Source organism: Vigna radiata, chromosome 7 (genome assembly GCF_000741045.1).
Source record: "Vigna radiata var. radiata cultivar VC1973A chromosome 7, Vradiata_ver6, whole genome shotgun sequence".
NCBI lineage: Eukaryota > Viridiplantae > Streptophyta > Magnoliopsida > Fabales > Fabaceae > Vigna > Vigna radiata.
Genome location: NC_028357.1, coordinates 39183710 through 39255798, shown reverse-complemented (window position 1 = coordinate 39255798; position 72089 = coordinate 39183710). Strand labels below are relative to the sequence as shown.

The window sequence follows — 72089 nt, the reverse complement described above, 5'->3', positions numbered from 1 at the left end:
AAGCAATAATAACATTTTATGATATTTTTCTACAGTGAAATATTTCATGTTTTTATAATAGATAATGTTCATGCACTTTTCCCTTTCTATACATATAATTTTGTTGACTTTAGTTTTTATAGACGGATGCTATGTAAAAATTTTATTGTGAATCAATGGAAAAATTATATGAGAAATGGTTTTTAAGGTAAGTACTGTAAATTTATAAAATGATCATACACCTTTTATTGCTTTAAATCATTCCAATTCATGATGGAGTTGCGGCTCTTGGCGAATTGAAAGTTTTTCACATGTAACCAGATTGTTTAATAATTATAATGTTTGGTTTTAATCAATAATCAAATTACACTATCTATCTATTTTATTACAGCTTATTCTAATAAGTAAAATTATAAAAATAAGTTTTAAAATTTCTTAAAATTTATAAAAACTACTCTCTTAATCTAGTCTGTGTGCTTTATATAGAAAAAAAAATGTTTGCATCAATGAAAGTCACAAAAATAATAATGTATATTACAAATTTCGTTTAAAACTAATTTATCATTCCTAATGTCTACACATAATTTGGTTTAGTGTAACCTTGATATAATTTATCATTTTCAAATCTTTAATTGTGTGCAAGGTTTGAGATAATTTAAGTCTAAGTCTTATTTTTATATATATTTAATAAAAATGATAAAGTTAAGTAACGTGTAAGAATTTTTTTTTTGATAAATTTATTAGTTTTAAAGTTTTAAGTTAATTTTTGAGTTGGAGTTATATATGTAATTTTTGTGATGAATCTCCATTCGAAAAAATCCATCATCCATTAATTGTGTTTCTTCTGAAACTTTTATCTTCGTTTTCTTTTTCAATCCTTCTTTCACTACATGTGCTAAAGTTTAGTGTCATCTTTTCTTTTCCTCCCTATTTTTCTTCGTGCCTTTGTCATTGTTTCATTTATTTTCCTTTTACCTATCATATATTTTACATTTTGGAATGTTCACATGTAGTTTCATCTCAATAAACTTCACTCAAACAAGTAAATATAGCCTAAAACAAAGAGACATGATATCCCCAAATAGAAAAATAAAAACTTGTCAACCAAAATACTATTTTTTTCTACAAGAAAAAAAAGTAACATCAACTGCTAAAGACACTGAAATTTTTAATGTGAAAAAAATTCTCACATTGTGAGAAATAAAAATTACAAATACAAGTTAATCGATCAAGCTTTGTTCCACTAAATTAAATATAGATACATATGACTAGACATTATATCAAAGTAATAGAGGTTTCAAATTTGAAGATAATTAAGAAAAAGAAATTTAAAGTAAAGCAACTGTGTAAACTTATTTTTTATTTTTACAACCAAACCTTCTGTTCCATAATTCTAACTGTTAAAGAGAATGTCATAAAATTTCTACCAAATTTTCAACTTTACTTATTAGTGAATGACATAATAATAATAATTTTATTATGATTGTGTTTGCATGTAATAATTTGTTGGATAGACGAATTTGGTAGAATGGATTCCCGGGTATGAATGATTTGTAAAATACAACATTAATTTCATCATATCAAGTTGAAAGGATTTGTCTGAATAACATGTTATCACAATGTCCCTTTTCCGTGTATTGATCATTGGTGTAAAACATATACCTTCCAAGCTGAAGGATTCCATATCCATGTGTCTGTAGGAGAACTTATTATGGAACCGATTCTGTGTAAGTGTGTGGAGTGATGGACTTGATTATGGAATTGATTCCAAGTGTAAGTGATGCACGAATGTATTAGATGTATATCGGCATGAGAGGGAAGGAATCAAATAACATAACCGTTCCTTGGGTTTATATTAATATTACACACACACACACACATATATATATATATATATATATATATATATATATATATATAAATTATAATATTGATAATAAATAATAATAATAATAATATATTAATTTTTCTATAAAATTAAATAATAATTTTATTTTTTAATTTATTAAAACATTTTTTATTTATTATATCTCTCACAAACTTCTCCTTAAAATGCATTCATTTTTCACTTTCAAATCTCTTTAAAGAAACAATACAAAATTATTTTCAAATCCATCAAAATTCATCCATTCACTCCCTCAAATTCATCATCTCAAATGAACATCTTTCTACTTTTTCTCTTTCCCAAATGTTATGAAAATTAATATATTATTATTTATTATCAATATTATAATTTATTATTATTATTATATATATATATATATATATATATGAATGTTTTTGGAAACATATAATAGTATTTAAATTTTAATTTATTAATCAAATAATTAGAAACTCTTAAAATTAAAAAAAATGTTTATCTGAAACAAGAAAAAAACTAATTGTAAAACAGTATAAAAAAGGTGAATTTGTATGTTTCATTCACCACATTTAGAACACAAAAGTAAAAGAATAAAAAATTCTCTATTTAAAACACAACTTCTATTTAACTGTACAACTATTGTGGGAAGCAAGACTTTATCTTAAGGTGCTATTTTAGAGGTAGGATTTACTTATTTATATAATTTTTAAAAATTTATTCATTTCAGTAAATTTGAAAAAATAAAAGTACTCTCATTTTAATAAAACTATAAATTACAAGCTTTATAATACAATAAAATGTACAGAAATTATAAAAAAAAAGGGAATAAAATTTAATTATACATGTAGATTCCATAGATATTGAAACCTTATAATATTACACGCACAAACATATACTTTTTATTCAGAAATATAATACTTGCACTACTATATGCATAGTATATTCCCGATATCTCAGAAGCAAATGTCCAAACAACAGTAGCAACAAATTCCAGCACAACTGCAAACAAATTAAATAAAATAAATATATATTAGTCACAAATTTTTAACAATTGATAAATTAAATAAAACAAATATAACCAATATATATTCGAACGAAATAATTAAATTTATGACGAAATTACACTCTTCATGTTACATCTCTATAGTTTTAAAATATATATTTATATTTTTTTTATAAAACAACATTAACATATTTTATATTATAAATAGTTATATGAGGTTATTATCCAACAATAAATACTTTATTAGACGAGTAGATATGATTAATTTTGTGATATATAATTTAGGTAATTGTTATTGTGTCTTGATTTATTCGTTGATAATTGAAATTATTTTACATATTATTTTATTTATTTATTTTTAATAAGAATATAAAAGTAATTTGTCTTCCCAGAAATCTTGAATTTAAGAAAACATCTTACAAACGACACAAAGCGGTTGAACCGCCTTGTCTCAAAACTCTGCTTCAGTCGTCATAAATATCATTCTCCACCAACCATCGGTGCTTGCTCCGTCGAGACGAAGACTCATAACAGAGATTTTAAAACATGAAAGAACACATCAACCATAACTATAGTTTTACAATGAATAATGATTTTTTGATAATATTTTTTATAACATTTTAACACGTGTTATTTTATGAATTATGCAAAAATATTCTACAATTAATAATAATAAACATCAACATAAATTAATCAAGATATAGATGGTGTTAAAATGTTAAAAAAATGTTGTGAAGATATCATTATCCATTTATAATAATAATGTTGAAATATACAATATGAAACTGTTTAACTATATTCCAGAAGTTAGTAGCAGTATATATCATGCATGTCTAAGATGTAACTCGGGGAAAAAGTGATGCCATGATGAGTACTCTGACTTTAACTACATTTATGTGTAAAAATTAACAGTAATAATTTAGTCAAATAACAGTGTTAAATTTTCAAACAGGTAATTACTGATAAATTAAGAATATACGAATGATGATGTTACCATCCTCTCCAAAAGCCATCACCCTTGAATTTCGTTTCTTCAACCTTATCCTCGACAATTATTACAGGTGGAGGTGGTGCAGTGCCCTTTGACTCATTTGCTACAGCAGAATTCCAAACTAAACCATAGTTTGTATACAACATGTATTAGAAAATGACAGTGTACAAGTTCAAAATAGTTGATTTTCTTGAGAAATATGTGCATGTTGGCTAACACGTACCTTGAGGCTGGTTTTGATCGTGACTCATTTTCAGTGTTTGGAGAATGTTGTTTTCTTTGGCTTAAATTTAGGGTTTCTGCAGTAACAAGGATTGTGCTTTCTCCAAGTCTTTCTATTTCCTGACAGAAAAGCTAGAGAAACACAAGTTGGAGACGAAAGGTTGAAATTGTTAACTTTAATAAAGGTGGTGCAAAGGGATTATCTTATTGCTTTTGTGGAGTAGTTCAATTTCATGATAAGATCGATCCACTTTATTATACTGTGTATTCGTTCAAACTACATTATGGATAACTCTTCTGTAATTAATATATTATATATGTGGACAAATTTAGTTTGTGTAAGATTAAGTTGTTACATGTTATAATCTTAATTTTCTGTTTGAGATTCAATCAAAATTAATGTGGTTTTAATTTTTTATATAAGCAAACCCTAATCAATGTCTTTCTTTGCTAGTTTATACTATCCATGTAATATGTTAAAAGGCAAATTAATTCTAAAATTACAAAAGCTCACATGTTATCAAAGGTTATTTAGTTTTTGTTCAATATTGTTTAGTTATTTTTCTTCCTCATTTATTAATTGTGTTGGTATTTAATATTGTGGTGTAATAAACAAATGTGACTATGTTATACAATGATGACAAGATATTCATAGAGATATAAATAAGGTAATCATCTATTTAATTCAAATTAAAGAATTTTTATCTATTAGTGTAGATTAATTGAAGCTATTGTTTTTGCTGTATTTCTATGATGTTCATCCCTTTATTGGATTCTCGATTAATGAACTATATTAAGAATACATGACCAACCTATATTTTTTTTAGAATTGTATAATACATTAGTGTAGACGACTCTTCATTATTTAAAGACATATTGTTGATAATTGTAATCATCATTCACAATAATCCAGAGTTGTCAAAATGGGTCACAACTCGCGGGCCAATCCGGCCCGTCACAGGTTCGGGTCGGGTTGGGTTTGAAAAAATTGTATTTTTTTATGTGCATTAGATTTCCATCCAGGTCATTTAAACCCGACTCATGCGGATTGAACTCGTAGTGACCGGGTTGGCCCACCAACCCACCAACTTAATTTTATTTTATTAAAATTTAATTTTAATTTTATAAAAAAATATTTATTATTATTTTTTTGCTTGAAAATTTTATTTAAGTTTCCTATTTTCAAAATTAATTAAACATTCATGTTGGGAGTGAAATTTGTTTCGATTTGAATTATAGAAAGTTTGAAATTTTTTATTATTTTAAAAAAATTATAATTAAGTGGGTTAGTGAGCCAACCTGTTTACCCATCAACCCGTAGGGGGTCGAGCCGGGTTCGAATTTTCTGACCCGCTAATAAATGAGCCGGATTGAGTTGGATTGCTAAGAGACCAACCCGTGGTGAACCGGGCTGAATTGAGCCGAGTTACCCGTTTTGACAGCTCTACAATAATCAATCATATATATAATTGTTCATTATAATTCTAGTTTATGTGAGATCCACACATTATGGTTTTAGCTATGTTTTTGTCCATGTTGCTAGATTAAGAGTAGAGGAACATAATTATTGATTTGGTTTCTATATTTAAATGTTTGATTTGTTTTGATCCATATACTATTGAGTTCATATTTTTTTAAAAAGACTTTGATGGGTCTTTACTTTTGTAGTAAATATACAGTATGACTTTTTTTTTCCGATAAATTGAAGTTAACAACATTTAAAAATAAATAAAAATAGAAAATAATCTAAATTTTAATATATTACAAACCTAAATTTTGACATATAACACTTTTATATAATGTTAAATTAATAGACACAATTATATGGAATCACAAAATAAAGACTCAATTGAGTCAAAAATAAATATATAAATCAAAACAAATCATAAACTTAAATATAAAAATTAAATTACTAATTAAGTCTAAAAATGTACAAAAAAAAAAATAGACTAACAATTATTAAAAAAACAATAATTTGTAAATAATAAGGAACCACAATTATTAAAAGCATTGTAGAATATAAATAATAAATAAACTATGGTTATTGAAAAATCTAGTATATAAATATAATCTATAAGTGATAATACACTGTATTTCCAAGTATAGTTCAAAAACTTTGTTTTAGACTGCGAACCGACAATCATTAAGTAACCCTAAAATAACTATATAATTTATAGATGGCTTATGTTACGTTCTCGGGAATTATTTTATTTAGGTCATTTGATGTATTTGGTGCATGCATGCGTCATGTGGTGGACGTTTGCAAATAGGAGATCTAATCTTTGTTTTTTTAAGGACAGAAAATCACGATACAGCGTGCTTTAGTCACTTTAATTATCTAACCACTCTTGATTAGCCGCACTTTTGGACCTTATAATCTATTAGATTCAAGCTTTGACCTGAACTTTTGTTTTCACATTACTTGTATTATATAAATTAAAAAATTAAAATATCTTTTGTATTCCAAAGCCAAGGCTAAAAAACATAAAAATTGAATTCATTGTATCAGTTTGATTCATTTGATATGATACACGTGAATATAACTCTCATTTTACTTCGATTCTCTTATTTTATTTCTCGAACGGAGAGATGTATGAATTGGAATTCTAATGTATATAAATACAAATAGTTTAAATGATAGCAAGAATGTCCAAAAATATTTGGATTATTTCATTTTTTAGCATAATAATTATTTTCAAATAGTGTTCGATTGATTACATATTAATCAATATTTGGTTGATTAGTATGACTTTATCGACAAAAAAGATTTTTAAGTCGTTTTGTTTATTTTTATCTAAATTTTCTTTTTTTTCCCAAATTTCTTCATTTTACTTATGGATTTGTATATTTATATATAGATAAAATTGTATTATTTATAAACTTTGTCAATTTCTTTCAAATTTTTGTTATAAATAATAAATTTTTTCTTATAATGATTTTAATACTCAATATTTTTAACGAATCCATGAAAAATTTAAAAAAATTACAGTTTAAACGTGATGAACCTATGTTAACGAAGATGAATTCAAAGCAAGATTAAAGATATTTTCCGAGCTGAGAGACACCATGCAAATAAAACACCCTTTCATTTATACAAAAGCATTGGCCAAAATGAAGCGACACTAATCAAATGTATACGTCAAAAAATAATTGAAGTTAAAAAGTTGTATAGCAATATAAATGTTGAATTGTATAAACATGCAAGATTCTAATTTATGGCAAAGTTGAATCACATCACCATGTTTATGAAAAGCTACTAGTGCACGTTTAAAGAAATATATCTATATTATTGGGCTGTATTTATTAGTATTGTTAAAGGTGTTAATTTGATCCATGACCATGGATCTGTCATATTTCATTCTTAAAAAAAAAAAAACTTTTTTTAGAAGATCCTTTTAGTGGAGTAAAAGAAAAACATCACTTAAGTCTCATATAAAGTGTGTTTGGATCACGATTAAGATGAATTTGATCATATTACAATACTTTAATTAATTCGTTGAAATAATATCATTTATGTACACATAAAATTATATATTTTATTACGCACTCTAATATATTGTAATTTTATTATATTTAAATCAATATTTTTATGTCACATTATCCTATTACATAAAATACATAATATACAATTTAATGCAGTGACTGTAATATATTTATCAATTTTATCAATTTCTTAAAGAAGAAAACTTATAACATTTAATAAAACAGTAATATATTGTGATAAAGTTTCAAACATGAAATATAATAAAATATGAGAATATATATATATATATATATATATATATATATATATATATATATATATATTAAATATAAATAAATAATTTGTAGAATTTAACTATAATTTTAAGTCTATACATTAAAAAAGAAAAAAATAAAAATAAACAACATATAATAAAAAAAATTCCATAAACTTATTATTTATAAATTTATTATTTTAAATTTTCAAAGTGAGATGTGGTATTTAATTTTGAGTAAGATGTAGATAAATTTTTCCCATAACAAAATTAAATGATTATCTTATACTTTAAAAATATATTTAGTCAAGAAAATTAAATATGTTTAGTCAATCAATGATTTTTAAAATTATATGTTCCTGCATAATTTTTCTATATAAACAAACAACTAAGTTTATTAAAATTTATTATCAAGTTTATGTTAGTCAAATTAAAATGTTTATATATAGTTTTTTGATAAATTAAAAATATTTTGATTTATAATATTTGTTTTTAAAATGAAAAAGTTTTATGACGAGCAATTGAACTTTTGTGTAAGTTTTTTAAATAGAAATTTTTTATCTATAAACTTATATATATGAATCAAGACTATATTATGTGATAAGAATAAATTTACATGTCAAATCATTGTTATAAAATATTTTAACATATTCTTAATTACTATAACAATAGCCACATCTAAACACCTTCGTAAACTTTTGACAACACTTTTATGTTCAGTAATATATTTTTGTCCAAAAACAGTGGAGATTTGTGTCTGAGGATGTTTTGCACAAGTTTTTCATTGGATAAATTTATTATACCTTTAATGCACATAATGATCAAAATTTATTAAAAAGTTGGTCTTACAGATTTTACCTACCTTAAACAGATTAATATTGCGATTAGTTTTAGTTAAAGAAAATTTCTGATAGAGATTAATTTTAAATTTAATTCAATTTCACATAATTAATGTTCACAAAAAAATATTTTTAGTTGTATATTATATTAAAAGAAATTTTAAATATAATTCAATATTCTAAAATAATCTGTTTGTAAGACAAGATTTTCATTCATATGTATTATAAATTTGTTTTACATTTAGTTGAATTGGTACGTAGTTTTAATTTTGATTGATGTATCATAATTAACCGTTATACTACAAATAAAATTAAAAGAAAAATATATACACATTTCTAAGAAGGGTTAAATATGTTTTTCGTTCCCCAACTATTGGTCGTTTTTGTGGTTAGTCCCTCTTTCAAAATATAGTACAATTTAGTCCTTCAACTTTAGAAAACTCTGGTATTAGTCATTTTTATCAAATTTTTTTAACTTTATTTGCTGTTTCAAACGTGTTTCTCAGTTAACATTGAAGCAAAAATGTGTCAAAATGTGTAAACAATCCAAATGTTATAATGTAACGTACTTGAAACAGGCAAATAAAGTTTAAAAAATTTGGTAAAAAAGACTAAAACCATGGTTTTTTAAAGTTGAAATACTAGATTGTACTATACTTTAAAAGAGGAACTAAACACAAAAACAGTCAATAGTTGAGGGACGAAAAACATATTTAACCCTTCTAAAAATGTTTGTTTTGAGTAGGACATATTATTTTTATTTATATTCAAACACTTTAATATCGTAATAATGTATGCGGATTACACTGTAATAAAGATTTCGGAATTCATGGTGATATATTTGATTAAATTATTGCTTTAAATCGACTTGACTTATAAAAAGCCTAAAATTTTTGTGACTAATAGCAGTTACTCGTTAATTTTATAATTTGAGTTTCTTATGAAATGTTGAAAGGTTAAATGTAAAATGTATATTGTTCGTCTGTTTCATTTTTTTTTTTACAAAATCTATATCAAAGTATTTGGATATAAAATATAGTTGGAAATTTTTTATATTTTATAACAAAAAATTTCTTAATTCCATTTTTATTGTAGGGTTTTATTTTAAAAATGTTTTCCTAGATTTATTTTAATTATTTAGTATATGATGACATCAACTTTTTATTTCAATTAAACTTAGAGAAAATATATGGCAGATATACGTGTCCACTTTTTATTATAATATTAACAAATAAAATGTATAAATTCTGATAATAATTATTAAAAAATATTATTAAACTTAAGATTAAATATGTTTTTGGTCCTTTAACTTTTAGTGAAAATTGGAATTAGCTTTTCTTCAAAACTTTGGTTTAATTTAGCTCTCCAACTGTATAAATTTAGTTCTTTTAACTAAATTTTGTTAGATTTATTTGATATTTCAAGCATGTTTCATGATAGCATTTGAATTGTTCACACTGTTTGACATATTTTTGTTTCAATGTTAACTGAAAAACGCATTTGAAATATCAAATAAAGTTAACAAAATTTGATTAAAAGGACTAAATTCATATATTTCTAAAGTTAGAAAACTAAATTAAACCAAAGTTTTGAAAAAGGACTAATTCCAATTTTCACTTAAAGTTAAGAGATTAAATACATATTTAAGCCTTAAACTTATTAAAAATATGTCCGTAAAAGAGAATTATAAAGTAAGTCATTTTAATAAATTTATCATGCATAGTTTTTGTAATGGTTAATAATTAAATTATACTAATGAAAATACAATCGACACTAAAAATAATCTTATAAACGAAATATTTTAATAGTTATAAGTTATATCTATTTTATTTTGGATAGAGCCGTCAAAATGGGTCACAACCCGCGAGCCAACTCAGCCCGTCACGGGTTCGGGCCGGGTTGGGTTTGAAAAATACAACCCATTTATGTGTGGGTCAGATTTCAACCCGGCTCATTTAGATCCGGCTCATGCGGGTTGAACCCGTGGTGAGCCGGGTTAGCCCACCAACCCATCTACCTAATTTTATTTTTTTAATTTATTATTTTATTTATGAAACCCTAAAAAAATAAAATACTATCTTCACTCATTATGTATACCAAAAAAGTAACCTCTACTCTCACAAATCACTCTCACGGTACTTCTCTAATTTGGCGGTGCTCTCACCCTCACTTTACTCAAATTCTTCAAGGAGCAGGTAAAACACCCTTCCTTTTTTTCTTCTCTTTTCTCCACATTTTTGTTTTATCACTTCTCTTTCTTTTTTTTTTTTCAAAAACCCTATAATGACAAAAATATAGAGATTTGCGAATTTGTTTTTTGTTTTGGGGATTTGAAGACATGAATTGATTTTTTTCATGTTCTGACATGCTTGTATCAGATTTTGTTCATTTTATTTAAATAATTTGAGTATACATTATTTGAACAAACTCTTATTGATATTTTCGAATTTGGGAATTTATGTTACAGATCAAAGTATTAATTTTTTGTTGATGTTATTGAGTACTAATTCTCTTTTTTTTTTTACTAATATTTTTTTATTGATTGTCGGAATTGGTCTTTGACATAATTTTTTAGGAGTGAAATTTGTTTAAATTTAAATTATAGAAAGTTTGTATTTTTTTATTTTAAAAAGATATAATTAAATGGGCTAGTGAGCCAACCCGTTTACCCACCAACCCGTGGTGGGTCGGGCCGGGTTCAAGTTTTTCTGACTCGCTAATAAATGAGTCGGGTTGGGTTGACTCACTAAGTGACCAACCCGTGGTGGACCGGGCCGGGTTGAACCGGGTTACCCGTTTTGACAGCTCTAATTTTGGATATCCAATAAGTCAGTGGCAGGTGTTCTTCATGGTTGTATTGAATATTATAATTAATGAATATGATTCGTGAAGGGACATATTACAGCTGGATGCAAATGGCTTAAAGTGGGACAATTGTACTTTGATTGCAATGTCACAAATGCCTTACAGATATACGTCCAGGTTTTCACTTTTTATCTCTCTTCTATCTTTCAATTTAACTCTTTTTGTTATTCGTGTTTTTCACCATATTCAACAAAACTAGTTCATTCAATAAAATCATTACCTCCTATCGTTTCATATATCGTCGTAACACAGATACGTGACGATTAATATAAGATTAAAAATTTCTATGTCAATTAAAAGTAAGACGATTGGGACGATTTGATTGTGTAAATTTTATTTTATAAAATTTAATTAAATTTAAATTTTTTTATCGGTTAATAAAATCCTTTTGAATTAAAATTAGAAATATGTTATAAAATTTCTGGTTGTATTTCATGTCATTGCTATTACTTACATTTATTTATAATAAGTATGATGGTATATAATTACTTATCTCATACATATATAATTCTCTAACAAAAATATTTAAATTTTAAAGCAAAACTCGCAATGGTAAGAGATATATATTTTATATTTTATTTAAAAGTTACATCTTTACCTTCATACTTAATTAATAAAAAATTTTGTTGCTTTTCCATTTTTATTAGATAAGTATATATACTTCTACTTATGTCGACACTCGTGTTCTTATTATTTTAAATATTGATTAAACAATTTTAGAAAAAATAAATAAATAAATAAATAAATATATATATATATATATATATATATATATATATATATATATATTGTTTTGTAATTTATGTGTTCGATATACTTTCCCATTTTCAAGTATATGTTGTTGTAACTGGGACTACAACAGGTCGGCAAAAGAGAGAAAAAAACTGAGTCACCACTAATATTTATTAAGAAAATATCGAAAAAAATAATCTATTACACAGGAAAGATTCTAGTAACCTACAAAGTTCATCATAAAAATGGTTATCCATAATTAAATAAACATATTTATATTTTTAACATATTTGTCTCACCCTATATTAAAATGCTAATTTATAATTTAAAGCAATATTAATAAGTGTCTTTTAATAAGTGAAGAATATTTTTTAAATCTTGTATCAAATCGCCCATTAATTGTTTTTAATCAACCTTAAAATCATTAACAATTGTGTGAAATGAACCAAAATATAAACAAAGTTATGATGGGACATATTTTCATATTCATGTACTTTTGCAAATCGATTCTAACATCATTAATCAAACTGATCTCTGTTGATGTTTTCTACATATGTGGTTGACATGAAGTTTCATCACCATGCATGAATATCACATTTTTTTTTTCAATCAAATATGTTCCTTCAATACATATTCACTTTTTTTTTTACTAAACCATAAATTTTAATCATCGTTTATTAAATTTTATAATACTTTGTAACATTTCACATTAGGACAAAAAATGAAAACATTTTACATTAGTTATTTATCGATAATTACATCGGTTTTAAATTCGATGTAAATTCTACTGATGTAATAATTTTGTTCTCTTTACATTGGTTGTTCCATAATCAATGTAATATATGTCAGGTTAATAAACAAAATTATATTACAAAAATACATCACTAGTTGATCAAGTCCTTCATTGTTTTCCTAGCATTCTTAGCATTGGTAAAGTTTCTTCCTTTGCAACACTTATACACTAAAACTTCAAGAAAATAAGAACTTAAATTGATCCTACTCTTAAACTCGAAAGCAAAAACGTAGGAAAAAATATACTAACTTATGGCATACCAAAAGAGGTGCGAAGGTAGGACCTCTTTTGCGGAGGATGGCCTAGATCGATAATGCAAAAAGTAGCATGAAGACAATGCTAGTCAAAACTAGGATGGGTTTGATTCTTGTGTTACGTGAAGGCGCTGTGTGGTGGCAATGCAATGGAAAGAGGCAAAATGGGAGAAAACAACACAAAAAAGAGAATAAGAAATTCCAAAAGAGACGATATATTACATCAATTCAAGAAACAACCGATATTATATATGCTATAGTATTCACAAAAATGTCATCACACAAAATATTACATTATTTCTTAAGAAAACCATGTTAGATTCTATTGTTATATCTCTATTTTACTCTAATGGGTATCCAAATATAAATATAAGCACAACAATACCACTGACCAAAAATTTCATAATATATATTATAGATTAAAATATATATATATATATATATATATATATATATATAATAATAATAATAATAATAATAATAATAATAATAATAATAATAAACCATTAAAAAGTATTTAATATTTTCAAGGTGTTGAATTATTGATTCAAGATTTAATACAATGAACTATTAATATTTTGTTATCTTGTTTTTATATAAAGTAAATCATAGACAATTTCAATAGGAGATAAAATTAAATTTTATGTTGAATCTTGTTTTGTTTGAGTATATAGGATTGAAAACTACAACTTCACAATTTGATCTAATTATCTTTTTTAATTTCACTTTACTTTTACTTGTCTTGTCAAATCTTTTTTAATAAAATTTAAATCCGTGTAGAAATATGTTAAAGACACTCTGAAAGTTAGGATGTTATCACAATCAAGTGAAAAGTTTAATAAATGTAATTCACCTACCTTCTTACGTTATCTTTGTATTTATAAGTTTTGAAATGAACTTTTGATTAAAACTAGTCTAATTATGGTCCAATATCCCATAAGTAAGTCTTGCCTAATTAATCATATTATCTTTGGTATGTAAGAGACCGGTCAATGTAACACCCCTATCGAAATGCCACTTGTAAATAATAAAATCTGAAATCTATACCAATTTATATATTTTTTAACAACGCTTATAAACGTTTGTATAAAACAGCAAAATTAAATTAAGCATTAATCATCTGAACGTATTACAACTAAAATTCAAACTGTACAAAATACTCAAATCCATTATTCGAAAACATAAAATGTCTTTAAAACATAAATAAACCCCATCAATTAAACTTTCCGTGCTACTCCTCACTTGTCTTATCTGCACCGCCATCTACTACCATACAAGTACAATCATTGCAAGTGGAACCATAACCATAACATGAAAGGGAGAGTAACTAGAAATATAATATAGCATACAATTCAATAATTATATCATCATAACACAGACTATATTAGTTATTATATCACATTATATATGAATACTCAACTCATAACTCCAACATCACACTACTTAACTCTAACATTGACTAAAATACTCTTTACATTACGATACATCCAACTTATAACTCAGAGCATACATTTCGATGACCGATCAATCATCAACATGTTCGGTGATCGGTCTTCTCTACTCCTAAGGTTTAGATGGATTTGCATCGTGTATACTATACAAACCTTAAATGAAAAATCAAGGTTCACTCGGTATATAATACAAATTTTACAACATAATGCTTAAAATGTATATCTAAAATGTAAGCAATAAAAAAAAATGGGACCCAGAAAGGGAAGAGGAGGAGCGTAAGCAAGAAATACAGCAAAATATTATTTTGGTGTATTTTAGTTTTAAATATTGGAAAATAATAAAAACATGATTCTTGTCCTGGAGAGTTATTTTTGAAAATAAGAGAAATAATAAAAAAAGAAAAAAGTGAAAGAGTCTGGGTAGCTGAGAGGTAATGAAGTTGAAAAGATTGTGTAGATTGAAAAGAAGGAAATGTGCAGGGGGCAGAGGCCAAGGCATTTAAAAGAGAAAGAAATGGGGCAATTAATTTTAGGCATTGAAGCATAAGAATTGCATATTTAAGGTGGGGAAGACCCTAAGTGCATCCTAAAGTGGTAGTGGTCCAAACCTATAACACTGCATTTCAAACTTATCACAACTTCTTCGTTTTGTTGCTTCGCCTCTTTTACCCCTTCCACGTCTTTATCACTGCACATGCACAACCATGTGTCTCTTCCCTTCTCATCTAACTTCAACAAGCAACTTACCACCACCATCTATTCATAACCATGCATACTCTCACTCTACCCACTTTTTTTCTTCACATTACGAATTAATGCTTTACCATAATCAAATCTCACGTGATGCTTATTTTCATTTGTGGGGCAGTGTTTGCAGAAGAAGGAAAAACGTGGATCATGAGGTTTCTCGTAACAGCAACTAGGATTGACCATCTCAATCCAAGCATGCAATCCTGAATGGTGACAAAGTTGTCGCATGAAAAAAGAATTTAGAAGAAAAGAGAAGAAAATGAGTTGTTGAGAGAGCCCCGACAGGCGAAAGGAGGAAAAGTGGCGCTTGTTTATGAGGAGAGGACAAGGGAATGATAATAAAAGGTTGGGAAGCTGAATCAGGTAATGAAGAAAGCCTCTTGAGTGGTAGCTAAACAAAGTGGTCTTATATTCTCTCCAGTTTTTGTAGGCTGTGCCACCTATTATGCATTTAAACCCATCTTTCGTATTTAATGAGGTATGCAGAGAAATAATGATGATTGCATCTTCTCTCTTATGACTGAGTGAACAACCCCTATGTCCTTTCAAATTCACTTTCATTGACAGCTTCTACCTGTCTGGTGCTGGGTAAGTCAGAGAATTAATGGGTCTTTAGATGCACTTCCAGGTGGTGTTCTTTGGAGAAGACATATCCCTATGCTCATTTAAGACATATTCTCAACCTTTGCTTTCTTTCACACCTTTTACACATACCATCTCTCTCTTTCTGAATAACTCAACTGCTGCTCTTTTCAGGTGTCCATAAACGGACACTAGTTGTTATTTTTAATTTCCTATTTAAGAGATACATACACATATACCCTTTCTTTGCTTTACCATTCTCCATTCTCCATCTCCTTTCTCCTTCTTCCTACCCTCAGGATGGAGCCCTTCAGTGGAGAGGAATGTCACAGCAGTGAATCTGGATGGACCATGTATATTGGGTCCCCTATGGATGATGCTGGACACAGCGATGATGCTGACAACGACCACCAACTCATTCAAACTGATCCCCAGAATGATGATGATGATGATGACGACGACGACGACAACGATGAAAGTGATGATGATGATGATGATGATTCTATGGCTTCCGATGCGTCTTCTGGGCCAAGTCATCTTGGGATTAATCATGGTTTTCCGGATTTCCAGCGAGATGCTCAAGAGGAATGTGATGCAGACAAGTGTTGCTTAGAGAAGAAGGCAAATAAAAGCCAACTCAAGCAAATGGAAGGGAAAAAGGTGGAAAACAAAGGGATGTTATTCGTTGCTACCAAAGATAAGTCTCCAGTTCAGGGCTGTGCCAAGGTGAAAAGAAACTTTGTGGGGAAAAGGAAATAGACATCTTAATTTGTTGCTTAGCTTTTCTTTTTAACTAAATAATTTATAGCTGCAATTACTCATTTGCATTAACTACAGCTAGCATGCAAGGATTTAAGGGTATTTCTAAACTTATGTTGTTCAGATATGTACTAGTGTATGTTCTGTTTTTATGCACTTCTGATATTCCAATTGCATGAGATTCCCCCAAGTTGCAGTGAATTCAACAGTTTTTATCGCATTATTTGTTTAGTTGATTTAGTCCAAGGGCTAGGAATCTTCTATACTAAAGCTTTCCTACAAAACAATGACACTGCCACCACTGTTACTCACCAATTGTGTAATTACGTACTCATCAAACAATACTTTTGCTTCATATATCAATACATCAACAACGTTGCATATCGCACCAAATCTTCCTGCAAACCTTAACTCATCATGAACTATGCATAAATTGCGTCCCTCTGTCTCGCATGTTGCCAAACATGATTTGTCATCAAATATAATTATGATAAAAGGTTTTGTTTCAATTATGAGGATTTATAGCTGCATAGTTATATATTCTGACATATAGGTTATCTATGAATCTATGATATCTTATTCAGCTTGTATAAGAGAGTCTAATAATAGACTTTTGATAACTATAATTCACAATGTTTGTGGTATAACTATTATCATACATTTCTATACCATACCACGTTTAGTTATTATTTGTTTTGGTTTTGGTATGAATTATAAATACTGTATATAGTTGTAACTAGATTGTGAAGTTTTTTCATTTAGGAAAATTTTAAACAAGGAAAGATTAGGAGTGTTCAAAGGGAAATTTAGTAGTAGGATTCTTTTTTTTACTAGTGTATGTCAAGTAAGTCGCATTTAGGACTCGAGACTTTGTATATTGAAGAAAAAACACGAATTCAAATCTATTTTTTCTTAAATAATTTTATTTTTGTGTATGACAAATATGAATTTAGTTTGATTTTTTTTTCTTCGCACAAAAATCGTATATATTAAAGATATTTTTAATTTTATTAATTTTTTGTTAATATGATGAAAACAATTTAATGTTTTAAATTGAAATTGTACATGAAAAAAATAATTTCAAATTTTTAAATTTTTAAACTTAAATCGTGTATGAGAAGCATGAATATGCTCTTTTTAAGAGTGAAGCTGTGCATAAATATAACTACTTTAAAAAATAAAAATTGTCTTCAATATGCACAGTTTCGATATATTATCATGAAATTAATGTCGTCTTTAACAACTACGATTTTTGTGTGAAAAGAATTCAAAGCCATCTTTGTCATATATATTTTTGTGTGATTGAATTGAAGCCTCGTTATTGCAATTTTTTCTAAATCTATTCATTCTGCCTACAAATTAAAGATAAGAAAAACAAAAACCCACGACGAAGTTGATAATAGTCCGTATTGACATCGTCCTGTGTTAAAAATAAAAAATAAAAAATGAGAAGCCAGATATTGTTTTTGTTTAGTTCGGTTTGTATAATAGATCATTGGTGGACTTTTCAATTTTGGTTTTTAAAGTAGATATCTAATAAAATTATCAAATACCATTATAGACATTATTTTTTCTAAAAAAAATACTTTAATAATACATGCTAGATAACAAAAATTCTCACTAAAATCTAGGTTTCCAGTATTTATGGTAACTGGATTATCGGTTATGTTGAGATAGAAATATAATTAAATAGTAAAAAACTTATTATTCTGAAATATTTGTATCGGATGCATATGATATTATTTTTGTTGGTTTTTTTTTTTTGGAAATTAAGTAAGAATGATTGTATTTAATATTTTAAATGATTTCTCTAACATTTGCATATTTAAATTGATTAAAACAAATTATTTTGACAAAATAAGGTTATATTCAATTGTTAGCTTGTCTTTGATAGGTATTCACACTTTTCTTCTCTTGTTGTCAATGTAATTTTTCTTTTTTAGTGTTAATGAAGTTTTTGATTGGATTATAAATGATGTTGGTGTGTTTTTTTTTTTTAAAAAAATTATTACTCTTTTGATTTGATTGAGTGCAATGTCATAAACTAAAACTTTGATTTTTTAAAAGTTGTTTTATAATTTTTAAAAGTTGTTTTTATGATTGTTTACCTTTTGATTTGGAGATTCAAAAAGGGTGTGCAATTTAATGTCATGTGTTCTTTGTATGGGAGTTTTCTCTCATATGTTATTTTACTTTTAGTTTAAATCCTTTTTTGGTTTTTAAGTTAAAAATTGGTGTTCAGTTTAGTCTCCTCGTTTAAAAATGTAAATCTTTGGTCCCTATGATGTGCAAAATGTATCGAATCAGTCTTATCTGTTAACGGTTTTTTATTAACTTCCTTGATTTGTTTCATTACTAACTCTCATACTTCAAGGGTTGTTGATGCTGTAGTCTTCCATAGTAATTGTCTCAGGTTTATGCCAACAAATTTCTTCCTAAAATTTGACGGATAGGACTGATTTGATACATTTTGAACATCATAGGGACCAAAGGTTTACATTTTTAAAAGGGGAGACTAAACTGAACACCAGCTTTTAACTTAGGGACAAAAAAATGATTTAAACCTTTACTTTTATATTCCTATGTAGTTGTCAAAATGGTTGAAGGGAACTTTTCAAAATTTGTAGTTTTTATTTTTGAATTTGATTGTTTAGTTTATGAAGTTTCCTTATAATCTGTTTATTAAAATGATTATCATACTACAATTATCTAGATGATTTTAAAGATGAGAAACCATAATAGATTTCATGTTCTAATTGTTTTTACTTATGTTATTTTTCAAAATAACAAAATGGTGTGTATGATTGTGAATAAATTTAATAAGTATATGAATAATACTATCATCATTTTTTTTGTTTAAAAGTTTTTATATATTCAAACTAAGTAGAATTAGATGATTTCATTTACTAATATAATATGACAACTTTCATTACTAATTTGCTTAAGGTGAATAATATTAGTGTAACTAGAAGTTGTCCTTATTTAACTACATGCATTAATATTTTTAGAGGGAGTCATGATGAACATAGTTCATTTTTTAGTCTTTTCAGAACATAAACTTCCATTAATACTAAATTCATGAAAGCTTTGTAACAATCTTAGGAAAGAGCTTTTGGAGGCTTTGGTTCGAAAGTGATTCTATTTTAGTTTGTTATAGTTTCTTAGATTAACGAGTGGTTACTTAGAGTACTAGAAAGGACGATGTTGTTACTTTATTTTTGTAAGAATATGCAATTCAAAATTTTTTATATATTTTTTTAGAAAATAATTGTGTTGATAAGTTAATTAACTTGACTTTTATTCATATAGAATTATATAAAAGTTTAATATTTTACCTTTATGTATTTATTTATTTTTTTTTCATAATGGTATGATTTATCTAAGTTTCATAAAATATAATTTTTAATCGGTTTGATGTGATTTTTGTGTTTTGTTTTTATTTTTTATTTTAATAAGTTTTCAAATAATGAGAAATAGTTAATGAATTTTGTGGTGTTAAGATAGTCGAGATATTATAATTATACGTAAAATTATTTTTTTTAATGTTTAGATGATGAGTTATGTGAACAAAATATACCACTGAAAGTTTATTATTTTTTAAAAATATTTGATACAAGAAAAGTTGATAACTTTTTATAATTCTAAATTTTGTTTTCTATTTATTTTAAAATAATACATCATTTTCTGAAGACAACGTTTTTCATGGCGATTTTCAACAACGCTTTTCGTGAAGAATTTTACGGAGAGGTGAGAATTTTACTTTTCTTACTTCAATTAAAGCAAAACATTATTGAAAAACAGCGTATTACTTTTTACGAACTCATTTGTGATAAAATAATTAACAATTTCAGTAGAAATCAGCATTTAAAAAAAAGTTCTAAAATGAATACAATGATGATACGTTGACAATATTTTTTTATAACATTTTAATATCATTTACGTGTTATTATATGATTAGTCAAAATTATTCTATAATCAACAATAATAATCATAAACACCAATATAAACTAATTACAAAATAATACATAAATAATATTAAAATATTTTCAAAGGATTATTATCCAAAAGAATATAGGATTTGGGTGTGAAGGAGAAGGGATTCGTTTGTTGTATGAGAAAAGAGTGAAATGGTTGAGATGATGAATGATAGTAGTATGTTATGGTATGGTATGCATGATGAGATGTGGATGAAGTGGTAGCTAGGTGGTACCTACTGGGTTCCACCATTAATATTTGCGACTGTGTCTCTCTAAAGAAGAAATTAAACGCAAATCATCATCATGCTTTCAAGACAAAGTCGCTTTCCATTTGGATATGGAAAAAGCATATCCCCAAAGTAATATGCATTTAAGACTGTTAGATTCCCAGAAACCAAAAGTGTCTTTACTCTTTCCAACGTTAAAAATCAACTTCTCGACTAACTTAAGTTTCACTTATTATGTAATACTTTCTCAAAAAAACTTATTTCCTTTAACTTTATGTTAAAAAATAAATAAAATTAGAAGGTTTTAATTTACATCTAACACTTTAATTAAGTTTACGATCTCAGACCTATAATCTTCGGTATGACTCCATCATAAAGAAGAGATCATTTTTATTCGTTATAATTATAGCAACATAGTTTAAAAGTACTTTTTCTTCCTCTTGTAATTGATTTATGAATTCCAAAACAAATTATGATACGCTTGTAATTGAAGATATATGATTATTTATAAAACATAACTAATTATAATGTATCTCAAGCTCTTTAGAATTTATTTTTCTCTTGTAAAAAAATAGCACATCCTATGTTTTTTTTTCAACCTTTTCCTACACAAAACCATTACACTTTTTTTTTTCATTAGCGTTAATTGATTATGAGGACAAAAATTATCAAATTTTATTGTTTTTCTCCATTTATTAGAAGTGGACTTGAAGTCTAATTTAATTCCATAAAACCTGTTTGTAAGGTGAGATTTGCATCTCATTTATATATTATAAATTGGTTTTATTTCTAGTGGACATGAGACTTCCAACATTATTACTTTTTAATTTATTTGGTGGTTTGTAATATTTTACTTCCAACACCATTACTTTTTAATTTATTTGGTGGTTTATAATATTTGTTGTATGTTTGAAATGTTGTGAAATCGGTGGTTTGGTGTGATGAATGATTGATTGGATGTATTAATTTTAGATGATTTATTGGTTGGAAATGATCATTTAATTGATTTGAAATTGTATTGAAATGTTATTGTGATATGGTTAAATACTTGGGATTTTCTTGTTTAGAATTTCCTAGTTTGGTATAAGAAAGTTAAGAAGGAATTGGTTGTTAAATTTAAAGGATTTTGATAGTGTAATGGGATGAGATTAAGTAAATAATTGGCGGTTATGTTGATGGGTATATATGAATACGAGTAAAAAATCCTTATATTGGATAAAAAGGAGGTTTAATAGTGTGGGTTTGATCGGAGAAATTTTAAGGGAGTTGATTCATGAGTCAGTTTGGATTAGGAATTGAAGTTTGTGCCATTTAGGACTTGGTTAGTTTCTTATTTTGCTGGAATCTAATATGTAAGTTAAGTTGATAGTTGGACTATGATGAGTGTGAGCTTAATCTAATGGGTTGAGACATTGATCATTTCAGCAAAATGATATCCAAACCAAGAGTTAAACATGTTTTCAAACCATTACAAGTATTAAGATATCAAATTGATTATTTGGAAATAATTAATGCACACAAATCAAGAATCAAGAGAATCTGAGAAGTGGCATTGGACGTCCCAAAGTCAGAGAGTCACTAGACTCTAGGGTATTGAGCAACCAATTTGGGTATGGAGTGTTGTGAAGATAGTGAGCTATCTATTTGGTAGGCGTTGAGCGGTAGAAAGTGGTGTCGAACGCCACTTCTCTACTGCAGGTCTAAGCTTTTGTTTTGCTTAATTCACTAGGTTAGTGACTTACTTGTTGGGTGACAGTCTAGTATGAAATATTTGTTTTGGATTTTCCTTTAAGCTTTGAATACTTTAAAAACTTGATTTTTGTTTAGAATGTTTTACACATATTAATCAAATAGGTGTGGATATTATATATGTTGATGATTGATGAATATGGTGGAGTATGATGTTACTTCAAGTATGATATGAAGGTGATAATGAATTTTGATTGTTGGTATAATATCAACGTTGGCGTAATTCCATGGATTTTGTGGTGAGACTATATGGTGACTTTTAGTAGTGTGTTGTATTGATGTATGGACTCAGTCTTAGAAGTTAGTCTAAGGCTCCAATAATTACTCTATCTCTTGTAAAAAAAGGTTATGTGGTGAGGAGTACTACGATGTCCTAATTTATGGTTTATTTTTTTAGCCATAGGTGGCAAACAAACTAACCTTGTGTGGTAACTTGAGTGAACAAGTTGTTCCACCACCAAAAGTGCAAAACTTGTCATAGCCTAATATCAATACACATATATAAATGGTCAAGTCTAGATGTTATAATATGTTTAAGTTTTTGTTTGAATTGAAAATGAAACCATTACGTATACTTGCCTTGATTGTGTGATTTTTTTTTTTATAAAAGTTAACTTACCATTCTGCTTTTGTTTGTATGTTTGTTTGACCTTCTTTTTTGTAATGATCACTTGATTGATGCTAATAAAAAATGACGTTTCAGTAGAACAAAAACGGATTGACAATGAATACTATGTTTAGGAGGTTATATATAAATTATAGCTAGTTTCAATTCTTTGCAAATAGTTTTTATGATTTAAATACTTCTTAATTACTCTTGTATATAATTTTTGTGTTATGGTTAACTAAATTATCGTAATATTCTTTATCATATATTCTCTTTTAAGTAAATTATTCTTATTTATTGATATATAAAATTTTATAATAGTGTAAAAATTATTAAAATGAATATTACACACAACAGAATAAGTTCAAATAAAATAATTATCTTACTTAATAATAAAAACAAAAATGTTATTCTCTTTTGTTTTCTAAAAATGATGAAAACATGTGATAAATATATAAAAAAAGAGAGTATGTTTATAAAAGTATCTCTTATTCATTTCTCTTCTATATAAGCATATAGATAATTGTGTAATTTTTTTTTAAATGCAGTTTATTTATTTTCACAGACAAACAAAAATTTTAACTTTTTTTTTCTATAATTTTTCCTCTTTAAAAATTTCGAATATATATTTACTTGTTTAAATTTTAAAAAGATATTTGGGACAAAGATATTTGTAGTCTCATGGCTTTACCAGTCTATCATAAATTGGAAATATGTCATTACCATTAGTTTGAGATAAAGTAAAAGCATTCAATCACCTAATAAACCATAGTTTGACGAAGAAAAAAAACCCGACTAACATAGCTTCAGACAACCTAAACAATAGGTTTAAGACATCATCAGGCGATAGGATTACATTGTCTAATGGGTCAAATACAACTTTGTCCAAATATTAAACTTCATAATCTAATGGTTTAATTATTCTGATAGTCCCTATTTTCGGTAACTTTTTTTAATTAGGTCCCTCATTTTTTCTTTTTCTCATTTGGGTTCCTATTTTTGAAAAATTTAAGCAATCAGGTCACTGTCATTAGTTTCGTACTAACACCGTTAAAAAGGGTAACACGTGTCAGCTCGTGATTTTTTTTTTAATTTTTTAAATATATTTTTAATTATCTTTATTTTTATTTTTTTATTATTTTTCTTTTAAAAATAAAATTTGCCACGTGTCAAGTTGACATTATGCCACGTAGAAATGGCAGTGTGAGGTGGCACTGACAGTGCCACGTGTCATTGTCAAACCATGTGTCATTGCATTTGTTTCAATTTGGTCCCTGTATTTTTATTTTGTTCCAATTTGGTCCTTGTATTTTTATTTTGTCTCAATTTAGTCCTAATTTTTTGAAAATTTTTAAAAAAATTGTTCCTTCTCAAATAAAATACGGTATGTACATTTTCCAAATTTTTGTCTTTAAATTTGTTTCTGTAAGCAAATTGTTAGTAATGATGTATTTCAAATCGAAATATTTAACTTTAGAAACTTTTTATGAATGGTTGAGGAAATATTGAGACTATACTTGTGTAGATTACCTTCACAAAAACATTTATTATTGAGATGTTAACTTTTAGGTTACTCATTAATATTATTTAGGTTAAATGTACTATATAAATAAAAATGTGTCATATGTTAGTTTGTAAAAATGTGTCATATGTTAGTTTGTAAAAATGTGTCATATGTTAGTTTGTTCAAAGTGGTCCTCCCTTTTTTAAAAAGTTCACTAAAGTCCTACTTTTTGCAAAAACTGTGCACGTTAGTCCTTTTTGCTAACGGCGTTAATTCTGCTAACGACAAAACTGCCAGCTGGCAAATATTTGATGACTTGTACAAATAAAATTCGTTGTAGTTCTCATAAACCAACACGAGGACCACAATAAACATTTTTAAACCAATATGAGGACTACAACGAATTTTATTTGTACAAGTCATCAAATATTTGTCAGCTGGCAGTTTTGCCGTTAGCAGAATTAACGCCGTTAGCAAAAAGGACTAACGTGCACAGTTTTTACAAAAAGTAGGACTTTAGTGAACTTTTTAAAGAAGGGAGGACCACTTTAAACAAACCTCCCGAAAATAGGGACCAAAATAGGTATTAAACCATTTATATACAAATAAAATTTTGTTTGAACAGAAACAAAATTATTTAGTTTTTTAAAAAAATAGGACTAAATTAAGACAAAATAAGAATACAGGGACCAAATTGAGACAAATTAAAAATAAAAGGACCAAATTGAGACAAATCTAATGACACGTGGTCTGATAGTGACACGTGGCACTATTAATGCCACCTCACATTGTCATTGCCACGTGGCTCAATGTCAACTTGACACGTGACATTTTTTTTAAATAAATAAAAAAATTAAAAGTAAAAATAAAAATAATTAAAATTTATTTAAAAAATTCAAAAAAATCACGAGCTAACACGTGTCATCTTTTTAACGGTGTTAGTATAGAACTAATAATTGCTTCAATTTTTTAAAAATAGAGATCCAATCGAGAAAAAGAAAAATTGAGGAACCTAATGGAAAAAAATCACCGAAAATAAGGATTATCAGAATGATTAAATCTAATTTAATTGAACAGTTATAAATTTATAATTATTATCTATACTATTAATAAATGAATTTTTATTATTTCAATTTGATTTTCTAAATAACTAATTTTTAAAACTAAAGTAATTATTTTAGCATTTTTATACATTGAATGACTGTTTATTTAAATTTAATTATTTTTTAATATAAAATAATTCTCTTACATGGACTCCTTATTTAAATTTAATTATTTTTTAAATCAAATTAATTATCAACGTTAAAAAAAGTTGACACAGTTTTTGAATAAAAAGCATTCTGGTTTGAATAAAAAAAATGGACACGTAGTTAATATCTCCTATAAATTCAGATTATTTTGTAATTCTTTTAATAAATTAAACTATAATATAAATAATAAAAAAATTATTTCTTCTTCTCTTTTTTTGCCGTGAAATTTCTGGCATTTCCTGGCTTTCTTTTCCCTCCCACGTTTTGCCTCAGGGAAGCGGCAAAGTGACGGAAATGTCACGGGCTCGTATTGCCGTCCACCGCTTCCGCTGTACCTACGCCGCATTATCGTCGATCACCTCATCTTCATCTGCAGTTACACGCTTTCAGTTCCAATGTCCACAACAACATCTAACGCACGCATCCCTCCCCTTTCACTTCCACTCTCGTTATTCTTCATCTGTCCCCAAACAAACCTTGAACGGTAGCGTCGAAAATTATCCGAGTGGGGACTTTGATTTCAAGCCCCTCACTGGCTGGAAAAAATTCATCGTCAAGCTCAAGATGCTAACGGCCTTACCCTGGCACCGGCTTCGATACGGCACCGTTTTGACAATCAAGTTGCGCGGCCAGGTTTCACCCTCTCAACCTCGCTTTTCGCTTAGCTCACGGTATTGTTATGTTAATAACTGCTTTTTCTGTTTTAACTATTTCGCGTGGTTCTTCACTCTAGGTATCGGATCAGCTGAAGAGTAGGTTCTCTCGGGGATTATCTCTGCCTCAAATCTGTGATAATTTCTTGAAGGCAGCTTATGATCCTCGAATTTCCGGTATCTATCTCCACATTGATATTTTAAATTGCGGCTGGGCAAAGGTTGAAGAAATTCGAAGGCACATATTCGATTTCAGAAAGTCAGGTGTGTGAAATTACTGTTCTGGTGGGAACAAAATGTAGGAACATTTATGATTTACGTATAACTATTTTTGTAGTGCTACGTACTGTTTTACAATAATTTTATCTGCCAGGGTCAAGTGCATAAGTTATGGTGATATACTGATTGCCAGTCTGTGTGGTTTTAATCACGTATCCTCTAGAGGATATTCAAAAGAATTATTTATTTGCTTGATGTGTTTTTATTTCCACTAAGTTGTTAAAGTGGCAACTGGTTGGCATTTGTCTGTTGCCTGGATCAGTGTGTTTTCTCTTCTACGACAGAAAACTGATGCTTGTGGTTTTCTGAGGCAATAATGCAACTGAATTTAGTGCACCTCGAGTTAGGATGCATGAGAGTAATAAGTTTAATTAAATGCTTATTCAATTAACCTTAATCATGTGAGGGCTTAATTGTGTGTTTGTTAAACTAGCTGAAGCATATAAGCTGTGAATTAGGAGCTGAAAAGCTGAAAGTATATAAACTAGCTTATTGAATTGAAAGTATTTGGTAAAATGAACTAACAAGCTAGCCAGTTGAATTGAAAGTGTAAATTAAAAAATGTCATAAAAGGACATATTTAGTTATTTAAGGTAAAGAGAGATTCCAAATAAACTATTGTGAATAAAAATGAAAAATATAAAAAAAAAAGTTAGTAGTTTATAAGCTAGCTTATTTTCACAAGCTGCATGAAGTAGCTTGTGTAAGCTAGAAATTACTAAATAAACTCGTGTAACAAACAAACTTTGGATAAAAATAGCTTATAATCTAGTCAAAGCTGCTTATAAGCTAGTTAAAGCAATTTTTAAGCTATTCGAGTGACTTACCATCTATTATAACTTTTACCACGAGACTCATTGGAATAAGCTAAAAAAAGAGCTTATTTTGATAAGCTATACATGAAGCATGCTGAACTATTTTCTTAAGCCAAATGTTGTCCATATATAAGCTCTTCCAAAGGCTTTGTAAATATGGTAGTTGGTGATACTAAATATGTACAATGTTATGAATCATCTAATATTTTGGTCCATAAGCTCTGATCTTTGCTAGTTACGGGCAGCTTTGATAGTTCATGATGCTTGTAGGAAAGTTTATTGTGGCTTATGTCCCTTCCTGTCGAGAAAAAGAATATTATATTGCAAGTGCGTGTGAAGAAATATATGCCCCTCCAAGTGCTTATTTTTCCTTGTTTGGATTGACTGTTCAGGCTCCATTCTTCAGAGGTACGCTGATTCTGCTTTTCCTTGGGTTGTTTTTCTGGACTAATGTTCTTTTAGTTCTTGGTGCACTCTACTAAATTATTTAATAAAAGTTTTAAAACTTTTGGCATGTGTTCAAATTAAATAGATCCTTAAGTTCTTTGATGACTATAGTTGGCCTAAAACTAATTATTTATGTTATTTATTAATTCTCTCAGGTGTTTTAGAGAATCTTGGAATTGAACCAGAAGTAGAACGGATTGGCAAGTACAAAAGTGTAGGAGATCAACTTACCCGTAGAACCATGTCTGAAGATCATCATGAGATGCTTACTTCATTGCTTGATAATATCTATACACATTGGCTGGACAAAGTCTCTGCTGCTAGAGGTGCAAGTGTATTTAAAGACCAACTTGAAGTCTGAATCAATAAATTAACTTTTTTTAGTTTCTGCATATTCTATACAGGAAAGAAAAGAGAAGATATTGAGAACTTCATAAATAAAGGTGTTTATCAAGTAGAGACACTTAAAGAGGAGGGCTTCATATCAGACATAGTCTATGAGGATGAGGTATGACTGATTACTTGCCTCTGTCAGACTGATCATTTGCATCTGTCAACCTGCTGACTGATGGCATGATTAATATAATCACATAGAGTATGGCAAATCTCATTTAATGGGAACCTTCTGAAAAGGGGTTTTGTCCAGCTCCTTTAGAGTCTGTTGGTTTTATTTGCTACGTCAGTCAATTAACTTGTGAAGCGTACTTCATTAATATCTATTGTATTGATAATTAACATCGGTGAACAATTCTGAAGGATACTATCAAGGTGTACCGACACTTAAAAGGATAAGAAACCATAAATGTTTGCAGGTTATTACTAGGTTGAAGGAGAGACTTCAAGTAAAAACAAATAAAAATCTGCCTATGGTTGATTACAGGTATTTTTTTTTTTTCTCTTATAGAGCCTCAAAAATCTAATATGGTTTACATTGAAGTATGGCATTTATTCAGAATAGACAAAAGTTAACTTTAAAGTTTTCGACAAATCCTTACCCGAAAAAAAGTTTTTCTGACTGTTAAAATGTTTCTTCATTTGTCTCATTTTATTTCTGTTTTCAGAAATTTATAGTTTGAAGGCTGTAATAACTTCCATAATCAAATAACGTTGCCTTAATTTTTGCCAATGAAAAAGTTATTTATAAGACATGGTTGTTTCTTTATTGTTTCACTCTTATTGGGGATTAACCTAGGACCGTGGATTCCCCTACTCACCCCTGCATCATGGGGGAAGGTTTTATTTGATCTTTAGGTTTTGACTATGACAAGTCAGAATCTGATTCCATGATTTTAGTTATTGCTAGGATCCAATTGCAAAGTATTAGACTTGAATCCCAGATTGGGCTCTCCATCTAAGATAGCTAGCTTTTGTGATGTAGTCATCCACCATTTATTGGTTGCAAATGAGCAGCTCAAGTGGTGATACTAACATTGCAAAATAAGACTTACTATAACGCATCTTGTTTCCCAACAGATTAATAATCTGAATATATTTTTCATAAATTAAAATAACCTAAAAACTCAGCCATATGTTGATATTTACTTTCCTAAAATGCAGAAAATACTCCGGAGTTAGGAAATCAACTGTTGGACTATCAAATGGTAAAGATTTAATAGCCATCATCCGAGCTTCAGGGAGTATTCGTCGTATTGAGAGTCCACTAGGTGCCCGTAGCTCAGGTATCATTGGAGAGAAGTTAATTGAGAAAATACGCAGTATAAGAGGTACACTTAATCTTATGGAGTTACCTTCTTTAATTCGATAACTATTTTAATGGAGTATGGTATTTTTCGTTAGTGCTACATCATACCTATTTTGGTTTTATTGGAGTTACATTATTAACAATTATAACAAGCTGCAGCAACTATAGCCTCATCCCACCCAATGAGGCCAGTTGCATGAAATCAAATGTTGTCATTCAGCTTGATTAAAATCCAAATCCCTGTGATATTATTCTCTGTGATCTAATGATTTCTTTCTATCTCCTTTTTCCCTCACCCCTTGTTCATACAGTTAAAATCCATGTGATCTATTATTTTCATTGGAGCCTCTTGTGACACTCTTTGCACATGCACAATCCATCTTAACTGGTTACCTGTCATGTTTCCTTTAATAGGTTGCATACTAGCATTTTTTTTTTTTATGTATAATCATTATTGTATGTTCTTATTTCTTATGTGCTTCTTAAGATTTTCATTTTTTGATGCTTCCAATGTATCTTTTGTTGTGCCCCTTTAAAGTTCAATTTAATAAAAAGTATAATTGTTCGGATCATGTAACAATGAGAATTTCCCGTTGAGCTTGGTAGAAACATTGTGATCACAAATAATCACTGGTTTCTTTCATCAGTTTAATCTCCCATCTTGTTTATTGTGTGTGACATTATTAATTTTCCAATCATTTTGTAATAAACATAGAAACTTGTGATACGACTTCTCTAAATTTTACTTCCCAATAATTTATCTCTCTTTTACTTAGACTGGAATGCATATTCTCTATCTTCTAATCAAAAGAAAACCGTTTCATTTTTATGCTTTTTTCTACAAATCTCAAGTTTAGAGTTAACCTTTTTCCTTATTCTTTAATTCCTTAATCCAAACTATATCATCCCACAAAAAAATTATAGTTAGAGAAAATATTTTTAAATGTCCCTAACAAACCCATCCAAGACTATTAATCGAGTAAAGTCTTGACGTATCAATCTTTATAGAATGGCCTCAGTCTTGCTTCTAGGATCTCTCGTACTATTAGTTACAAAATTCTGAACATTTCTTGTCCTATATATAAAACCCAAATTGCTCCTTTTTTACTTATTTGACTTTCTTGTTCCTCTATATAAATCTCTTTAACTTGGTAAGTCAAGTGATACCCTAATTTCCTTCGCAATTGCAAACTTAATAGGAAAACCATTAGGATCAGCAACCTCCCTATTTATCCATCCTCTTTAAAGGCTTCTTTTACCTCTCCAACTTGAATTCATCAATAGTAAACCAAAATTTGTTCTTCCTTTTGCTTAGTTATTCTTGCATATTACAGGTCAATCCTTGTTTATTATTGAAAACCTGATAAAAATAGTTTTTCAATCCCTCTGATATTTCCATCTATATGTAACCGAAAAATTTCCCTCTTCATCCTTAATACATCTTGGTCCAAGTCTTTTGATTTTCTTTCCCTACTATATATATATATCCTTCTTCATTCTTTAACCCTAAATCTCAGTAAAACTCTTCAAAGCTTTGGAGTCTGCCTCAGTCACAGTTTCCATTGTCTCCTTTCTGTCTTTCTGTGTCTTACCTAATTTCAGCATAATTGCATACATGTATGGCCTTAAAACACTCATTTTTGTTTCTTACTTTTCTTCAATACTTTACATTCCATAACCAAGATTGCTTATCTTGGTTTGAAACCTTTTTGATTCACTAAAGATTGGTCTAACATTCCTTCCTAACTTCTGTAGACATCCCATCCCAATTGAGGTCAGCACTACCTTGATTCCCAATTACCTTCCTCCAATAATTCATTCTTAAACGTAACGTGGTTCTTTAGAAATATGGTTGTCCCCAAACATTGACAAATGATTGTACGTAAGAAACTGCAAGAACTAGCACAGGGACTAGAGTTCTTTTAAGTTTTTCAACTAAATGGGCTTAAGAAATAAGGTTTCTGTCTCTAGAGACTTTGACAAATGGTTGTAAAAAAGAGGCTGTGAGAGCAATCTTAGGGAACACACTCCTTTTATGTTTTTGCATATAAAAATGAGGCTTTAGACGTATAATTTCCTAAACCTGTTTGCTGGAGAAATAGTAAATAACAAATGAGATCTTTGTCCTTAAGTTGCACGATGTATGCAGTGGAGTTAATCATATTCATTTAGGTAACTTGAGTATTAAACGGCAAGGTGCGACTGCTCTGCTTGGTTGTAGGACCAAAATATAGGGATAACATTGGCTATCATTTTTCATATATGATGCTGTTTGTCAAACATGAAACATGTGGCCTATGATATTGATCTTTATTCTTTTTGGTTATATACTTTCATAGTTTGAGGTCACACTGAGTCTTCTTTTTCCTCAGATTCAAATAAATACAAGGCTGCTATTATCCGAATTGACAGTCCAGGAGGGGATGCCCTTGCTTCTGATTTGTAAGTGCTGGTAGATTACCCACTGTTCAAAATTCACTCTGTTAAAGTGACATACAATAAGGTTGGTTGAATACATTTAAGAAAGATTTATACAACATCAGTAATACTTTTTTTAAGAATGTACTATAATTTTTTTCTTCATAATTTCTTTCAGATGATACTTTTAGTTTTAGAGTAATTAAGAGGGCTTTAATGATCTAGTGAAAATGGAAATACGTGTTATCGTTGTCATGAAATTATGATTCTAATTGCAAGTATTTCGGTTAGTTTGCTTGTTTACTAATAAAGCTTTGGTGTCCTGATTTGTAGGATGTGGAGAGAAATCAGGCTTCTGGCTGCCTCAAAACCAGTCATTGCTTCAATGTCTGATGTGGCAGCAAGTGGAGGATACTACATGGCAATGGGAGCAGGAGTTATTGTGGCAGAAAGTCTTACCTTAACTGGCTCAATTGGAGTGGTCACAGGTGAACCTTGGTGTTACAGTACGAGAAACAGGGATTTATGGATGATAAATTTAACTGAAACTAATATATAAATTTTAATAATTACTACAAACCAACATAAGCATGCTGTATGGTCGACAATGCTGATCTCTTTGTTAAAAACTGAATTGGTATTTCTTAAATTTAGGAAACTAGTGATTTAGACTCATAATCTATAGCTAGATGACTATAATGACTATTGCTATTTTTCCCCTTTAGTCAAATACTTAACTCTTCTTCAAAATCAACTTAGAAGGGTATATGTGCATGAATTTCTGTTAACTCCCTATCCAGGAATATGTATAGCATATTATGAGTTGTATCTATATGGTAATATAATATAGCATTTTATGAAGAAAAATGTAGCAGTCTGTAGGATTATTTCAATGATAACTGATTTCAACCAAAGGAAATTGTAGATGAAACTAAAGTATTTTGTTTGAGCTCTGAAATAATGAGGGAAACATTGTAATTTTATAAACAAACAGCGCTTCAAACATTGTAATCTAACAATCTGATTATATGATGACAAATATATGAAATATATTTGTAGGAAAGCTTAACCTTGGGAAACTCTATGAGAAGATTGGCTTCAACAAAGAAATCATATCAAGGGGTAGATATGCTGAGCTGCGGGCAGCTGAACAGCGTTCACTTAGGTAATGGAATTTGTTATTGTTCAATTATCAAGATTTTAGGGCTGTAGAGAGTATTAACCAGCGCACTGGGCCATCTGATATCTAACTGCGAGGCACTGTCTGTTTGAGAATGGAAGACATAATGTATCGGTTTGAATGGTCTCCAGTGTAGTTCTAATAAATTGATAATGAAATTCCATATTTGTGGCAGTATTTGAAATCCTTTCATTTAACATGGTTTTGGGTTCAGTGTACTCATTTTTTTAATTCAGTGATTAGGATTCCAATGTATCAGTTGATACCGCCATCAATTATATTCTCCTTTTTCAGTATCCCTTAAAAGAGCATATTGGGGGTATTGATGACTTTAGGGGTGCAAATAGTTGAAATGTATGTTGGAAACATGGAGACTTCTTTTTCAAGGACTTGCAGTTGCCCTCGTTGTCATCAATGCAGCTGTTCCCCTAGTGTAAGTTTTCTAATCTGAGCGAGCGGAATATGGCAAAAGAAATTAAATACGCAGAACATTCACATTCATGCTGCCTCTATCCTCTAGGCGCTTCAGATCACCCCAAAACATGTCCAGGGCTTGCTCGCAGTGCTGGAATATTATTTTACTGAAGCTAATGCTGATTTAATGAGTTTCTTTTTTTTTTCGTTATATATAGCCTGTTTGTCATTATTGCCTTGCTTTTTGGCTTCCACTTATGCTTAATCACTTAGTTTTGGTTGATTCGAGGGTTGGTACTCATGATCATTCTCTCTCTTTCTCTGCTATATACAGACCAGATGAAGCAGAGCTATTTTCCAAGTCTGTTCAGCATGCTTATAAACAATTTCGAGATAAAGCAGCCTTTTCCCGATCTATGACTGTACGCTTTATATTAAATAAGCTATTTTGCTGTCTTTCTGGTCATCTTTGTACATCGAAGTTACCATAAATACTTGTTACTAGGTAGACAAGATGGAAGAGGTTGCACAGGGGAGGGTTTGGACTGGCAAGGATGCAGCTTCTAATGGTTTAATTGATGCTATTGGTGGCCTTTCTCGAGCTGTTGCGATAGCAAAATTGAAGGCCGGTATACCTCAAGATAGACAGGTTGGTTTTGATAATGCCTTTGTTTCTAGATTGGGTATGCTTTACACTTCAATAGAAAGTTTAATTTTTGTGCTTGATCTATGTCAGGTTACTGTTGTGGAGGTCACAAGACCCAGCCCTTCTCTGCCCGAGATTTTGAGTGGTCTAGGTAATTCTCTCGTTGGAGTAGACAGAACTTTAAATGAATTACTACAGGACTTGACATTTTCCAATGGAGTCCAAGCTCGGATGGACGGAATCGTGTTTGAGAAATTGGAAGGTTATCCATACGCCAACCCCATTTTGGCATTGATAAAAGATTATCTTAGTTCCCTTTAGTTGTTAAGTTTTAAGTGTTTCTCCTGTTTGTGTTTTTCATTGTATAGTGAGGTATGCTTATTTGCGATAGAGTGAGGTAATATGATGTAATAAAAAGAGAAATAGAGAGAATAAGTGTCAGGTAAGTGTTTGACTTGTGTACGTATATTTTACTGTGAGAATACCTCATTCCGATAAGTATTTTTAATTACGTTATAAACTAGTGTAATTGTAGATTCATATACTTTACCTATAATCCATTTTTGAAATGAGTTTCCGGGTTGAAAAACAATTTAAGCCCCCAAAGCTTGCATATAGATTGGAACAGACAAGAGTATCAAAATGGGATTGTCTTGCAATAATATTAAAGAAAAAGATTAATTTACTTTTTTGATATTTGTTATAGTTGTACATGACTTTAATTATATTTTAAATTAAATTGTAAATTAATTTTGAATGCTTTACATTATTTGTAAATTGATTATTAATAAATTTTTACTATTTGTAACTGTATCCCAACGTTATTTTTTGTTGAGATGACTCGGTCTAATTTGAGCTTGAGATGACAACGACATAATTTGAGTTTTATTTAGTTTGAGTAAGTTTGATTTAATTTAATTCCTAACCTTGATTAAAAGTGATCCAATCTAACATAGACTTGTTTGAGTATAGTTTAGATTGATTTAGTTCAATTTTATCTTAACTTGGGTTAAATCTAATTCAACTTAATTTGAGTTTAGTTGGATCTAGTTTGACTTTTATTTGTTTAACCTAGTGTTAAATCAAACAAAATAGATTCATTTTTTGGTGAAATAAAATTTTTGTTATTGGGTATGACCCATCATAAGTTAATGAATTCACTTTCTTAAACATATTTTATTGTTTCAACTTACTTTGTATATTTATTACATTACAATAATAACGAAATGACTTAATTTAACAATAAAATAAGTATTTATCTATTTCATTAGACATTAATCTTAATTTAGAAGTAACACTATACAGTAGTAGGTGAAAATTAAAATATCAACTAACATAATTAGATAAGAAATAAATAAATCATAGTTAAAAATAATAAATAATAAATATTATAATAAAAAAATTATGAAAATATAAAAGGATTATTGTAGGTAGATTATGAGTCAACCTATCTTTAACTTATTCAAATTTATTAAATTCATGAATTAGAAAAATCATATTTGATTTAACTTATATTTAAATATATTACGAGCCAAGTTGACTCATGATAAAAATCTATTTCATTGTTATTATTATTTATTGTAGTACAACCTTGGTTAAACTTCATAAATACTCGATTTAAAATTATTTCAAATCATCCCAAATTAACTTTATTTATATTTAATTTAAATCAACTTAATTCAACTCAAACCTAACATATTAGACTAACTTAACGTAACAGTGATCTTAACAATATTGATCCAGAATTAGATTTAGTTTGATTTTAAAAAAATTCAGATAAATATTTTATTTTTAGTCTTAATTTTTAATAAGATTGTTATCTTAAAAGTAACTCGGAGGTGGACCTAATTTATGGAACCTCTTATAAACTTTTTCTATCTACTTGTAAAAATTAAATGCATATTTTTGTTGCATGATTTATCTGCTAATATATATCATCCGGGTTTAATTCACCCTATCAATATATTGTATTGATATTCGTTGTGACTATATTTAATTTGAATTTTATAAGATCCTTATTATTATATTCAAACACAATAATAGGCTTTAACTCTGTAAAAAAAAAAAATCTAATGATGATGAATTGTTTTTTTTTACTTCTACTTTTATAAATAATTTATATTCAATTTATTTTAGTAAAATAAGTAGAAAACCCCTTCTGATATTGCGTGCATATTGAACAATTTGTAAGAGTAATCCAATGATTTCTGAAAGAATCATTTCAATTCAACCGAGAATTTAACAAATTTTTCATTAAAAAAAATAAACAATCTAAATCTAGAAGAAAAGTAGTTGTAAAAAACTGAAGCAGAAAAGAAAAGAGGAGTTTCTAGACATTTATCTAATGGACCAGTACGTGAATAGTCCTAATTTTAGAACAGGAAAATTGTAACTTTTCAGTTATTTCTGAAACTATTTTTCTTTTTATTAAAAGCTCTCGTATAGTGAGTATCTTCTATCAATATGGATTCCCTTGATTTGATGTTTAGGAATAATAAAGAAAACTTGAATGACTTTCACATTCATCAACACCGAATAAAGTTTGGATAATATGCAGGAGGTTTAACGTTCGATCCTTGTTCCCAGTGGGTAGTATAATTTCATCTATTTCTTTCTTTTGGTTAAAGAGAAGCAAAGTTTGTACAAGAGAAGTGAATCGTGATGGTTAATTCAACAGATATTCAGTATATTATATAATGTTAATCCCATGGTAGAGTATCAAATCAACATTTACAGGATCACAAATATTATAAAATTGTCATATTAAGCAATATTTGCCACTTCGGATGCTGCATTAACCAGATGGGAAGTAGTAACAAACTATGTCTTATAATATTTACCTGTGCATCACCAAAACCAACCAGAACTTCAGGCCAAAAAGTCTGCGTCAGATTCACATTTAAGTGCTCATAACTGTTCTTACAGCACATGTGGCTATGTTCGGGAACTTGCAATTGGTCTAGTTGAAGAAGGCTCGGCTGGGAAGCCATTAGGGATGTGGTGAGGTTGTTCTGCACCTGCTGCAGGAACCAACAAGTCAGAGAGTACTACCTGAAGAGAGGAAACTTTTTCTTTTAGCTGAGAATTCTGTTGGTGGATTTGTTGGTTACATTCAAGCAAGTAAATGATCTTTTGGGAGAGTTGATGGTTTAGTGTCTGCAGATGATCCACGTGATACTGAAGGACTTCAATTTGTTGTTTCTTTCGCATGCGAGACCTGCGAGCAGATTCTCTGTTGGAGAACATCCTTTTCTTCTTTCTGTCATCAAGGAGAGCCTTTGCTTCATCAGAATTGTTATTGTTGTTACTGTTTGATGATGTGTTGGGAGAGGGTTTATGGAGTGGGATTTGAATTGGGTCGTGGGTGTTGCTTGGAAGGTGCAATTGAGAGCAGAAAAATGGAAAGTGGCCTTCAGCAGTTTCCATTGTTGAGGTCGGGATAGGTTTCTGGGTAGGAGAAGGATAATGAAAGCACTGTGTTAAGGAAGCATAAGGGGCTACATGGAGTTCATCATCTTCATTGCATTCCATGTCTCAATTTTTAATTCGAGTATGAGAGAAGGAACTAACTGACCTACAAGTTTTATAGATTGGAACACAAGTAGGTATGGGAATTTCTTGACATTTGGCCGATGTAGATAATATTGGTTCTACATACTAGGAAAGTTAAGACTACATATTTGATTAAGATTAATAAGAACTAATGGTCAGATAAGTTTTGTTCAGCACCTAGAGACAGAGATTTGAGAAGTAAAGTGGTTTAATGGCTGTGAATGCAATGCCATTGACTTTTTGATTATAAGTATGCCTAAAAATTTATACAAAGAAGCAAATTCAGTGATTCTCTAACCTAGATGAGAGCCACAAAATTAAATTATGCTATATAAGCTCAGAACTTTATACCCCATTCAGTAAAATGCTGGCTAAGGACTCTATCTGCAGTTCTTTTTTCCTATTTTTGGTCTTGGTTATATACTCTACCCAAGAAAAAATGGCAATGCGCGTTAAAATTTTACTTCATCTATTTCAACCTAAAATTAGGTTACAACAAATTAAATAAAAGTAGACAAATTCACTCTACCCAATAAACATCATAACTTTTTATACTTAAGGAGATTTTGATAAATTGAAGACACTGTTTACAGTAGCATTTTAAGCTTTGGATTAAATAAAATGTCACATGTTATATGAAAAAGAAATCAAATAATTGGCGTATCTGGCGTTTCCATGGAATCTTCCATCATAAACTATCACTTTTTTACTTAGTAGGCAATCACAATGGGATGAGATTTATATGTCAAGGTTAACACGTATATAAAAAGTATGATACTTGGAATGGCATAGGTATTCTCTATTCATTGCTTATATAGCGCAGATGCTAATTAAAAGCCTAATATATTGCCTATAATAGGTATTCTCATGCATAGTAAATCACCAGCTTTTGATCCCATTGTCACATGGAGTTTCAAATCACTGACTTCCAAGCATATGTGGATTTTTAACCTACTAACATCCATTTTACAAGTTTTTATCCAACTGAAATTTATTTAGATAGACATCTTAATAAACCATATACATTAATTCTTTAATCTGAAGTTGAAAGTATTTATGCTAACCAACAGCTAACGGAACAGAATAGGTTAGTTATTGCTCAATTTACTGAGATAAAACCTATTACTAATATTTTGCAGATGCAGCATTATGAAAAAAATAGCAGGAGATATTGAAGTGAATTTTCACTCTTCATTGTCATTACTATTACTAATATTGAGTTCACGTGACAAATTATCTTAAAATTTAATTTACATATGCGTGCCGTGCGTGACAATAATCACATACAACGAAGTGAGAATGACCGCTCCTCCTAACAAATGAATCTTCAGCAAGCAACTCAACAAGAACACCCCTAAAAGAAAGGAATGAATACCTACGTTTCTACAACCAAAATAATATTTCAATAACAAATATCATATTTCAAGTTACTCTCACAAGAATGCAACTTCGCATTCCTCATTATTCCATTTTCAGGCAACTGCACCAAATTTGAGTGCGTCCTAAACTGTAACTTCAATCAAGAAAGTCACAAAGAAAGTACTAAATATATCATATAGTGGCTGAGGAATACTGTAGAAATCTCACCCCGTCTTGTCCTTAACTATAAAAGGATAGCATAAAGCTTAACTCTAGTGTTCTAACCTCAGCACTCATACGAATCCTAGAAATCACACTCCAATCAAAAAAAGAGATCCAGGTAAGAAATTTCTTCCTCAAGGACAAAGAAAGCCAGCAAGACTTCAGCTACATGAAGAATGGATAACAAACCAGAACAGGAAGCCAACTGTCAACATTGGCCAATGACTCTATTAATATATAAAACTAATTGGTAAACCATGCACAAAGAATACCCATCCGAAAGCCATTTTTCTCTAAAAAAAAGGCTCCTCGACTCCCATCTATGATGAAAAACGATTTCACAGTCAAGGGAAGATTTTCAATCCTCTGGCGTTTAAGTTTCATGACATGACCTCTAGCAGAAAAAAAAAATAGTTTCAGAAAATATCCTTTAATTCATGATGATAATTATTTTAAACTACAATGAAAAATATTTTTTTATATGAATATTACCTAAAATTTAACTTATATAAAAAATTTAGGTTATAATTGATTAAAAAATTAATGTACATTTATTTTGAAATTTTACAACTTCAACTAATTGATAAACTAGTTTAACCTATCTTTTTCAGTTTTAACTAGTTTTTTCAACTTCTAGCTAATTTTTTGAAGAAAAACCTTGAAATAATACATTTTGAAGTCAGAATCCAAAATTAAACATATGAACTCCCTAAAATTTCCCCTGCCAACTACTTACTTTTGCATATGCAAAGTTTTTCCCAATTTGAACATCACCAACCAATCACAGCAAGTTATGACAATTAACATTATATTTCAATGTAATTTCAGATTTGAATGTGAATGCACACAGTAATAAAGATATGAGAGGATAAAATCCGTCAAAAGGGTCTGCTTACACTTCCAGAGATCCTCCAATCTGCCGGAGACTTCCTCCAATATGCCGGTGACTCAGAACGGCACAAGAGAGCTGAATCATCTAGAATAAGAACATGATGAAATCACAACAACCACAAATTCCAGGCAAAAATGATTCATTTCTGTGATGTAACCCAAAGTACAATTCGAAGAGAAAATCCCTAAACTCAAATATCCAAAATAAACAATACCATCACATGCATTTTTTCAGGAGCAAAAAATCTATACTTGATCAAATACCCTACACGTGAAAATTCATCAAGTAAACATATCATCATGATCACATAACAGATATATGTGCCTTCCTCTGCTCATAATCAGCATCATCAGTGGGAAACTCAAAGCGACAAACGGGACACGTGTTCCTTATCCCCAACCACGGCACAATGCAGTCCCCGTGATAACGATGCGAACACGGCAACTGCTTCACCTCTTCCCCAACCCTAAACTCCTCCTTACAGACCGCGCAAACCACGTTTTCGTTTTCCACGTCAGCAGCGCTCACGACCACCGCCGACAGGTTCCTCACGGCGGAGACGGACGCCGGAGGCTGCCCGACGAAGGCGACGTCGGTTAATTGGCTGAACATCTCGTACTCCGCGCCGTACACGAAATCCTCGTTGTCTCCGAAATAAGGCTCGGAATTCGTTCCCTCCAAATTGGCGTTCAACAGAACCTGCCACCCCAAATTGTTGGTCTCCATTTCAAATTCTACTTCCTCCTCTGCCTCCTCTTCGATTCCCACGGAGACGGAAACGGAGGTGTCGCCGAACATGCTCAGAACTTCTCTCTCATCGACCACTTCCTCCCACTCGAAATCATCATAACTGCCTCTGTTGTCTTCCAATTGAAGCGCGTCCAAGCAGAGAGGGATGTTCGAAACGTCGTCGTTCACGTTGTACTCTTCCTCCGAGTGAGTGCAGATCCCTAACACGCTATCGATGTTTCCAGACTGGTAGAGCGATTCGTCGGAGTCAGATCCGACGGAGAGCCGACGTTCGACAAGTAAGTCGTCGGCGGAGGGGAAGCTAAGGTCGATGGCGTCTAGGGCGTCGATAACGCCGAAAAAGGCGTCGTTAGAGAGGGGATCGGTGAGTTGCGATTGCTCAACGCGCTGGTGAAAGAGATCCATTACAAAATTGACTTGGTTCTCGCGGTCGGTGAGGGAGAAAGGGTTGCGGTGGAATTCGGGGTCAAAATCAAAATCTAAATCTAAGTCCCAATAAGGGAAAGGAATCAGGTCATCGTCGGGGTGGCGGTGGTGGCCGGGGTAGGTGGTTACATCTGCCATTGTTGTTTGTTGGAGGAAGAAAGTGTGGTGTGAATGGAAACTGTGGGGATTTTTGGGCCTATAATGGGTCGGGATATGGAATGACGGAAGTGCCCCTGATTGCTACAATTCCGTGCCTTCTCGCTTCCGGAATACGGGGAAGCACACCATCTTCTGCTCTCTTTGCGCACACGTTCTGAATGTGTCTCCTTTCCTTTTCTGCGCCACACAAATTAATTAATTCTCCACCTTTTCTTTTTATTATTATTTATTGGAGAAGATTCAAATGCTCAATCTAATCCGTTACCAGAAAAGAAAAATTATATAGTAATTGACATTTCTTTTGTTCAAATATTGTAATTTTTTTAGGTAAATAGACTTTTTTTTTTTGTTTTTAATTAACCTTAGTTTGTATTTCCTAACTATCTAAAATAAAGCACATCCATTTTTTGTATTAATAATATTTAGGCTTAAATACTTATTTAGTTTCCAAGTTTGGAGCTGAATTTCGGTTTGATACCCGGTTTTAAAAGTGATTTAATTAGGTTCTCAGGTTTTTTATTTTGCTTGCAATAGGTCCTTTCCGTTAACTAAGGTGTAACTGTGTTAATTTTTCTTCTCTCTCCTCTGCTATTACTGACATATCTTTCTCTCTCACCTATTTCTGTTCTCTTTCCATTACATCATCATTATAACTACCTCTCTCTCGCCTTTTTCTCTCTCATTATTTATTTCTTCTCCTCTTGTGACACTTCTTTCTCTTTACCTTTATAACTACTTAAAAAAACAAAGATGAAAAACATGGAAGAGTATATATCAAGAATGAAATTACAAATATACGTACGTTGCTTTTTGCATAAGTTCTCAATGCATCAACTGTTTCAGTGGTAGCCTTGGCACCTTCCAACTTATGTATCAGAGTCCAAAACTTCTTAAGTTGGCTCACATTCTATCTGAACAAAAGTTTAGTTCAAATACTATCACACTCAAAGTCCATTTTTAAAGTCTGAAAGAGCTAATTGAAATACAACCGACCTACTTTAGGAAACAATGACCATACACTCGGCTTCTAGCTTGATGAAGTAAGCAGATCAAAATATGATATCCTGATCTGAAGCATATATAAATAAACTGAGTTACAACTTAGCCAGTGCTGGAAATAAAGAGGAATATACACAACTTAATAAGCCTTTACACACAATATGATAATGAGCTATCACATAATGGAACATAGATTCAGTGACAACGTGGTGGACAATGGTAAAAACAAATTGTTAAACATGAAAGGAAATTACTGTAGCTTACGGAAACTTCTCCTGCAGCCAAAATAATGGTTGCAGGACCAATGTAGCTCAGTCTCACACCATTACAAAGGAACAGTTATCAAATTCATTCATAAAAATGCACATACCTTAAACAAGTGATTCACACGTTTACCGAAATCAAGTCTGGTGTACATCTTTTATTCCAACCCTATCAGATACTTATCTGTTATTATAGTGATAATTTGTTCTTAGTCTTTAGAAAGACAAAAGGAAATGAGGAGGGAATTTTCTTTTCTTAAAAAACTGAGAGCAATTTCATCTTTAGTTCTTCTAAAGTTGAGGTTCTCCTTTAAGCTGTACAAATAACTTTGTTTAAATGGTTGCCCATCATCATGTTGCAGAGAGTTCTATGATATGAAATTTAGGATTAGCTAGCCCCTCCATCGTTCTCTACATAGATTTGCATTGAAACAAAATTATAACACACCATTCNTGTTAAAACATTCTTTTCAATAGTTTTATTATAGTCTTTTCATTTTTTTCAAAATAAAATTGCTATTTTTTTAATCGAGTGAACGAGTTTTAAAATAATATAATTTTATAGATGATAAAAATAACTCATAATAAGTCTTAAAGTTGTAAGACCCAACTCAAAACTAAAAATAGTTCCTCTGTATAAAATTTGAAGGAAAGACAGAGTGAGCAGAACAGCAGAATAACAGCAAAAGCAAAGAGAGAACGTAACAGTAGTACGAGCGCCAATGGCCGTGAGTTTTGCGATGCCAACAATTGTGAAGCTACTGGCAATGGGAGCAGTGTGAGTGCTCCAAAGGCTGATGGAGGTTACTCCCGATTATGACAACATTAACAACTAAGTATGATATACCAACTTTCCTTTCACTATTGAATAAGATCCCACACCAATTTTTTTTCGTCTTAATTCCACACCGATTTTTTTTTTTTTAATTCACCTTTTTCTGCTTCTTCCAAATTAATTATCTACTTATAGATTTAGTATTTTATTTTTATCAGTAGATAAATTAGTCATTTGTCTACGTTTTAAGTCATCAAATTATTCAACCAAATTAATATTTCTACCCACGACCACTAAAACTTTGCGTCCAAAAGAACTTTTTTAAAGTATTAATTTCAATCCATAGCAACAAATTCTTTATTTTGTGTTGCTCCAACACTAAAAATTATAGTTTTCTAACCCAAAATTATATAATACTAATTAACTATATGCAGTAAAATATTAAATCATCATTCCATGCAAAATATATGAATGTTGTAATACGTTATTAACTTTTGTCAATTGAAAACATTACATTTTGTAAAATAAACATAAGAAACAAAAAAACCTATAACACCTTAGTTATAAGGAGAGAGAAGAAATAAATAATGAGAGAGAATAAGGTGAGAGAGAGATGTAGTTACAACGATGTTGTAATGGAAAGAGAAGAGAAATAGGAGAGAGAGAAAGATATGTCAGTAATAGCAGAGGAGAGAGAAGAAAAATTAACACCGTTACACCTTAGTTAACGGAAGGGACCTATTGCAAGCAAAATAAAAAACATGAGGACCTAATTAAATCACTTTTAAAACCGGATATCAAACGGAAATTCAGCCCCAAACTTGGGGACTAAATAGGTATTTAAGCCTAATATTTATTTAGAATGTTTAGTGATCTATATTTTCTCTTTTCACTTTTCCTATCATTTAAAAATCAAATCAACTATAATATGTAATGTGAGAGTCATTTATTGAATGATCAAAGAGTCAAATATCCAAATTCTAATTAAAATATTTAAAATTAGTTAAATTAGAAGATTGAGTTGAAAAATTTGGATATGATTGATGAGGTAAACTTAGATTGTGATTTTTATGTTTATTAGACATAAGTTTCAAAATCACTATTATTATACAATGTTAAATTTTAAAATATGTATCGAGTTGTATGATTTATTGACAATTGCACTATGTCATTTGTAATATAATCGAATCGAGGCTATCATATCCATGTGAGTTTAGCAAATATATTGTTAGTTTGTTTTTGAGTTTCTGCATTTGGAAAATATTACTAGTAATATATATTATATAGATTGAGTGGAGTAGAGACTAGGAGTGAATTTCATCTCATTCTTTTCCACTATGCCATTATCGATTTTATTTATGTACTTACGTAAATCATTCACTATCTTGCGAGTGTTCTTTTAACACCTAAAACCTAAGATCATCAAACTCTAATACAATTTCTTATGTCTTGTTCACTTGAATGGATTTTAGAGAGAGTGATTGAATGGATTTGAAAGGATTTGAAGATAAATTTTTTTTCTTATTTCTTTGAATGGATTTGGAAGTGAGTGAGAATGGATTTGGAAGTAAAGTTTTTTAAAATTAGTGTAGGATTTGATTTATGTGACAAATTAAAAAATAAAACTACTTTCAAATCCACTCTTACTTCTAAATCCACTCAAATAAACAACAACAGAATTATCTTCAAATTCTCTCAAATTCATTCAGTCACTCTCCTCCAAATCCATTCAAGTGAAGAAAGTCTTAGGGACTGCTTTAATGAATAACTCGTATTAAGACCATAATTCTATAACCACTAAAGTCTTAAATTTATTCCTAACATTTAAAAGTAGAAGGAGTATTAGTTTGCTCCAACTTAAAATAAGATAAGTGATTATTTCATCCAACAACAAGCACAAACTAATTCACAAACAGATCAAATGAATTCATAAGTAAATATCCAAGAAGTAGAAATATAAAGAATTAGAATTGATTACATCCAACTTGAACACGACAAAGTTCAGTTACTCATAGAATATTGTAATACAATTTCGCATCTAGATATAAGATTTACATGAAAGCATTTCTCAAGCCTCACAAACCAATTCCTACTCTACTACTACATATTTGATCATTCACTCAAGGTATAATAAAATGAGGACATGAGGTTTGTATTTATAAGGTTTAATACCTATTTTGGTCCCTCCTTTGGTTTGTTCAAAGTGGTCCATTCTTTTTTCAAAAGTTCACTTAAGTCCTACCTTTTGCAAAAACTGTTCAAAGTGGTCCTTTTTGCTAACGACATTAACTTTCTTAACGGCACAGCTGCCAAGTGGCTAATATCTGCTGAGGTGTAACGTTTTGGCTGTGTTGGCACTGTTGTGTGTTTTAAAAAAAATAATTAATTGTGACGTAGAATTTAATAAAATTAGGTTTAAATTAAAAATTGAATTTGGGGTTAATTGGGGTTAATTAAAATTAGGTTTAACAAAGACTTCCCCTGCCATCTTTATCCCAAGATGGCTTAGCAGAGAACACTTAGAACCTTCTCCTCCATACATTAGAAACCATGGATCACACAGAACAGATTTATCATACGGTGACACTTTTAAAGAAGCAGTGTTCCAATCTTTGCAAACACAACGAAAACTGAGAAAGTTAATAAGCCCTAGACCATTTGCAATTTGCGAAAGCAGGTCACCAGGCAGATCTGACCAATTCCCAGTGCTATTGGGGTTGCTGTGTCTTTTCGGAAAGCTTGGTCTGGGATTTTAGGGTCTATTGACAGTGCCACTACAGGAAATAAAAATCCCTGGATTGACGTTTCAGGTGGCTTGCCATCACTGGATTCTGCCCCTTCGGGTCCAGGGCATTCTTCAATTATTTCTCGAACTGCAGGTGCATGTTTAGAAGCTACCCCCTCTAAAACTCTAAAAATTGAATTTGGGGTTTTGCAAATTGGGGATTCTCCAAATCACGACCATTATTCCAAGGCTGAACGAGGAACAAAAAACAAATACGTAGACTGAAGGAGATGAAACAATAGCAGTTTCATGATTCGAACAATAGAGGGGCGAAAACAGATTGAGGGTTTTCTTCCCCATTTTAGGGTTTCTGGTTCTAGTTTCACTTTAGGGTTCTTAGGATTCAAATTGGGAATTTTTCTCCATTTTAGATTTCCAGAAGCAATTAAGGTTCTTAATGGGATTTTTAATTAATTACCCCCCAATTAACTCCAAATTCAATTTTTAATTTAAACCTAATTTTATTAAATTCCACGTCACAATTAATTATTTTTTTTTAAACACACAACAGTGCCAGTACAGCCAAAACGTTACACCTCAGCAAATATTAGCCACTTGGCAGCTGTGCCGTTAAGAAAGTTAACACTGTTAGCAAAAAGGACCACTTTGAACAGTTTTTGCAAAAGGTAGGACTTAAGTGAACTTTTGAAAAAAGGAGGGACCACTTTGAACAAACCCTCCCAAAGGAGGGACCAAAATAGGTATTAAACCTATTTATAAATTGTCAAGCACGGTTCTCAGCTCCAACTTTGGCGCTTGAATCGTAAAAGTTTTACTTCAGATCTTTCCAAATCGTCTTTCTTATGACTTACGTCATACATTTTGGGCTCAAGCTGTAAAAGTTACGCTTTAGATTTTTCCAAATGTGGGTGTTTGACATTTTCTCCTTATGAGGGTTTGCTTTTGTTAACTAAGCCATGTATTGAGGTGCTCTAACCCTTAAAATACTTACTTTGAGAAATAGCCTTCATGGCTTAGCCTCAGGTTTACTATTTGAGATTTTCCTTTGCAATGTGTTTGTTTGTGGGGCTCAATCCATAACTCTGTTGTTCAACTGCACTAATGTTAGTTTTGCCAAAAATTGTTTGAATTTCATCCATGCATAATACAAACAAAATCAAAACAAGATAAGTGTTAAAATTATCTTAAAACTCACTTAAATTTGGCACTTATTAGTGACTAAAGGGATAAATTAGAAAATTAGACAAAGATTCGGTTATTGATAATTTAAAATAATTAATTTAATTATATCAAGAAATATTGATATAGAATATTTGTCAAATATTTTTAAATTAGATCAAAATGTTAGTTATTTAGAATATATCATAACATTGGATAAGAGATTTCAACAACAACAAAATCCAGTCCGAGTTCTATAGAAAGAAAGGTAGGGGAAGCAGAAAAAGCGAGTCTCGACTATTGTGACTTTGTGCAACTTCCATCCACCACATCTCTCACTTTCTCTTCTCCTTTTTTTTCACTTTTTCTTTCATTCATGATATATATCACCCCATTCATGGATGGTTAAGTTTTAGGACTTATTCCACTATAATTTCATTATAGATTATAATGTTATATTAAAATGATATTTTTGTTCTTTTGATTTTGGTTTTGTTATGTCTTTCATTTTTTAAATACTTAAAAGTAATGAATTTTACATTATAGGTAATTAACAATGTGTTTTAATTTATATGTGTTAATTATATGAATCTAATAAATTTTAATTTTAATTGAAAATATACTTTATTTAAAGTTATGAGATTTCATGTGATTAAATGAGTTTTTGTAAATAATCAATGATGTATTTGATAAGGAAGAAAAATAATAGACATGATTAAACATATAGATTTTAATTCAAAATATTTTTTGTTAAAATTTATCATAAATAATCTAAAAAGTTATAATTTTTAATTGAAAATTCACATTGGTTAACATTGAGTAAATAAGCTAATTAAGAATTTATTTTAATTAATTTAAAATGAAAAATAATAATATGTAGATAATCTCTATTTTCAAAAGGTTGTTAAATTAGTTTGTTTTATTATAATTGATTTAAAGTCTTTTATTAATTTTTTATTTTATTTAATATTATCAAATTGACATTTATATTTTTTAATATGAATCTTATTTATGAATTCGATTATATTAGAATTTTGTTTTTATCTTTTATTATTTGCTTATCAAAGGATTTTATAAAATTTGAAAATCAATTCTATATTTATTGGTATACAATTCAATATTAACTGAAGTCTATATAACATGTTAATTACTATCGACAATCTTATTATTCTTCTAACTTCATCTCCAAATCTACAAACTTCTAATATAGAGGTCAATGATGTTGATGATTAAGAATGATAAACTTTTTATGTATCATTTATTTAATACGAGAGAGGCAGATATAGTAAGCATATGCGAGAAATAAATTCATATGAAAAATAACCTTTTTAACTTTATATCAAAATCAATCATTAAAACTACACTTATTAATTTAAAAATATTATTTTAGTCTCTTAAAATTATTGATCAATATCTATTACTATAATTTTTTTTAAAACTAAATAAATATGAAGAATAAAAATTTAAACATGTAATCTTAAAATTTTGATTTGAAATTATTATCAATGTTTTATATAATAAAGCCATAATCATAAATAATGGATAAAGATAGAAAAAAGTGATGTAAACAAAATAAATACATATTATTTAGATTACTTAGTTTAAAAATTAAATATTACACATTCATACTTTCTTAATGTAGAATTTTAAAAGTAAAATGTTTAAGAATTTAGACCATACCCATTCCATGGGTTTATTTCGCATCTATTATCTTTTTATTCAGTTCACTTTAGGAATAAAATGGTATACCAAAAAAATAAAAGATAAAGTAATATTATTATACAGTATTAACATAAAAATAAGAGTATAATAAAAGTGCATTATTATAATATATTATTTGGCTAAGAAAGGGTAATTAGATGTGAAGGAAAGATTCCTCTCACTTCAAGAACATTAAAAATGTTATGGTTTGTGCTTTTATCTCACCGTGTTGTTAAATGACACCATACTTGTTTGAATATTGTTAATTTAAAATAATTATATAATATTTTAAAATATATTTTTTAATATAAATATTTATATATTAATAAAACATATTATTAAATTTCAGTAATTTAATTATGTTATGGTATTTTTTTAATATTATATATTTACATGATATTTGATTAATGAAATAAAATATTATATTACTATAATTATTTTGTTGCATATTATATATATATATATATATATATATATAAATTATTATTTTTATTGATATTATTTGATATTGTCTTTAATATTATATATTTTTATCATATAAGTTATAAAATCTAAAAATTTTATAAATACACACACTATATTTTACTAGAAAATACACACTTTTTCATACTTTTTTTTATTTATAAAGATTCAATTTTTTTTATTGATTAAAGAATCTTTTACAACTAAACCTTTAAGAACATATCAGAATTATCTAATCTACTCATGTTTTCAAAATCTCAATAAAAACATAGAGAATATTCCATTAAATATAATTTTCAATGAAATTTCTTAATAAATAAAATATATCAACCACAAAAAAAAAAAAGTAATTACATTTATTTCTTAGTCGAAGAAGAATTCTTTTAAAAAGTGATCAATCAAATATTTTAACATATTAATTTGTTAAGTTAATCTTTTGTAATAATATCTTCAAAAAAGCTTATAATGCATTTTTCTATTGTATTATAGCCTTCAATTCAATTAGAAGTATTTGGTAGATTCATTTGTATAATTTTCTTTATGACTTACGTAAGTGTTATGGGTTTAATATACGATATATTTTAGCTTTTAATATATTTTTTTAAACGTTTTTGAACTAATAAATTATAAATACTTCTATTTAGTTTTTTAGAATATTTTGTATCTGTCCTTCTATTATATTGATTTGTTGCATCGATTTTTAAATATTTTATAATTGTTTTTATTAATAATTTTTGTATGATAATAATTGATTAGGTTAAATATGTTTTTGATCCCTTAACTTTTAGTCAAAATTAGAATTACTCTCTCTTTCATACTTGACTAATTTAGTCTCTTATCTTTAAAATTGCATGAATTTAGTCCCTTTAACCAAAATGTGTTCATTTTATTTGAGGTTTCAAATGCATTTCTCAATTAATATTGAAGAAAAAATATGCTAAACCGTGTAAACAACTCAAATGCTATTATGAAATGCATTTAAAATGTCAAATAAACTTAGCAAAATTTGATTAAAAGGACTAAATCCACAATTTCTAAAGTTGAGAGACTAAATTATACTAAAGTTTTGAAGAGGGACTAATTCCAATTTTCACTAAAAATTAAGAGAGAAAAACATATTTAACCCTAATTGATTTATCTTCCACATATTTTGTTGATACATGTAATAAAAATGACATAATGCATATTATTTTTTAATACTCTTCTCGATATTTGTGGTGTGATATTTGAGCAAATTATAAGATTTGAGGGGGTGAACAATAAAATTGTGGTTATTTCGAAAATTTGAGGGGGATGAGCAATACAATTATGGGGTTCAGGAAGTAAAAGCCTTATATTGGCCACTGCTAACTAGTCCAGTGGACTGAAATGCTATTCTAAGGGTGTTATTCCCTATACCTCCACACATGTCCCTCTACCTCTCCAAATTCTTTTAATTTTAATTTTATTCTTTAAGTTAAAACTTTTTTACTTTTTACCGTTTAAGATTTTTTAATTAATTTGAAAATCTTATCTCTCTTCATCTTTGTTCTGCAGCTGCACCCCACCCATGTTTTACGATTCCTCTCTTCTCCATTTCCGTCTCATTTTCTTTCTTTTCTTTTTCCTTTTTTCTTTTTTTTTTTCTTCATTTGTCTCTTTCTCATTTTTCTTTTTAGGTTTCATTGTTGTTGATTTTTGACGTGAAGGAGCATCGATGATCCAGATTTTGTTCGGTTTGTTTTCATCTTCATTCTATGTTGATTTTTTTCAGCATTCTTTTTTAGCTTTGTTTGATAGTTTAATTTATGGTGTATTATTATTTTTTGGCTTTGGATCTTTGGACCAATTTTATTCTTCAACAGCTTGTAGTATTACGTTCTTTGTAAAGCGATTAAATTTCTGATGCTTTTAGCTTTTTTATAGGAATTTTCATTTTTACATTTTTATTGGAGAAAAATGAAGGAAAAAAAAAAGAAAAGAAAGAAGAAACGAGAGAAAGTGAGACGAAAATGAAGAAGAGAGAAATGTGAAACATGGGTGGAGGTGCAGTTGTAGAGGCATGGCAAAGATCAAGAGAAAATAAGATTTTCAAATTAATTAAAAAATCTTAAACAGTAAAAAGTAAAAAACTTTTAACTTAAAAGAATAAAATTAAAATTAAAGGAATTTAGAGAGGTGGAAGAATCATGTGTCGAGGTGCAGGGAGCAACGCCCACATCCTATTGATGTTATTACCACCCAATTCTTTTTTCCTGTTTTGTTACATTTCGCTCCTAAATATATCCGTGATGGAAATACTTTTATATTTTATTCATTTTAAAGTTTTATAATTGTAAATGTAATTTTCTATAGAAATTTAGAATTTTTGTTCATGTCTCTTTGTTTCTAATAAAAGATATTATAACAGAAGAAATATTTTTAAATCATACCAAAATATATATATATATATATATATATATATATATATATATTAAAAAAAAGTCAAAATTGTATATTAATTTTTTTATGATATTTTCAAAATATCAATCTCTTATAAATATTCATATAATGTTTTAATTTGATAGTCTTGTTGTCAATATGTTTTCAAATTATTTAAAATTAGATTATGTTTAATAATATGCAATGTTAACGAAATAAAAGTATATAAATATTATTTGTTATTTTTTTTATATTGGTTCATCGCTTAACAAAAATTAAATATAATTCTTGATAAATGATTAAATTTACATAACTAACATTGTTGGTATAAAAGTATTGTTTGAAACATAAAAATTAATGGCTACACAACCAAATATTTGGTATACATCCATTTCTGATTAAATAATAAACCACATTTGGCTAAATAACTAAATATTGTTTGCAATACAGTAACTCCTAACTAAAACTCTTGATTACAAGAAGATCTGATCAAACTATCACAATGTTACTTACTCAAAAAGTTATAATGTTCTAATATGGATACAATATAATGTCCACTGGTACTAGATTGCTAAAAAGTTAGATAGAAAATATTTTTGCTTAAGCACTTGTGGGATTAATCGTAGGCCATAAATCTTCGAGCAAAAGTTCTTATTTAAAAGTTACTTATATATAAGGGTTAAATATGTTTTTGATCCCTTAATTTTCAATGAAAATTGGAATTAGTCCCTATTCAAAACTTTAGTCCAATTTAGTTTTTGAATTAGTCTCTCTTCAAAACTTTAGAAATATCTAGATTTAGTCCTTTTAACCAAATTTTGCTATGTTTATTTGACATTTTAAACGTATTTCATTATAGCATTTGAGTTGTTTACACTGTTTTAACATATTTTTTTCTTCAATGTTAATTCAAAAATACATTTGAAACCTTAAATAAAATTAACACATTTTGGTTAGAGGGACTAAATTCATGCAGTTTTAAAGATAAGAGACTAAATTAATCCAAAGTATCAAAGAGGGACTAATTCCAATTTCGACTAAAAGTTAAGGGACCAAAAATATATTTAACCTTGTATATAAAGGGTTTTGGAAAAATAGTCAATGTGAATTCTTTTATAGTTATTGTTAGGTAAAAACAAAGTTTCACATTAAATAAAATAAGAGATAGACATGAGTTTATATATACGCATAAGATACTTTCATTGATAGAAGTGGTACCAAAATCAAATCCGTGAGACTTTAACTCAAAGTAGCAGTGTGGAGATCTATGTGTATGTGTTGAACCTCACTATAAAGACATTTTTTTGTTCTTCATGTTATGTATGTTCTCAATTGTTCTCCATGTAACATTTAATATAAATTTCAATGTGAAAAAAAAAATACTATATTTATATCTTATAATTTAGTGTCATACGAGGTTAACATACCATCTTAAAAGATGTTGTTAATGTAAAATAGTTTTGACATACTATTTTAAGATATATTTTTAATGTTGATGTTTATCGTAAGATTTTTTTATTGTTAAATGAATAAATCTTTGCAAATCATAGTATAAACATTTATAAAAAGCAATGTCTCATAGTTTGTCTTAAAAACAAATTCTTAAGATATACGTGAGAAAACACTATAACAATATATGAAATACTCATATCTTCAAGATTTGATACAACAATATTGATGTTTATATATTTTGATATAGAAACTTAATAAAAAAATGTTGTTAAAATATAATATATGTTTTTATAAAATTAGACTATCAATTCTTACAATTTTATTTTTAGGATTGATGTATTGGAATGTCCTACTTAATATAATTTATTAAAATTTAAATAATTTTTCATTTTTTATTGTAACTATTATATATATATATGGGTTTGCTAACTTGCGTATGCCTGTTTTTCAGTTGGTACATTTTAGCAATGTGTACCGAGTTTCAGTAGACAAAAATACCTTTATATTATGAATTCTAAGTTTTAAGGTTAAGGGTATTTTAATAATTTTCATTCTCAAAATTAAAAAAATAAAAAAAGAAACCCCCAAACCCCTGCTCTCTCATTCCTCTCAACCCCTTCTCTTTCATCTCTTTCAATCTAACATTTTCTCTGTCATCCATACTCTAGCTCCAATTGAGAAAAAAAATCAGAAACACTTGCCTTATCTTAATAATTTTCATTCTCAAAACTAAAAAAAGAAACTCCAAACCCTTACTCACCTCCTTCGTTCCTCTCAATCCTTTCTCCTTCATCTCTCTCAGTCAAACATATGTCATCTCTGCACTAGCCCCAACTAAAAAAACACTCATTATTAAATAAAATGGTTAGAGAAAAAAAAATACTTACATAAATAAAAAAAATTAAAGCACCTAATTTTTTCTTTATAATTTTAAATAAAATTTCAAGATTTAGAATTTTTATTGTTTGATTTTATAATTTTATTGTATTTTGATTTGTTTTTTCTTTGGTAAAGAAAAACAAGTTAATGAATTTCTACCAAAAAAATTTAAATGGCCACGGAGCAATGTTACGTAGTAGTCTCAGAATGTAAATGAAGGATGCTTGTAAGTCTTGGTGCAAGTTGTGACCGTCGGCTGTAATATATATAGTGAAGATAATGAAATTAAAGANATTTTGAATGAACTTTTTTCGGAAGGTGAATATGTCAATGACTTAACTCTTTACAAAAGTAAATCGTTTAATAATGAGTGTTTTTTTAGTTGGAACTAGTGCAGAGATGACATAGAAAATGTTTGAGTGAGAGAGATGAAGGAGAAAGGGTTGAGAGGAATGAAAGAGGTGAGTAAGGGTTTGGGGTTTCTTTTTTTAGTTTTGAGAATGAAAATTATTAAAATAAGACAAGTGTTTTTGATTTTTTTCAATTGGGACTAGAGTAGGGATGAGAGAGAAAATGTTGGAGTGAAAAGGATGAAAGAGAAAGAGTTTGGAGTAATGAGAGAGCTTGGTAAGGGTTTGGGGGTTTCCTTTTTTATATTTTTAATTTTGAGAATGAAAATTATTAAAATACCCTTAACCTTAAAACTTAGAATTCATGATATAAGGGTATTTTTGTCTACTGAAACCCGATACACATTGCTAAAATGTACCAACTGAAAAACAGACGTACGAACCCCCCCCACCCCACTATATATATATATATATATATATATATATATATATATATATATATATATATATATATATATATATATATATATATATATTAGATTATAGACACATATACCGTTAGAAAATAAATCATATCCCGAGATTATTAAGAGAATATATGATTATTATTATAGGTGATTTACAGTAATAATGTTACATTATTATAGAATAATTAGAATAATAATGTTACATTATTATAGAATATTTATAGGGATAAAATTGTAGAATTATAGATTCTCTCTTGTGTATATTTCTCATATTTTATTCAAAATTAATAAGACAATTTTTCCCCTTTCTTTACATGGTATCAGAGCAGGTTTTCTGATCCTTTTCTACTTTGTCTTTGTTGCCGCTGGTGGTCGCCGTCACCGGCGGCCCCCTAAAAGTCTCTTTTTCAACCTGTGCTTTTATACTTTAATGGACAATCTCTGATTTTTGTCTCGCATCTGTCCGGTGTTGCCATCCGGCCACCGTCTCCGGCCATTGTCGCTGACCACTTTCGCGGCCATCGTCTCCGCCACTTGTGCCACCGAATGCACCAACATTACCAACATCTAGTCCTACCTCTATCGCTTCCGCTATCTTCTTCTCTATTCTGAAGACCTCCCAGGGCAGTTAAGTCCCTTGAAGTTTTGTTGCTACTCAGGGTAGTGAAATCCCTGAAGGTTTGTTGTTGTTTGCCTCTGTAGGACATTTGTTTCCTGAAGGCCTCCCATATGTTCAAGACAGTTAAGTCCCTTGAAGGTTTGCTACTGTTTAGGGTGATTAAGTCCCTACAGGTTTGTGGCTGTTAGCCTTTTAATTCCAGCCGTTGCAGGGTAGTGTAGTCCCTGCAAGTTTGTTGTTATTTGCCTCTGAAGGCTTGTTGCTGTTTAGGGCAGTTAAGTCCCTTGAAGTTTTGTTGTTGTTTAGGGTGATTAAGTCCCTACAGGTTTGTGGCTATTAGCCTTTTAATTCCAGCTGCTGCAGGATAGTGTAGTCCCTGCAGGTCTGTTGTTGTTTGTCCCTATAGTTTGTTGCTGCAGGCCCTTCATTTGTTCTTGCAATTTGTTGTTCATCAATAATGGCAAAGAACGGAAATGACAGTGTGCTGATGACACTCTTGAAGACAGATTACATATTTCAAATTGAGTTTATTATTACAAACTTTGTCCATACCATCTATATGCTCCAGCTTGATAGGGAGTGTTAGAAAATAAATTATATCCCGACATCATTAAGAGAATATATAGTTATTATTAGAGGTGATTTACAATAATAATGTTACATTATTACAGAATAATTACAATAATAATGTTACATTATTATAGAATATTTATATATATGGATAAAATTACAGAATTATACATTCTCTCTTGTATATATTTATTATATTTTATTCAAAATTAATAAGACAATTTTTTTTCTCTTTCTTTACACATACATAACAATAATATATTATTACTAAAAAAGAGAGTTCAAATAACTAAAATAATAAAAATAACTCATGTTAAACGCATTTTTTAATAGTAAAATCTCACTATATTGTACTCTAATGCCAAATTAAAAATGGATTTAAATCTAATTAAACTTTATATAATTAATTTTTAAAATTAAATTAATTTTTATTTTTATATTTTATTTTATTCATAACTTCAAATAATGGGAAATTAATAAAAATACAATTCATAATGAGAAATAAGAAAAAGAGGCATAATAATAAATATTGATCTCTTTTTTACCAACTAATTAATGAAAATATAAATCATGGACAATTTCTTTAACAAGGACTCATCCACAATAAAAATATTAACAGTATCACTAATAAATTACATAATTATTGGTGATTTAGGTCACCAATCTATCTAATCATATCAATTTTTATAGGGTTTCACTTTACTTTGGAGTAATGCCTAGTGGTACACATTAAATAATGATGCAATCTCATCATTTTGCATATTAACCACAACTTTTCATTATATTATTGTGTGAATGATAATATGTATTTTATAATATGCAAACATTACTGATTGCATATACTAAATTGAAATTACTTATTTAGACTTTAATTCACAACTGTATTAATTTAATCAAAATATTTTACTGGCTTAAAAGAGTTTATAATCTTTAAAAAAAAAATTAGAAGGTCATGTTTCTCTATCATAATCAAGTGAATACTGAATTTTAATGTTATCACAATGTTAACGGTGATGATGAATGCGTTTTAATGGTTATGTAACGTTTAAATGTGCTACAATCAATATATTTATTAGTTCAATCATTAACGAATCATTATACAAATTTAATCAAATCATTACACTAATTTATATATATAGTAAATATAACTCTCATATGGAGGCGTTAATTTATCATTTTTCTTATTGTTTAATATATTTTCTCTTCCATTAATTTGTGAGCTCTCCTAACTATTTATCATAAAACTTAAATGAATTTCTGAATTTCTATATAATATGTATAAAAAAGGCGGGTCAAATAAAACATTATCAGTTAATTCGAAATCTTAATTATTCCTCATTTTTACCTTATATATTAAATTAGCTTAAAAAATTTAGAAACAAGAAAAAACAACATTTCTTTATTCTTTCTTGTCTGCCAATACAAAGGTAACAAACAAAAAATGTTTTTTTTTTTATATTTAATCATTTGTGGTCACCGTCATTATTTAATCACTTATGTAATGACATTTATTATTGTTTTGAATGAATTAAATATTCTTAATTATAACATTGTTGGTGGCCAATGGTAATGGTCAAATGAGAACACTTCTTACAAAGCACCCTATAATCTTGGTCAAAATGAGAACAGGCTTAAAGCTATCTCCATACTTAAAACCCCAAGAAGGAGAGATACAACTGTGTAAGTCTACACTAAACTACCTTTAATTTCATATAATAATGCACATTATACACAGTTTACCACAAAGGGTGCCCTAGTTTATAGCGTGCCCTAATTTATTTCTCCCATCCCCACTCACTTTTAGGTAATTGTATAAACTTCAAGCTATCAACATCACTGTTTAATAATAGTATATTGATATATCAACAAACAAACCTTACATATTGGACTCTAAAAGCTGAATCAGAGACCAATCTTTTATAAACATTGGTTATAAATAAGAAACAACTCTTGTCTCATTTGTATGTTAGGAGAATCGAAAAAGGTGTATGAAGTTTCATAGGAGTCATGGAGGATGGACCGAACAAGTTCTCCTCGTTGCATGCATGACGGCCGACAAGAGCTAACATCTCGTATCTTCCATTTCACGCGATCATACACCTTTTTCTTCACTTTGACTTCAACCCTAGTTTCACTCCCACAAACAAAACAAAGCCCTTTTTCAACATTGTTCTCGCTAGTCGTTAATTCCTATTCCCAAGTAACGACCATGGAAGTCTCAGTAATAAATTAATCGTTTTTCTGTGATTTGTTCACAAAGAGCTAGAAGAATTTGAGATGCATGTGGATTAAGGTGGACCCTATAAGGAAAGACCCTTTCTCTTTCGCAGGATTCCTCTCCTCTTTTTGTTCAACGACATACCCTTATTACCGTTCTGTTATTCCATTCGCAATAATGGTGTGGGCAAGCTTAAGGTCCACCACCTTTCTCCTAGTTTTCATTTTGCTTCCTCTGATATTCTCCAGCGCGCACACCCAAAACCAAGGTTCACTAACTTTTCTTTTCTTTTCTGTTTGTGTTGAATCAGTTTGCCTCACTTTGTTGCAACCTTTATTGTTCAGGGAAGAAGACCGTGGTGGTTACCAATACTGAAACAACAAGAAGTCAAGTGGACTTAGAGGTATGTGCGATACTGTATATATGCTATGAATAGTGTGAGTTAACTAATGTGGCAGCATTTTTTCCACAACAGGTTTATCATGGTGGGAGAAAGATGATGTCTAGAGAAGTGCAGTCGAAGTTAAAGGTGAAAGTGGCTGAGAATGGAAGTAATGCGGCAAAGGGCTTGACAACCGAACGGAAAGAAGTTTTGAATGTGAAACAGTATAAAGTTGGTAAAAGAAATATAAATGGGCATTCTGGGAAAGTGAACATGTCTGGTTTGGTGCCTCTGAATGCTGATTATTATGTTCCAAGACCTCACCCTCCCAAGAACAACTGAATCACAAAGGAATTTTGAGATATATATTTAGTGTTTTTTTAGTTTGGTTAGTTTTTACCTACTTTTCTAACCATATTTGCCTTGGCTTTGCTCTCTCAGTTTTGTAATGTTACAAGTAATTATTATAGGTGATTATACTTGTATGTAAATTGAGGCTTTGAATGTGAACTCAGCTAGTGTTCCCAAAAGGAGCTCTTCCACTACTTATATTAAGAACTGGTTTAAATATATATATAGTATTCTTTGGTTAAATCCGACATTTAAACACTTATTTTTTCTGGTCATCTCACTGGTCTGCAATACTTTAAATAAGGAAACTAAGCTTCCTACCACTTGGAGCATTTGCTTTATTTATTTTGATTATATAACACATGTTTTCTACCTTCGAGGGATTCTAGATATATAGTTTCCAAAAATTTCTTTCAACAACACTTTTTTAACAATTTTTTCATAACGGTAGTTTGTGATTGGTTTGTTTCAAATATTTTTTAAACGTAAATTCAAATAGATCAATAAAATGATGACATGTGTCCCGTTGTCAAAAAAATTATCAAAAAATGTTGTCAAAATATCATCATCCATATATTATTTATAACGTTATTAAATATTTTTTTAAATGATTACTTCATTATTGGATTAAAAGTTAATATTGATTTAAAAAGTAAATATACTTTTAGTTTTTCAAAAGGAAAATTGATGATAACTACGACTTTAACTTTACATTTTTTTTTTCAACAAATAAGTTGTGCATTATTTTTTATTTTTCAAATTATTCTTCTAGAGAGTTTAGGATTTGGACTAAGAAACTAAGTAAGATTTTGTTTTTATTATACGAATAAAACAAATCTTTGAGAGATAAAATATATTTAAACCCCAAACTAACAACTAGTTATATTTTTAAAATATGTAAGAAAAAAATATTTAACTATAAATTTACTAATACTATAATAAATTTTCATACATAATCAAGATAATAAACAGTTATAATTGATCAATTGAATTAACAAAAATAAAATATGATCTTCTTCCAGAAAATTTACGTTTGGGCAAGTTCAAACGGCCACCTCTCATTCATATGTGAAATTGGGCCTGTGGCCCAAGAGTAAGAGTTAGATGAGACAGTGATGAGTTGGGCCAGAGCAACATTCTGCTGCCGTGGAGCTTGTCATCTTCTTCACCATATGGTTCTGAACAGTGGGTGATTCGGAATCGGAAGGAGAAGTGGTGCAGGCTTCTGAGTTGAGAGATCCGGCGAGGATGGGTTCGTCGTCGGCGTCGTCAAGTTCTCCAAAGAAGAGAGCAAAATCCCAAGTAGAGGAGGATGAGGACGACGAAGAGAGCGTTTGTTGCGGGATTTGCTACGCGGAGCGAGGGGTTTCGATCGCAGGGGAAATCGATTGCTGCAGCCACTACTTTTGCTTCGTCTGCATCATGGAATGGGCTAAGCACGAGTCTCGATGCCCAATTTGTCGCCAGAGATTCTCCAACGTTCGCAGGCTCCCCATGCACGGCGTATTTTCTTCCTCCCGGGACGTGAAGGTTCCTCATCGTGACCAGGTTCATGTCATACACCTTTCTTATATATGACTATTATTTAGTGAAGATGATGAAGAATACCTTTCCTAATCGGTGTCTTAATTTAGGGAATAGGGATACGCTTTTAACACATATTCAGTAGCGTAAAAGATGTTTTATTAATCTTGCTGTGTTACTCCCAACAGCAGAACTACCTAAGAGTATTCTACTTATGATTAAAATAGTCTCAGATTGATAAAAATAAACATGGTAGTTAGTATCGAACGCATCAGCATACGGTACTATTTGTTGGGGGGGAGGATGGACACACACATAGAACTCCACACATGGTAAGACGTTGTTCGCTTTGGGCCAAGTCCTCACGGATTTGCTTTTGGTACCACTCCAAAAGGCCTCTTACCATTGGAGATATCTATGTGTATATAAACCCTTGACCAGTCCTTCTTTCACTCAATGTGGGACTTTGTTTGCACTCCAACATCCTCCCTCAAACAAAGGACTATGGTCACCTTCCTCCCTGCGGAAGTCTTGTCTTTTTCATTCGAGTACACCATGGTCAACACGCAGCATTTCTCATTTGCCCTCTTTCACGATACATGGTCACAATGAGCTTTTCTAGCTCTTCCCACCTCTCATGATTCCTCCGACGCCACTGGCCTTCTGCCTGGCTTGCCTGATCATGGGGAGACGTACTCGTCTGAGCCCGGTCACCAGACCCAAACCGTGGGCTCTGATACCACTGTTAAGGTGGAGGGCACGAGAGAAAACAGAGAGAGAGAGAGAAAGTAACAGAGAAGCAGGAGAGTGGAAATAGTGAATGAAAACGTATATTGAAACTTGTATTACAGAAGAAGTATACAAGGACATTTATAGAGAGAGGAATACATTGACAATCTGTCATACAGTGTGACAGTTAGGACGTTGCTGGATATGACCCGCTGTATGCTAAAAGGCAAAGATCTTCCCAGCTACCTATGGGGAGAAGCTGTTTCAACAGTAGCTTATCTCTTGAATAGAAGCCCAACAAAGGCTTTGGAGAACAGCACGCCAGAAGAGGCTTGGTCAGGTATTAAACCGATAGTAAATCATTTTAAAATNTTTGGTTCAGTGTGTTACAGGCACATTCCGGATGCAAGAAGGAAGAAGTTAGACGATAGGAGCGAAACCTTTGTCTTCATTGGCTACCACCCCACTGGTGCATACANATTATATAGCCCTGAGAACAAGCAGATTGTTATAAGTAGAGATGTTGTCGTGGACGAAGCAGCCACATTCGACTGGAAGAAATCTGATGAAGGTCATCAGGTAGCCAAGACTCATGTTCCTCAGACTGTCCCAAGCTGGTTGGACGACAGAATCATCGGTGAATCAAAAGAGACAAGCGAAAATAGAAGATCTCAGAGGACAAGATTTCCTTCCACAAGACTTGCTGACTATGAAGTCTTTACTGATAACGAAGTATCAGACTTTGGAGATCAAGCCCATATAGCATTCCTAGCCGATGCAGAGGCACTTTCTTGGAAACAAGCTTTCAATGACAAAGGATGGAGAGAAGCGATGATTGAAGAACTAAAGTCGATTGAAAGAAACAGAACTTGGGAGNTGGTCGAGCTACCNCAACANAAACGGGCAATTGAAGTGAAGTGGGTTTTTAAAACAAAGTTCAAACCAAATGGCGAAGTTGCTAAACTCAAAGCACGTCTCGTGGCAAAAGGATTTCTACAGAAACAAGGAGAAGATTTTACAGAAGTATTTGCCCCTGTCGCAAGGTTAGAGACTGTCAGACTGATGGTGGCCATAGCAAGCGCTAGAGGCTGGGAGATTCATCAACTGGACGTCAAATCAGCATTCTTGAATGGTCCGTTGAAAGAAGAAGTCTACGTCAGGCAGCCACCTGGTTTCGAGAGAGGAGGCGAAGAACATAAGGTCTACAAGCTGAATAAAGCATTATACGGGCTGAGACAAGCACCTCGAGCCTGGAATGATCACATCAATGCGTTACTCCTGAAGCTTGGATTTGTGAAGAGCTCAGTTGAATATGGTGTATATGTCGCACAGCAGAGGTCCTTGACGGTATGTTTATACGTCGATGATCTCCTCGTGACTGGAGAGTCCATGAACGAGATAGAAGGATTTAAGAAGAAGATGAAAGCTGAATATGACATGACCGACCTAGGGAGACTTAGCTATTTCCTTGGTCTGGAATTCACTGAAACAGCGAATGGAGTGGTTNTGCATCAAAGTAGATATATTGGTGAAGTCTTAAAACGTTTTAACATGATGAATTGCAACAGTACAACTATTCCGGTGACTGCCAATCTAAAACTGACTGAACAAATGGAAGAAAAGAGTGTGGATGCTTCATTGTATAAACAGATAGTCAGCTCGTTGAGATACATCTGCAATAGCAGACCAGATATTAGCTTTGGAGTGGGAATACTGAGCAGATTCATGAGTGAACCGAAGCAAAGTCACATGTTAGCTGCCAAGCACATTCTAAGGTATCTAAAAGGAACTATCCATTATGGTCTCAAGTTCCCGAGGATGACAAATAGCACAGGAAACACTCTGGAAGTCTGGTGCGACTCGGATTGGAGTGGAGATCCAGTTGATAGAAGAAGCACCTTCGGGTATTTTGTCAAATTTGCTGGAGCACCTATCTCTTGGTGCTCTAAGAAACAAGGTGTTGTGGCCCTCTCCTCATGCGAAGCTGAGTACATAGCTTCGGCAGAGACAGCATGCCAGTGTTTGTGGCTAGAAGCCCTCCTTAAGGATTTGAAATTTGAGTGTAAAAGACCCATACAGCTGATGGTAGACAACAAGTCTGCAATAAGCTTATCTAAGAACCCTGTATTTCACGGCAGAAGTAAACATATTGGCACAAAATTTCACTTTCTAAGAGACTTGGTAAATCAAGGAAGAATTGAGCTCCTCCATTGTCCAACAGACTTACAAATCGCAGATATTTTCACGAAAGCTTTGAGGCTCAACAGATTTGAAGCTCTCAGAGACATGTTTAATATAGAAATGTTAGTAGTTTAGTTTTGAGGGGGGTATGTTATAGTTAAAAACAAAACTACTCTAACTGTCACACTGTATGACAGACTGTCAATGTATTCCTCTCTCTATAAATGTCCTTGTATACTTCTTATGTAATACAAGTTTCAATATACGTTTTCATTCAGTATTTCCACTCTCCTGCTTCTCTGTTACTTTCTCTCTCTCTCTCTCTCTCTCTCTGTTTTCTCTCGTGCCCTCCACCTTAACACTATTGATTTGACATGATTTGGAAGCCTGATGATGCAATTTGCGATCTCCAAGTCCCACGATTTTGGCACAACTTTGCGGGTTTCGACATAAATGCAAGTGCAATGTGATGACGTAGTGAAGTCTGCAACAGAGGCAGTTGCAGCTGCCTTATGCATCATAGGTTCAAATTGCGTCCTAGGCAATGCATTTTTGTGAAGGGTTTAGGAAGAAAGGAAAGGAAAGGAAAGAAAACTAGGTCGGATGTGGGCATCGGGTATGGGCCTTGCTGGTTTCAAAATTTACATGTTTTTAAGAAATGACACATAGAAAGCTAAGTGCGTCGTATGAATTTTTAAAATCTCTTTTTGTTATGTTTTATTTTGTTTATTTTAAATAGCTAATTCGGGGTGCAATTTTAAACTTGAAAGCCCATCAGATAGCTTGGATTTGTCTCATTTACATATAATATCTGGAATTATGTTAATATATATATTTTTTTTTTCAATTGTCATATGTTTCCTTAGGTTAAAATGATCCTAGAGATATGTTTTTAGTTATTTGTCATTTATAGGCCGTGTTTAATTATTGATCATGAATCTTACAGTTCAAGCTAGGATTTGATTAGCTGTTCAGAAAATAGGGTTTCCAATTCATACTTTCTATCGAATTCATCTACCTTGAAAAGAATAATGATAAATATGTTTTTAGTCTCTCAACTTTGACATGAAAGTGGAATTTGTTTTGTTCGAAACTTTGATACATTTTAGTCTTCAAACTTTAAAAATAAATAGATATAATCCTTTTACTCCAATTACTTTAAATTTTTTTGACGTATCAAATGCGTTTTTCAACTGACATTGAAGCAGGAATGTGTTCAGTGTAAACAATTCAAATGATATCATGAAAAACAATTTAACATAATTGGATTAAAATGACTATATCCATTTATTTTTATAGTTTGGAACAAAAATGTATCAAAGTTTTGGACAAAGACTAATTTCAATTTTGCATCAAAGTTGAGAGACTAAACTAGTGTATAAAAATCTAGAAAACCCACCAAAATTACAAGATTATTACATAAATATTTTTCGATAGATATATAAATTTACCTTTTAGATGGGCCCAGACACCTAATTGTGTGCTAGCTTGTGAGTCGGCATCACTTGAACTCTTCAAAATTGGATCTACATGGATTTGATATCACTTGAAGAATTTAATGCAAATTTAGAACGTTCAGATTACTTGTAGACACAAGTTAACATGTGAAGCATCATTATGCTATGATGTTGGTATATCAAGAACAAGTACCTGGATTTATTCAAAATCCATGATAATTGAAGAGAAATTACTGCATTGATCAGTTTGTGAGAGACAATTATAGTCCACCTAGCAAGTGCAAGTGTGCGTGTTATGAGGATGAGAATATGGACCTGTTAGCAGGCCACTAAATTTGAATGACCCAATTTATCACGGGTCACAAAGTTCAATTACACTTTTTAAAAATTGATTAAATGCATTAGTAAAAATTATGGTTCCATAGTTGACTCAAATAATTTAAATAATGTTATAATTATTCATTAATGCTAATTCATTTTAATTAAATTCAACATCATTTGGAGGGTTCCTGATGTTAGATAGGAATGGAGATAAAAGAATGGATGCATATACCACACAATCAGTAGGAAGCTATTTTTGAGGTTAAGAATCGGCTAGCCTTTAAATTTAAACCCTCATATTTATTAGAAGCAATTCTAATCTTGAAATTGATATAATCTTAGCTTTACAAAGTGGCTTGAATAAGGAAACAAAAGCTTAAAAGACACTAAACAAATATTCATGGAACTGATGCCATGTTGCATTGCATAAGTGCAATCAGACTTTGTCTGCTTCCAGTGATGCACTGTTGTTGAGGAAAGTGAAGGGCTGAATTTGCATGGGAAATTGGTGTTTTGGATTGGATGATTTGAGGAGAAATGAAAACAAAGTATATGGGTGCCTTGGTTGCATGTCCCTTGCTCAAACCATCAGAAATGCAAGGAAAGTCATTGTGGCACTAGCATTTGGTACATCCACGTGTCTATCCATTATCAGTTACTACCCTGCCAACACTCCACACTCTGCCATTATTCTAAACTTAGCTACCACATATTGGCATCATCCTATGAACATAGCACCCTGTGAGTGTTGCGATCTGTGAAGCTCATTTCAGTAGGATGAAGACGTTGTGAAGGAACACAAAAGTGGTTTGTTACTGTATCAAGAGCATATTCGATTATGCCCTAATCATAACAAATTATGTATATGTGTGTGCCAAAATAACAATGTCTGGTGGACCCTTACCAACAAGCTCTCATGTTTAGCCCTTTTCATTGTCATAGCAAATATTCGTTTATGCCCTGATAACCAACCAAATAATTTACCAAGTTTTACGAAATATTTCTATATCTTTCAAATCAATCATAATAATCACTTACAAATTTTCCACTCTCCTCTCCTTTCACCGTCTATTCCTTAATCCAAACAGTCGTACTTTCCACTCTATTTATCCTTTTCTTTCGTTTTACACTCTCCCACTTTCCATCACTTAATCCAAACAAAGTGTAAATTTGGAAGTGCTATTGCCTCACTGTCCTATACATCATTCGGCCTCGTTGTACGTTTTTGTTTGTGGCTATACATTGTCCCGCCAAAAGTTTGTTGTTTATATACAATTTACATTATCTAACATGTCATTGTTTAGTAATTTTGACATCTCAAATTGTCAAACTCATGATGTCACAAGTGAATGGCAAAATTAGATGTTAGTGTAAAAACTTCTTTTAAACCAAACAGGGAATCAAAAAGTTCAAAGAAATCATAATTATCTTTTTTTTTTTTTTCCGAACCAGAGAAGAAATCGTACTACTCTTAATTTATAAATTAATTCTAACTGGTGACTCAATGAACTTGAAGAATGAAGAGCTAGTATTTATATAGTAGATGAACTAATGCTAATATGCAAATGATCTCTTATTTTTGCAGGCGTATCATCCTCACGGGAATGTGGCAATTGGTCCTGTCGATTCTTATGGTGAAACCAAATGTGGTGTTTGTCGTGCTGGGACAGATGAACATCTTCTACTACTTTGTGATCTTTGTGATTCTGCTTCACACACATACTGTGTTGGCCTGGGATATACTGTTCCTGAAGGTGATTGGTTTTGCCACGATTGTGCTATTTCCCGGGAGACCAATGCCAATGAAGAATCAGACCAACAATGTGTTGTGCCAGAGGCTGAGCCAAGTGAAACCGTTGATATCTTTGATATTGTGAGGGAAACAGGCAGTCGGGTGGTTAAAAGACCAAGGACATCTCCTTTACAACAGAACCTGTCATCTCCTTCTGCTATTCCTTTATCAGATAGGTTAAGTAGATTCAAAGGAAAAAGTCCTGCCAAAGGTGTCAATAGTATGCAGCGTAATATTAAGGCGTTTCGTGAGAACTGGAATGCTTTGAGGAGTGGTTCATTACGGTTCCATTGTGATGCAGATCAAGCCAGCAGTACGGTTAGTCAAAAGCAAGATTCTAGATCATTATCACATGGAAAACTGTATGATTCACATTCTGGGACTTCCACAAGCGTGCAGCAATCCACTGTCCAGGGTGGTCCTTCTTCTGGCAAAACGTTGAATGAGAGAGTCTTTAAAGATAATGTTGAGAAGGCTTGGAAAATGGTGGACAGAGCAAAGAGGAAGCAAGCAACTCCTCAGAGAATTAGAAGCAATCGGCAGGGAGTAGATAGACCCTCATGTAGTGGAGCTCGTAAAACATCAGTTGAACGCTCTAATTTCCCAGAACTGAAAGATCAACATTCCAAAGAATTAAACTTAAGGAACACTGCGAAAGAGAAGCAGTGTGACTATTCTAGACTCTTCCAGAATTTCAAAAATTGCTCAACTCTAAAGTTGGAAGAGAAAAAGAAAAGTAGAGTTAGATGTGAGGAGATGATACACCGTGTAAGGGACCATAATACTCATTCAGAAGGATATTGTGAAAGCCCATTGTCTAGAAAGGTCCCTACTAATATCCAGGGTGGTGCTCCATTTCGTGAAGAAGAGAGAAATGCTTGCCAGGTAACCTCGGTAGATTTAGCTTCCTCGCGTGGCAAGTTTGTTAGTAACCTCTCCCCTTGTAAGGACGTGGATCTTGTCAATGAAGAAAAGAAATTAGCTGGTAGTCTCGAGGATGGAAGCACAGGAAAAACTGACGATGCAAAAACTGAGATCCAGTCTCTTGTCAAATTGAATCTGAAGCTCTTAACCAGAGATAAAAAATTAGGTAATTGGTTATCAAAATTCAGATTTTTGCGCTAGATTTACATTATCGTATTGGCTGAAATATTTATAGGTGCTTTGTTTACACATTTTACAATCCATATGTGATCTTTAGTTAGGTAGCGTGTGTGCATAGTTCAGCTTATTTTGGAGAAATAATCAGTCATGTGGCCGAATGCATTCGTATGCCAAACATAAATTCCATCCCTCATCTTGGTTTCTCAATTTTTATCACGCAAAACAAAAATTGTGTCAGAAACTTCTTATTTTGAAGTGGTTTTTCTCGAATGCATGTTGTAAAACTGTTAAACATGTTTATGCAAATGATAATTGTTACTTGAATGAAAGTATTTCACTTCTGTTCGTGATGCAGGTTTTGATACCTTCAAGGTAGTTGCTAGGCAGGCTACCCATACCATCTTAGCTGCCTGCAGTTCTGAGCAGCAAAAGTGCAGCACATCCTCCTCTTGCTCAGTATGCTGTCATTCCGACAATACTCCTCAGTTTCAGAAATCTACTTTAATGCCTAATTGTTGCAGGCAATGCTTTTACGCCTTTGTAAACAACGTTGTCAGTTCCACCATGATGGAGAAAGTGGGTTGTGCTTGATCTGCGTTATTTTTGTTTTACTTCTCTCTGTGGAGTGCTTCTATCTATTGCAGTGATTATTGTTCTCCATTGTAAAATTCAAGTCGGAGTTAGGGGATAGTAGTGTAATCTATTTGCTTTCTACCTGGATGGAATAAGAGAGGACTTTTAAATTGAAAACTAGAGTATTTGTTTACCGATTCTTCTTGTATGCACAATTCTCATCACTCGAAGTCTATGCATGATGACATTATTTTTTGCACTATGTAAGTGTATCGCTTATTTGGGTACAGTCGTACAGAGAAAAAGCAAAATGTACAGTTGCCTCCAATGAGTGTGTAAACTCCAGTCCCATTGCGTCACGAATCATGAAAGCACTAAAACATCAGGAGTGTGTTGTACTACGTTCGGCACGAACTTTGGCTGTACCAAAGCAGCTTCTGTTTGCAACCCCTTCAGTGACATTTTTGTGGCTAATTACTGGATCAGTAAATTTTAATGAAGAATTTTTTTAAATAAGCAGAGACTACTTTGTCACTAATTTAAATTTTTCAAGTACATATCAGGGTACAAAGTTACTCGTTTTACATATTTAAACTCTTAAACGTGTTTAGAAAAAAAAATTAATACACCTAAATCTATGTTGAAATGATATCGAAACGAATTTCCAAACATGCTCTTTGGTGGATGTGGAGTGTTTGGTTATTTTCGAGCAGAAACTCAACAGTAGCATTGATTCAGAACTCATGGCCCAGTCCATAAAAATTGGGAAAGTTTGGAAGAGGATATAAAGCTAAATCAGTTGAGGGTTTAATTTCTATATTAAATTATTCTAACTATTTACGATAATGGGAGAAATTACACAAATAATCTCTATTTTTTCTATTCTCACATCAATATCTCTTAAATGGTACGAAAAATATCACGTTGCAATCATTTATATATTTACTAACTAGGTTAAAAATGCTGTGTCAAAATATTGCTGATAATGTAAACAAAATAATGTAATCTCGACAAAGTTCTAAGGATTTCTAATTTGAAGCTTCTATATTATTTTCCAATAATTTATTGTTTCATCCTTAAACGCTTTCAAATAGAAATCGTTATGAAATTGATCTAAATAGTATTGGATTCATGCAAATTGGACACTCTGTAACAGTTTTCCCGTGACAGGATTGTTTGCTTAATAAAAAATTAAATCGGAGTTGGAAAATATAGTGTACGCGTTCTTTGATTATTTTATTTTATTTTAAAGAGGAATATTATTTAAATTTTGGAGAGATAGGAGAAATAAAAATAGAAAAGTATTGTTGTATTAAGAAATGTAAAGTGGAGGGAATAGGAATAGGAAATTGAGAAGAAAAAAAAAAAAAAGTAATGGAATGTGGGACAGAGTGGGGTGGATGGAGACACTTGTCCTACCAGAAGTGGGTCCATGGGATGGCATGCATGAGAAAAACGACAAAAAAAAAGAGAAGCACGTGAGTGAGGCACGTGAGTGAGGCACCTCATGTGAAAGAAGTGTCTCTCTTATTGCATCGCTTTCAGATTTGAATCACCCATAAACGACAGGTCAGTTGAGAAAGGAAAGCACATGCCCCCACTCTCCTCTTTTCCCACTTTTCCATCCCTCCCTCTGTGGGTCCCTCACCCACCCCCACGTGACACCCTCACCACTAAGATACCCACACCCACTCTCCCATCCCATCCCATCATCCATTCATTCACATACATCATCCATCACCCATCACCCAGGTAACTAAACACCCAACGGCGGTTAAAGCTGATTTCATCAAACTCCATACATAGATGGTCCCCACCGCACGCGGGGTAGACCAACGGCAGGGGATCATCGCACGTGACTTACTGCTTCTTCACGTGCTCTCTCAACCGTGCTCCCCTATTTCTAACAACAAACTACTCTTCCCTTCTTCTCTCTCACTCTCTCATTTTAATTTTTAATTTTTAATTAATCTCTATTAATCATAAAAAAGGTTTAAACTATTTGATTTTGATGAAAGTGAGTGAAATGACGCACGCTTGCATCAGAAAAAGCTAAAGTAGAAGTAGTTGAAGAGTCACTTGATGTATCACATACTCTGCAACATGATGCCAGTACAAACGTTGAACATTCTACAAAAGTAACTCAGCGTTTCAACTCCTTTCTCATTCTTCTTCACCAACACAATATTAGGAATTTTATTTTAAATGCACCTACTCCTTCTCATGAATTTCATTTCAGTACATTTCTACCATTTTCAGATTGATTGAACCACCATTTCAAGTACAAATCTGACTACTATCTAATTATGATACACATAAACCATAACCAAACTTCATGTGAGCCGTGTGCTCCTTTTCGCTTAAATTATACAATACACACCAACCATACATACATATGCATAAGGGATTAAGTTTCTAGATTAATTAATTAATTAATTAATTAATTAACGTAAATAAATATGGTGGAGCCACCAACTATGATAGATGAGTTGGCCACGTGAAGAGAGAAAGTGTGCATACATTTTAATCACGTGATGGGGTGCGGGTCTTCCGGAGAATTTGACACGTGT

At 30.6% G+C, this 72089-nt stretch overlaps 5 protein-coding genes and 1 long non-coding RNA gene across 10 annotated transcripts; 3 read left to right on the top strand and 3 right to left on the bottom strand.

The window, feature by feature from the left end:
- Positions 1 to 2671: 2671 nt before the first annotated feature.
- On the bottom strand, positions 2672 to 4200 carry LOC106768060. Its single transcript, XR_001376210.2, has 3 exons — positions 4058 to 4200; positions 3838 to 3955; positions 2672 to 2839 (listed from the first exon to the last, which is right to left on the bottom strand). It is a non-coding gene; the product is annotated as an uncharacterized LOC106768060 (long non-coding RNA).
- Positions 4201 to 16102: 11902 nt separating this feature from the next.
- Positions 16103 to 17109, top strand: LOC111241993 (prostatic spermine-binding protein-like). The gene has a single exon (XM_022782891.1). The coding sequence runs from the start codon at positions 16360 to 16362 to the stop codon at positions 16816 to 16818; it is 459 nt and encodes a 152-aa protein (XP_022638612.1). The 5' UTR covers positions 16103 to 16359; the 3' UTR covers positions 16819 to 17109.
- Positions 17110 to 26338: 9229 nt separating this feature from the next.
- Positions 26339 to 35226, top strand: LOC106765370 (serine protease SPPA, chloroplastic). The gene is made up of 13 exons (XM_014649957.2): positions 26339 to 26765; positions 26866 to 27049; positions 28150 to 28287; positions 28482 to 28652; positions 28731 to 28834; positions 29139 to 29206; positions 29884 to 30050; positions 32401 to 32470; positions 32780 to 32934; positions 33506 to 33611; positions 34375 to 34462; positions 34546 to 34689; positions 34777 to 35226. Exons 1-13 carry the CDS (start codon positions 26427 to 26429, stop codon positions 35005 to 35007), a joined length of 1965 nt encoding a protein of 654 aa, XP_014505443.1. The 5' UTR covers positions 26339 to 26426; the 3' UTR covers positions 35008 to 35226.
- Positions 35227 to 37292: 2066 nt separating this feature from the next.
- LOC106767987 (basic leucine zipper 43) lies at positions 37293 to 40830 on the bottom strand. Of its 5 annotated transcripts, none has more exons than XM_022783646.1 (2): positions 40716 to 40818; positions 37293 to 37945 (listed from the first exon to the last, which is right to left on the bottom strand). In XM_022783646.1, exons 1-2 carry the CDS (start codon positions 40793 to 40795, stop codon positions 37621 to 37623), a joined length of 405 nt encoding a protein of 134 aa, XP_022639367.1. In that variant the 5' UTR covers positions 40796 to 40818; the 3' UTR covers positions 37293 to 37620. The 5 variants fall into 5 exon arrangements, with proteins under 5 accessions (XP_022639367.1, XP_022639366.1, XP_014508438.1 ...); XM_022783645.1 differs by lacking the exon at positions 40716 to 40818 and adding an exon at positions 38590 to 38608 and having other exon boundaries at positions 37298 to 38260; XM_014652952.2 differs by having other exon boundaries at positions 37299 to 38260; positions 40716 to 40830.
- Positions 40831 to 40833: 3 nt separating this feature from the next.
- Positions 40834 to 42280, bottom strand: LOC106767149 (E3 ubiquitin-protein ligase CIP8). Its single transcript, XM_014651984.2, has one exon. The coding sequence runs from the start codon at positions 42023 to 42025 to the stop codon at positions 41015 to 41017; it is 1011 nt and encodes a 336-aa protein (XP_014507470.1). The 5' UTR covers positions 42026 to 42280; the 3' UTR covers positions 40834 to 41014.
- An 18680-nt stretch (positions 42281 to 60960) lies between these two features.
- Positions 60961 to 69729, top strand: LOC106768927. Its single transcript, XM_014654317.2, has 3 exons — positions 60961 to 61386; positions 67636 to 68932; positions 69302 to 69729. Exons 1-3 carry the CDS (start codon positions 61087 to 61089, stop codon positions 69535 to 69537), a joined length of 1833 nt encoding a protein of 610 aa, XP_014509803.1. The 5' UTR covers positions 60961 to 61086; the 3' UTR covers positions 69538 to 69729.
- The last annotated feature ends 2360 nt before the right edge of the window (positions 69730 to 72089 follow it).

Bases quoted from the DNA above. Each gene is read 5' to 3' on its own strand.
- LOC111241993 (XM_022782891.1), top strand. From the start codon at position 16,360: ATGGAGCCCTTCAGTGGAGAGGAATGTCACAGCAGTGAATCTGGATGG.
- LOC106765370 (XM_014649957.2), top strand. From the start codon at position 26,427: ATGTCACGGGCTCGTATTGCCGTCCACCGCTTCCGCTGTACCTACGCC. The intron at 26,766-26,865 runs GTTTCACCCTCT...TCTTCACTCTAG, and splicing joins CAATCAAGTTGCGCGGCCAG to GTATCGGATCAGCTGAAGAG. The intron at 34,690-34,776 runs GTTGGTTTTGAT...GATCTATGTCAG, and splicing joins GTATACCTCAAGATAGACAG to GTTACTGTTGTGGAGGTCAC.
- LOC106767987 (XM_014652952.2), bottom strand. From the start codon at position 38,217: ATGGAATGCAATGAAGATGATGAACTCCATGTAGCCCCTTATGCTTCC.
- LOC106767149 (XM_014651984.2), bottom strand. From the start codon at position 42,025: ATGGCAGATGTAACCACCTACCCCGGCCACCACCGCCACCCCGACGAT.
- LOC106768927 (XM_014654317.2), top strand. From the start codon at position 61,087: ATGGGTTCGTCGTCGGCGTCGTCAAGTTCTCCAAAGAAGAGAGCAAAA. The intron at 61,387-67,635 runs GTTCATGTCATA...TTATTTTTGCAG, and splicing joins AGGTTCCTCATCGTGACCAG to GCGTATCATCCTCACGGGAA. The intron at 68,933-69,301 runs GTAATTGGTTAT...TTCGTGATGCAG, and splicing joins AACCAGAGATAAAAAATTAG to GTTTTGATACCTTCAAGGTA.